Source organism: Pistacia vera, unplaced genomic scaffold (assembly GCF_008641045.1).
Source record: "Pistacia vera cultivar Batoury unplaced genomic scaffold, PisVer_v2 Contig449, whole genome shotgun sequence".
Lineage (NCBI taxonomy): Eukaryota > Viridiplantae > Streptophyta > Magnoliopsida > Sapindales > Anacardiaceae > Pistacia > Pistacia vera.
This window is the reverse complement of record NW_022196278.1, coordinates 84550-156638: the sequence shown is the minus strand read 5'-3', so window position 1 is coordinate 156638 and position 72089 is coordinate 84550. Positions and strand designations below refer to the sequence as shown.

The 72089-nt window shown below is 36.1% G+C and overlaps 2 protein-coding genes and 1 pseudogene across 2 annotated transcripts; all 3 read right to left on the bottom strand.

The window, feature by feature from the left end:
- Positions 1–21811: 21811 nt before the first annotated feature.
- LOC116144600 (secreted RxLR effector protein 161-like) lies at positions 21812–22594 on the bottom strand. The gene has a single exon (XM_031430041.1). It carries the CDS (start codon positions 22592–22594, stop codon positions 21812–21814), a length of 783 nt encoding a protein of 260 aa, XP_031285901.1.
- Positions 22595–30435: 7841 nt separating this feature from the next.
- LOC116144597 (loricrin-like) lies at positions 30436–30972 on the bottom strand. Its single transcript, XM_031430040.1, has one exon. It carries the CDS (start codon positions 30970–30972, stop codon positions 30436–30438), a length of 537 nt encoding a protein of 178 aa, XP_031285900.1.
- Positions 30973–37478: 6506 nt separating this feature from the next.
- On the bottom strand, positions 37479–38510 carry LOC116144596 (annotated as a pseudogene).
- Between the last annotated feature and the right edge of the window lie 33579 nt (positions 38511–72089).

The window sequence follows — 72089 nt, the reverse complement described above, 5'->3', positions numbered from 1 at the left end:
ACAAGAATTACTAGCAAAAGCAAACATGTCAAATTGTGAAACTTGTAGTAATCCAACAACACTTGGCACAAAGCTAGTAGTAGAGGATTAAGGGTGTTTCGATCAGCCTACCTTATATCGCAACATCATTGGAGGTTTGCAATACTTGCTTTATCTAGACTTGATATAGCCTTCACTGTAAATAAACTTAGTTTGTGTTTAGACAGTAGAAACACTTCAACTTAGAAGCCCATGCTGATGTAGATTGGGCAAGTGATGTTAATGGAAGGAAGTCCACTAGTGGATATGCTATTTTTCCTGGAGAAAGCCTAGTTCAATGGAACTCTAAGAAGCATAAGGTAGTTTCTCTTTCTTCCTCTGAGACTGAATATCACTTTTTAAGTCAAGCTGCCACTAAGGTCGTATGGATCCAACATCTAAGGAATCAGGCATTGAAATCAAACATGTCCTTGTAATTTGGTGTGATAACATGAATGTAGAAGCTTTATCTTCTAATCCTGTATTTCATGCTAGAACCAAGCATATTGAGATTGATGTGCACTATATAAGGGAGTTAGTTGTGGGAAAACAATTGGTTGTACAATGTGTAGCTTCAGAGTTTCAAAAGGCTGACATCTTGACTAAAGCCTTATCTGGGAATAGATTTAGTATACTCATGGAGAAACTGAATGTGTCCTCTGTCTTACCCGAATAAAGGTTTTTGAATGCTGCTGAGGCTCTTTGTTGTGTTTTTTCTTTTCTGGTTTTTATTTATTTATTTATTTGCCTTTGCTATTAATACTGATGATTTGGTGCTGTTGATGGTTATCTGGTCCATGGCTAATGTTACTTTTGTCAACTCTAGTGGTTAGCTAACATGATGTGATAGTGATCAAGTATATGGAGGCACAAGTGTGCAATTAAGGTTCCTAATGCATACTACTACGGTTTACTACATTGAAGTGTTGCAGGTCACTAATTGAAATGCTGATGTTCACTGCTGCTGTTAGTTAAGGTTCCTAATGCACCAATAATAGAACAAGATGAATTGCTTCTGTTTTAAAGAGAACATGATGAGATGAAGATAAAGAAGGGAGTTTTGCTTAAGAGGGAATATTAGTATAAGATGAGTAATGCTGAGATGAAAACAAAGAAGAGAGTTTTGCTTAAGAGGGAATATTAGCATAAGAAGAGTAATGTAAATACTCAGGACATATTGGTAACTTCACAAGAGTTAGTTTGAGTTATTTTGTAAAAGTTCAGATTTTGTTTTGTTTATAAAACTTTGAAAAACATAGTGTTTTGGTAATGCTTTGCATTATAAAACATTATTGAGCTAGCTACTCATTTGTGTTCAATGAGAATTTTCCAGAATATGTTCTTAATTCAGTCTAACTAACTTTCCTCTGTAATTTTTATGCTTTCTTACTGCATTGTCTTTCTTTTTCTCAAACCTCTTCAATAATCAACATAATTTTTAATTAGTACATGCATATACAATAATTATTTATTTAATTAAAACTATTCTTATTAATTTAAACCCTATTGAGTGAGTTTGGCATAGTAAAATATAGTACATGCAAAACTCTAAATATAATTGCTACAATCACAATGTGATAATTGGTACAACTAATTTTTTTAGACATAGAAGGGAATAAGACCTTCCCAAGAGACTAAATCTACAAAACAGGACTTCTATAGAATATTAAACAACTTTAACATCTTCATCTTTTGCTTGTATAGATACCTTTTACAGTCCAATATATAGAACAATATTTATATCTTCTTGGATTTGGTGAAATTAATTGACGTTTGATATTTTTTTATGTATACAACATGAATTGTATATTTAGAAATATTTATTATGAAATTATGTGAGGATAGACATCATCTTTCGGAGATAATCGACAAATAATAGATGTTCTTGGTATGCAATGAAGATCAATATGTTTGGTTGCTCTCACATATACTTAGGTTAAAATTGGTTTTCCTAATTGATTTTTAAAAGTCTTCCAGGTTGTAAATCTTATATATATATAGTTTTGCTGCAGCCACAACCCTAGCTGGTAGATTATCAGAAGCAAACCAAAAGTGGAACTTAACTCACTCTTGCTAATGCTACATTTTTATAATGTTTTTTTAGATATTTGCATGGTAACAATAACATTACCAAACTCATCAGTTTATTTTTGAAAACCTATTTGGTACCTATTATGTTGATTCCTTCTGGTCTTGGTACAAGCGTCCACACATCATTCCTTTTAAATTGTTCTAATTCTTCTTGCATGGCATCAATCCAATTTTTATCTTCCAAAGCTTGTTTGGCATTCTTTGGCTCTGCAAGACACATAAAAAAAATGGTTAATTTCATTTTGTCTTCTCCTTCTTGTAACCATTACCTCATTTGGATCTCCAATCATGGTAGAAGGTGGATGAGCTTTTTGAACCCATGTTGGTCAATCTTTTCTTCTTTGGTTTCTCCTTTGAATGCTTTCATCAGAAAGATTAACAACCAGCTTTATCCCTTCATTTTGCAATGATGAATTAGCAATTGATTCTTTGCATGGAGCAAATCCTGTTGCTGTAGCATGAGAAGAAGGTTACAACACATTTGACGAAGGTTTAGGTTCAGAAGATTTAGATGTATTCACACCATCTTGAGTGGGAACCCGAGGAATAGGTATATCTTGAATTTCACATTCTTGAGAATATTCTGAAAAGTCTTATGCATCACTAAACACAACATTAATAGATTCTAAGACTTTTCAAAATGCATATTGTATATCCTGAATGCATGACTATTGGATAAATAACCAATGAAAATTCCTTCATCACTTTTAGAATCAAATTTACCTAATTCACTGCTTCTACCCAAAGTCTTGTAGGAAACTTTTTGGCATTAAGCATCACCCTAGCCATCTCTTGAAACACTTTGTTTTTCCTTTCCATAACACCGTTTTGTTGAGGTGTTTTTGGTGCCGAAAATTCATGGAATATGCCCTACAATTCACAAAAGTTACCAAAATCAGCATTCGCAAATTCCTTTTAATGATCACTCATTATCCTCACTATCTTTGTAGCTTTAGAACTTTTCTCAACAAGCAATCTTTTGGCCAATTTCTGAAATGCATTGAATGAATCAGATTTCTCATGTAAAAAATCAACCCAAGCATACCTTGAAAAATCATCAACACAAACAAACACATACCTCTTACCTCCCAAACTCTCGGTTTGCATATGACCCATCAGATCCATATGGAGCAATTCCAAAACACATGAGGTGTTGAGATTAGTTAAAGCTTTATGAGATATCCTGGTTTGTTTACCTTGTTGACATGGACCACACTCATTACCTTTTGGAAGTTCAAGTTTTGGTAGTCCTTTATCTACTTCCTTCTTTGAGAGTCTCACCAAGTCCCTGAAGTTCATGTGACCAAGTTTCTCATGCCACAAGTTTGTTAGATCTGTTTTAGAACTGAAATAGGACACATGGTTAGAAAGCAAGTAACAATTGTCATTTGACATTTTTCCCTCAAGTAAAGAAACACCTTTACCATTCAAGATTTGACGCTTGTCCTTGAGAATTGAACCACAAAATCTTTATCAGAAATTTGACTAATACTAATCAAATTAGCTTTCAAACCGTCGACAAGTAAGACATCTTTCAAAATAGGAAAATCAAGTAGCACAATGGACCATTTGCCAAGAATTTTACCTTTCTTTCCATCTCCATAAGTGACATGTCCACTATCAACCGATTCAAGTTCGATCAAAAGAGATTTATTACATGTCATATGCCTTGAACAACACTATCTAGATCCAAAGATCATTTTGAAATGCAAGCAAAGATGTATAAGACACAAAACAGTTCACATCAACCTTAGGTTTCCAAACTCTTTTGGAAGAAAAACCATTGTTAGCATTATGAGTTACATTAGCAACAAAACTATGGTTTTTAAAAACTTTCTTCAAGTAAGCAATGAAGCTGAAGCATTTGGGTCTAATGTGACCTTTCCTATTACAAAAATGGCAAATTTGAATGAATTTTGATACCTTCATAGCTCGTCTCATAGCAATACCTTCAACAGGACTTTCAGTGGCCTTCACAAACATGCTCACACCAGCTTTTGATGTGCTAGCACCAGGACTGAAGGCTAGACCATATCGATCTCTGAATGGTTTTCCTTGATCAAGCACTTCATCAAGCTTAAGAGAACATGCATTAAAATGGTCTTAGCCTCAGTTAGTTTAGTAGTAAGAACAACAATCTTTTTGGACAAGGCTTTCTTTTGTTTGAACAAAGTAGCATTCTCAATACCAAAAGATTGCAACTTTTTCACAGCTTTTAGCCATTGGTTATACATTTTATCATATGCCTCATGTTGTTCAACATAGATATCAAAGGTGTCATCAAAAACCTCACTCTTACCATCTTCTTGATTTACGGTGAAGGCTAAAACATTCTCATCATAACCCGAATCATCATCATCACTCTCATCATGCACACTCTCACTCAAAGTGGCAGCCATGGCTTTACCTTTCTTCTTTTTTAGTGTGTTAAGCACACTCAGATTGTATGTGCCCAAAGCCCTCTCATTCAAAACACTTGATAGCTTTATTTTTCTTTTCTTTATCTTTTGAAAATTTCTTTATAAAGGTACCAAGGGTTTGATGGTCATAAGACTTTTTCACAAAAGGTTTTTGGCCATAACCACTATTATGAGGCCTTTTAATGTTTTTCTTTAAAAACTTTGCAGAATTCTTTTTACATAAAGCACAATTTTCTTTGCATTATAAAACATTATTGAGCTAGCTACTCATTTGTGTTCAATGAGAATTTTCCAGAATATGTTCTTAATTCAGTCTAACTAACTTTCCTCTGTAATTTTTATGCTTTCTTACTGCATTGTCTTTCTTTTTCTCAAACCTCTTCAATAATCAACATAATTTTTAATTAGTACATGCATATACAATAATTATTTATTTAATTAAAACTATTCTTATTAATTTAAACCCTATTGAGTGAGTTTGGCATAGTAAAATATAGTACATGCAAAACTCTAAATATAATTGCTACAATCACAATGTGATAATTGGTACAACTAATTTTTTTAGACATAGAAGGGAATAAGACCTTCCCAAGAGACTAAATCTACAAAACAGGACTTCTATAGAATATTAAACAACTTTAACATCTTCATCTTTTGCTTGTATAGATACCTTTTACAGTCCAATATATATAACAATATTTATATCTTCTTGGATTTGGTGAAATTAATTGACGTTTGATATTTTTTTATGTATACAACATGAATTGTATATTTAGAAATATTTATTATGAAATTATGTGAGGATAGACATCATCTTTCGGAGATAATCGACAAATAATAGATGTTCTTGGTGAATTCACTATTCAATAAATAGTATAAATACATCGATGGAATTATAAATAACTATATATCACACAATAGAAGAAATTGTACTTTATAATATTATAACAAGAGATAAAAAGTATGCAATGAAGATCAATATGTTTGGTTGCTCTCACATATACTTAGGTTAAAATTGGTTTTCGTAATTGATTTTTAAAAGTCTTCCAGGTTGTAAATCTTATATATATATAGTTTTGCTGCAGCCACAACCCTAGCTGGTAGATTATCAGAAGCAAACCAAAAGTGGAACTTAACTCACTCTTGCTAATGCTACATTTTTATAATGTTTTTTTAGATATTTGCATGGTAACAATAACATTACCAAACTCATCAGTTTATTTTTGAATACCTATTTGGTACCTATTATGTTGATTCCTTCTGGTCTTGGTACAAGCGTCCACACATCATTCCTTTTAAATTGTTCTAATTCTTCTTGCATGGCATCAATCCAATTTTTATCTTCCAAAGCTTGTTTGGCATTCTTTGGCTCTGCAAGACACATAAAAAAAATGGTTAATTTCATTTTGTCTTCTCCTTCTTGTAACCATTACCTCATTTGGATCTCCAATCATGGTAGAAGGTGGATGAGCTTTTTGATCCTATGTTGGTCAATCTTTTCTTCTTTGGTTTCTCCTTTGAATGCTTTCATCAGAAAGATTAACAACCAGCTTTATCCCTTCATTTTGCAATGATGAATTAGCAATTGATTCTTTGCATGGAGCAAATCCTGTTGCTGTAGCATGAGAAGAAGGTTACAACACATTTGACGAAGGTTTAGGTTCAGAAGATTTAGATGTATTCACACCATCTTGAGTGGGAACCCGAGGAATAGGTATATCTTGAATTTCACATTCTTGAGAATATTCTGAAAAGTCTTATGCATCACTAAACACAACATTAATAGATTCTAAGACTTTTCAAAATGCATATTGTATATCCTGAATGCATGACTATTGGATAAATAACCAATGAAAATTCCTTCATCACTTTTAGAATCAAATTTACCTAATTCACTGCTTCTACCCAAAGTCTTGTAGGAAACTTTTTGGCATTAAGCATCACCCTAGCCATCTCTTGAAACACTTTGTTTTTCCTTTCCATAACACCGTTTTGTTGAGGTGTTTTTGGTGCCGAAAATTCATGGAATATGCCCTACAATTCACAAAAGTTACCAAAATCAGCATTCGCAAATTCCTTTTAATGATCACTCATTATCCTCACTATCTTTGTAGCTTTAGAACTTTTCTCAACAAGCAATCTTTTGGCCAATTTCTGAAATGCATTGAATGAATCAGATTTCTCATGTAAAAAATCAACCCAAGCATACCTTGAAAAATCATCAACACAAACAAACACATACCTCTTACCTCCCAAACTCTCGGTTTGCATATGACCCATCAGATCCATATGGAGCAATTCCAAAACACATGAGGTGTTGAGATTAGTTAAAGCTTTATGAGATATCCTGGTTTGTTTACCTTGTTGACATGGACCACACTCATTACCTTTTGGAAGTTCAAGTTTTGGTAGTCCTTTATCTACTTCCTTCTTTGAGAGTCTCACCAAGTCCCTGAAGTTCATGTGACCAAGTTTCTCATGCCACAAGTTTGTTAGATCTGTTTTAGAACTGAAATAGGACACATGGTTAGAAAGCAAGTAACAATTGTCATTTGACATTTTTCCCTCAAGTAAAGAAACACCTTTACCATTCAAGATTTGACGCTTGTCCTTGAGAATTGAACCACAAAATCTTTATCAGAAATTTGACTAATACTAATCAAATTAGCTTTCAAACCGTCGACAAGTAAGACATCTTTCAAAATAGGAAAATCAAGTAGCACAATGGACCATTTGCCAAGAATTTTACCTTTCTTTCCATCTCCATAAGTGACATGTCCACTATCAACCGATTCAAGTTCGATCAAAAGAGATTTATTACATGTCATATGCCTTGAACAACACTATCTAGATCCAAAGATCATTTTGAAATGCAAGCAAAGATGTATAAGACACAAAACAGTTCACATCAACCTTAGGTTTCCAAACTCTTTTGGAAGAAAAACCATTGTTAGCATTATGAGTTACATTAGCAACAAAACTATGGTTTTTAAAAACTTTCTTCAAGTAAGCAATGAAGCTGAAGCATTTGGGTCTAATTGACCTTTCCTATTACAAAAATGGTAAATTTGAATGAATTTTGATACCTTCATAGCAATACCTTCAACAGGACTTTCAGTGGCCTTCACAAACATGCTTACACCAACTTTTGATGTGCTAGCACCAGGACTGAAGGCTAGACCATATCGATCTCTGAATGGTTTTCCTTGACCAAGCACTTCATCAAGCTTAAGAGAACATGCATCAAAATGGTATTAGCCTCGGTTAGTTTAGTAGTAAGAACAACAATCTTTTTGGACAAGGCTTTCTTTTGTTTGAACAAAGTAGCATTCTCAATACCAAGAGATTGCAACTTTTTCACAGCTTTTACCATTGGTTATACATTTTATCATATGCCTCATGTTGTTCAACATAGATATCAAAGGTGTCATCAAAAACCTCACTCTTACCATCTTCTTGATTTACGGTGAAGGCTAAAACATTCTCATCATAACCCGAATCATCATCATCACTCTCATCATGCACACTCTCACTCAAAGTGGCAGCCATGGCTTTACCTTTCTTCTTTTTTAGTGTGTTAAGCACACTCAGATTGTATGTGCCCAAAGCCCTCGCATTCAAAACACTTGATAGCTTTATTTTTCTTTTCTTTATCTTTTGAAAATTTCTTTATAAAGGTACCAAGGGTTTGATGGTCATAAGACTTTTTCACAAAAGGTTTTTGGCCATAACCACTATTATGAGGCCTTTTAATGTTTTTCTTTAAAAACTTTGCAGAATTCTTTTTACATAAAGCACAATTTTCATTATACACTGAACTTAAATCACAATCATTAAAAGGATCAGAATCAAACTCATGTTTGAGAGCCAAACCTTTGCTCGATTTTTGTTTTTCCCAGTGTTGCAGATTTAGCTCATAAGTTCGGAGAGAGCTAATGAGTTCATCAATGTCCATAGCATCCACATCTCGGCATTCTTCAATCGTGGTGACCTTGGACATAAACCTCCAAGGTCAAGAGCAAAGCACTTTCCTAACAAGTTCAGCATTAGAATCGTTCTTCCCAAAGCAAAACATTCATTAGAAATATCACAAACTCTACCATCAAAATCAGTTATAGTCTCATCCTCTTCCATGTTCAGATTTTCAAAATCAGGGACAAGTCTTCTAAGCCTATTTCTTTTAATGGTACTAGTGCCTTCATTTTTTACTTGAAGCCTATCCCAAGCATCTTTAGCAAGCTCACAATTAGCTATGACTTTCATTTGATTCACATTAACAACATTAAAAAGAGCATGAAGGGCTTTAGAGTTATAATTTGCAAGAGTTATCTCATCAGCACTTCATTTTCAACAATAATTGGGGCTATCCAACCATTCACAACCATAGACTAGACTCTTTCATCTATAGACTTAAGAAAAGCATGCTTCCTAGGTCTCCATGTCTAATAGTTAGGTCTTTCTAACAGAGGTGGTCTATGAGCAGATATTCTTTCAATAAAGAAACTCATGATGAAAAACAATCAGACAGACGCTAACACAATAAACGGAAGTGCACACATAGACATACAGTAGATCTAAAATGAAAACGCAACACATATCAGATTTCGTCCAACAAATATACACTCAAATGCACGCGAAAACAATCAAAATGGGTAAGGATCAACTGAAGCGACTTATCAGGACATGCTCTGATACCACTTGTTGGGGAGAGAGTTGGAGATTTAACTCATGTTAGAGTGTGATTACCCATTTTAAGTGCAACGGAATAATTACCAAGCAGATTAAATATTTCCATTTTAAACATATCAAACACAAGTGCAGAAAATAAAGAACACAACCATATACATGGTTCGATTAAATCCACTTTTAGCCTACATCTATGGGACCTTGTCCAGTTCAAAGCAATCGACTAAGTTAAAAACACATTACAAGATATAGTTCGAAGCTGATCTAAGTTACAATAAAAAGATCTCCTTGTTCAACTTTACACTTAGCACCATACGCTGAATCCTTGACGTGTAGCAACTCCTTAGATCTTCTTCATGACGGGAACACACCCGTGAACAACTTGTGAACCACCAAGCTTTAAGCACCAATGCCACGCACCAACATCAGTAAAGGAACCACGTTCCCAGAGCCATCAATAAGGTGTTTAATATGGTGAGGTTTTGGCACAAATATGGAAATGAACCTTGGACTTTAAGAGAAGAAATACTCTAAGAAAATCAGAGTATAATGAAACAAAATATTAAAAGGTTCTAGTTCATACACGCAAGAAAGAGGTATTTTATAAAGAATGATTTCTTGCTTAACAAAATAGTGTCAAGTTAGCCAACAAGGGACTGACGCGTGTTTGTCCAAATAAGGAAAGTTTTCGTCCTTTTGGTTTGGACCACAAAGCAAATCGGGAAAATAACTTTATTCCCTAGGACCACTTAAAGATGTCGTGACACATGTAAAAAGATCCTAAAAAGTGAGAGACAAAGATAAACAATATATTTTTTACTTTATCAGATATGCAACTCATGCTAGGTTGCAAATATCTGAAACAAGTGTGAAAGTACAAACTGTTGTGCACACACACTCTAAACGAAACAAACTAATACTCAAGTCTGACAATCAATGTGCACGACAGAACTTATGTGCACACATACAACTCATAAGTTTGACAAATATGAGTTTTTCACAAATTTTAAAGCATGCATAAAAGATTAAGAGTCCTTCAGTTTCTTCACTCAACCCCTCATCCTTTTTGCATGTTAGTATGGATGAGTTTGAGACTGAAAATTTATTTGAAGAAAGAAACTCAGAAGATTAGTTCAGCAGCTGCTATGGAGATGTATTTGATAGAAAGGGAGTTTTGAAGTGTTTGAAAGTTTGTTAAAAAGTTTGGGAATGTTCGTTGAACAGAAAATGTCAAAGCCAATGGGAATGTTCATTGAACAAAAAAAGTCAATGCAATTATCGTAAGTTAACAGAGCTATTAGTCAACAGATGAAGTGCTGCGTTTTATGAACTAGAGAGCAGTTCCACTATTTGTTTTAATGTTTATGAAGAATCAAAAGTGTGTTTGTTTACCTGGCAGATTGACGCAGAGTGCCAGCGTGGATTTTGTTTAGTATATAAGCAGATTGTAATCAGTTTTGGAAGCTTAAGCTCATTCTAATAGAATTTCAGTTCCAGAAAATTTTGTTCTTCAAAGTTCTTCATTTTCTCTCAAACTTTCTGCTTGTTTCTCTAGAAAGTTTTACTTTATAGAATTTTTTCAATCGATCCAGGAATATCACATTGCCTCTCTTCTCTATCTTTCATTCAATATGAGGCTGTGACGGTGGAAATTCCATGGCCGTTCTCAGCAATCTCTAACCTTCTTTCATCATTGGAAGGGGGGATCTTGAAATAATAAGGTAATGTAATTGTTTCTTGTATCATTATTTAATTTTAACTAAGACAGAATTAAATTTTTCAAATGAATTTCTAAATTCTTACTTACTTTCTCCTAATACTGATATAATTGTTATTTTGCTTTGATGAAATTTCATAGGCTTTCCTACGTGTTATGTGGAGAGTAGATAAATGCAAATAGATGATATATGGATATAGGGACATGATATAAATTGCTGATCTTAAATGAAGTAATTAAAGTTGTCATGCATGATGGCTTTAACTATTTGCAAGTTGTTTTAATCGATGAAACTACTAGTGATGAGATCTCGTAATTTGTTGGCTTCAACTATTTACAAGTTTTAATTGACGAAACAACTATATATGTTAATGTACGATGGGACTCCTAATTTACGAGTTCTGGTAACCCATGTCTCGCATATATACAATGGTCTATCTACGACCTAATTATTTAACTTGGAGTGCTACTTTGGCTCAGCTATTTTGCCTTAATTATTTAATTATGAGTGCTACTTCAAGCTTGACTATATAATTATGAGTTGTAGTTCCCAATGACTCAATTTTATATTTATGTTGATCCGAATCTTAAACGTAGTAGTGTCATCAAAGAAGAAAGGCCTATTAGTTTACAATTACGGTAGTCATCATAAATTATATATTGTTAATCACAAGATGTACTAGTCCATTTATTTGTATTTTAAACCTTGATTATGTTGATAAACAGATACAGGAAATTTTTTTTTTTTTTTTTTTGTTTAATTAATAAAGATTGGTTATATATTGAAAGGGTTATAAACCAACCCTAGGTTAATATTATCCATTGAGCTAATTTTTTCCTGAATAAATAATTATCAAATCTAGAGAGGTATTAAAACAAAATAAAAATTGATTGCGTCAAAGAAACATTAGGAAAAAAAAAAAGTGGTATGATCAGTAAGCCAAACTCACAAAAAATGGTTAAATTTGACAGCACAGGACAATTCCTCCGAATGTTAGACTTATAAATATTTACTCACTTTTAAGCTAATTTAGCCCAGAAATTATTCATTTATTATTATTAAGTTAATTTAGCAGTAGCATCGAATAAGTGATATACAAATATTTACTCTAATACTGATGTACTAATATAATATTAAACCTCATCTATTAACTTAGGTTTTAGGTGAATAGAGTCTTAGGATCAAGAAAAGAAAAAGATTTGAAAGTTGCGAAACTTTCTCAAGAACCAAACAGAAAATTTCAGAAAAGAAAGTGAGAGAGAGAGAGAGAGAGAATGTTGGATCTTTCCAGAACTAAAGTTTACTTTTTTATTTGCTTGACTTTTACAACTGAATATTAAATTTCTTTTATACAAGCATCAGTCCACGTTGGCCATCCTTTACAAAATAACATCTCCATCGTTGATCATTCTTCTAGCATCTCCACCATTGATCAATTGTAAAACTCCAGCCGCCTTGTAATACTCTAACATCCTCCCTCAAGCCAAGCAGTAAAACTTTACTGTTGCTGCTTGCCAATATAACTACAACTACCTTCTAATACTCTAACACCCTCCCTCAGACGTGGCTACACCGCCATAGTTGATGTCAATATGTTTTCTGCACATACTCAAACTACATTTCTCTGCACAAACTCAATCTGCATTTTTCTTCACAAATTCAAGCTGCATTTTTCTATACTCCAGCAACTCATCAGTTTAGTAATACACCACAACACTATCATGAACTTCGTCAATCAAAACAGTTGCTTTTCATAACAACAATAACTACCATCTTTCTCCACCTCTGCAATACTGCAAACTGTTTCATCAATAGCTTGTTTCATCACCAGTCTTACCATCTTTCTCCACCTCATTCTTTAGTCCTTCGTTGAGCTTGCTTGAGTTAACATCCTCCCTCAAGCGAAGCAGAGAAGTCAGCTAAAGCTTGGTACACAATAACTGAAACTTGATAATAGGAAGAGGTTTTGTAAGTAAGTCAGCAGTTTGATACTCAGATGCAATATATTGGACTGCCAATCGTTTGGAAGCAGCCAAGTCACGAACATAGTGCACATCAATTTCTATGTGCTTAGTATGGGCATGAAATACAGGATTTGCAACTAAGGCACCTGCACTTTTGTTGTCGCACCATAGAACTGATTTAAAGGGCATTGGGATCTTTTACTCCTGAAGCAGCTGTTGTATCCAAATGATTTCGGTAGAGACTTGAGCAAGAGCTCGATATATGGAACTTAAGGCCACCACTTTTTGTTTCTTGGAGGACCAGTTGATCAGGTTTCTAGCAAGGAAAATACAAAAACCACTGGTGGATTTTCTGTCATCTAAATCATTTGCCCAATCAGCATCAGCAAAGCCTTTAATTATCAGATTTGACGAGGGCTTAAACACAATGTCATAATCCAAAGTGCCTTTTATGTAACGAAGGACCCTTTTACAAGCTGTCCAATGTGTAACTGAGAGATTTTGAAGAAATTGGCTTAACCTGTTCACTGCAAAAGACAAATCTGGTCTAGACATGGTTAAGCATTGTAGACCTCCAACTAAGCTTCCTTATAATGTGGGATTATCAAACAATGGACTATTATCTCTAGCGAGCTTGTTGTTTGCTGCCATAGGAGTAGAACTGGGATTTGCATCAAACATCCTAGCTCTTTTAAGTAGATCAGCTGCATATTTTGACTGAGTTAATAAAGTGTCAGTTGAAGTTTTCACTACTTCAAAACCAAGAAAGTAACTCAACTCACCCAAGTCTTTTAGAGCAAAAGTTTGATGTAATTCTTTAACTAGACTCTAGATGTATGAAAAGTTATTCCCTGTAATCAAAATGTCATCAACATATCCCAGTAGGTAGACCAGAGTAATGAATACACAAACTATTATCAGTAGATGAATTTTGAAAGTTTTGAGCAAATATGGCTCATTTAAGTGTTTCAAATCAAGCTCTAGGGGCCTGTTTGAGTCCATATAGGGCCTTAGTTAAATTACACACATGAGCAGGTTTTGTGGAGTCAATAAATCCTGTAGGTTGTGTCATATACACCAGTCTCCATTCAAGAATGCATTGTTCATGTCAATCTATTTTATCTTCCAGTTGTAGTGAGTAGCTAAAGTAAGAATAACTCTGATAGTGCATGGTTTAACCACTGGAGCAAAGGTCTCGAAGTAGTTTACTCCAGGAGTTTGTTGAAAGCCCTTGGCTACCAACCTAGATTTGTACCTCTGAATGGTACCATCGATGTTGTATTTAACCTTGAACACCCACTTATTGTCTACCAGAGTCATTTGTCTATCATATGGTACAAGTGTCTAGGTCTTATGTGCCATCAAGGCATCATATTCTATTTTCATAGTAGAAAACCACTCTTTTGAGCTTAATGCATCATTAAGGTTTAAAGGCTCACAAGTGGAGGTTGTGGTGGCAATAAATGTGTGAGTTTTGTTCAAACCAGTTGTTTTTTATCTGGTAAGCAATGGATGAACATTTTTTGGTGAGTCTAACGTTGATGACAAATTTTTTTGATGTTCAGCAATGGGAAGTTGAACTTTTAGCTTTAAGTTAGGGAGTAAAGCACCATCAAATATAATTTGATATAGGCCTGGAGATGCACTGATTGAGTGATAAGAGTGTAATTTATATTTTTTTTATTCCTTCCATATTATGTTTTTTGTTATGTTTTATGCCTAGTTGAGTTGATTAGAGTTTATTTTGTAAGTTTGGCATATTTGGATAGACTTTATGAAATAATTGAGAAAAGATTAGAAAATTCAGATTTTCTGTTATTCTGACCAGTGTTGCATTTTTCAGGTTTTTCATAGAGTCAAATTTCTTGATTTCAAAAGTGTTCTTCAAAAAAAGTAAAGTAGACGAATCAAGCCTTCCAGGAAGGTATTATGGGCAAGAATCCAAGTTCGTTTGGGCCCTCATTAGTTGTTGCAAAATCGGACCTGGAATCCTATTCACGGAAGGATTTCCTGGCTGAGTATTGAGTCTTGGAATGGGCTTAAATGGAGCTTCCGTTATCGAACGCAGGTGATTCAAAAGCCCAAATTCATCTACACATCCAGAAATACAACTTTTATGAAGTGACCAAGCCTAGAAAAGTTCTTTTACATTGTGAGAATCCTGGTGCAAGCTGGATTACGGATTCTGTTTTCCATATCTGATAAGGATTGACAATTTTAGGAGTCTATCTTTTAGGAAAGGTCTAGGAAAGTAATTTCCGTTTTTCCTAGGGCAGAATTGAGGAAAAATATGTTATTTATTTAGGAGTTGTTTGGTTAAAGTGGAGGAGAATAGCAGTAGAATTTAGTTTTTAGTTTTTTTTTTACTTTCTACGTCAAGATGTGTGGCTGATCTTTCTTCAGTTCAAGGGGATTTTGAAGCCTGAATTCATGTCATTGGTGTAACTTAACTTCAATAACATTCTTCTCAATCTCGTTTTTATTGGAATTGTTTATGTTATTCTGTTTTAATTGTTTATAATTTTCTGTTTGGGTGATTTAGTAATGGCATGCTGAATTGTTTAATCGGAATTTTATATGTTAGAATTAGGAAGTGTGATACGTAATTGTCCTATTTCTATTCAATGAGTAGCACATGATGATAGATGATTACAGACAAGTTTTCAGTCTGTCACCTTGAATAACATAACCTAAGTTAAATAATCCGATCTTGCGTGATTGTTGCTTGGATTGATCTATTTTCCTAATTCTTAAGGCTGCCATTGAATTAAACTTAGAGAGCTTATTCTAGGTTGTTCAAGGGTTAGGATCTAGTTGAAGAGCTTATTTCAGTAGTGACAATTAAGAGAAAATTCGGGTAATAGAGCTTGTTGTTTCCTAGGGTCAATAATTCCATAATAACGAGATAGAATAATGTTACGGTTAGTTCATGTCCAATGCATGTTTAGGTGGATCTTGAACTGAGAACTGGTTGTTTTTAATTTGATATTTTCTACCATTGGAGATTTATTTGTTTCACTTTAGATTGCATTGATTACAACCCCTTTCATTATTCTGCTGTCGTGTTTACTGTTTAGGATTTTATTTTATTTTCCTGTTGTCTTCGTTGTGGTTATTGGCATAGAATATAGGATTTAATCGAATCATTCCCTGTGGGATCGACCCTTGCTCACCCTATATGCAATTTAGTAGTTAAGTTAGTAAAGTTAATTAATTTGATACATTTGGCACGCTGCCATTGAGGATAAATGCTTTGGCTCAGAATCTGAAGAGAAATCACTTGTACAAGGTGCTGATAGAGTTTCAAAAGCATTAACGTTACTGGTAATAGGTGCATCAGCAAAGTTTGAAATAGATTCTGAGAAAAATTGTGAATTTTGAGCAATAGGTATCTAACGAGGAATTTGCCATTTTTTACAAACATGATGCATAGTTGATTTGTTGTTCAAAGTCTACTCTTTTGTACTATCACATTGTATCTCTTTAGATGGAAAACTCCTTTCATCAAAATTAACATGTCTTGTAATATAGACTCTGCCTGTTTCACTTAAACATAGGTATCCTTTATGGGACACACTGTAACCTATGAAAATACAAGGTTTAGTGTGATAATCCATCTTGTGTGAGTTGTATGGCCTCAAAAATGGATAACACTGACAACCAAATACTTTTAAAAGGTTATAATTAGGTGTCTTATGAAACAATTTCTCAAAAGGAGACTGATATTGTAAAACAACAGTGGGCAGCCTATTGATCAGAAACACAGCAGTGTGAAAAGCATGCCACCAGAATTGGAAAGGTAGAGATGACTGAGCTAATAATGTCAACCCATTTCTATTATATGCCTGTATTTTCTTTCAACTTTGCCATTCTATTGATGCACATGAGGACATGGGCGCCTGAATACAATGCCATGCTTAGTTAGATAAGGCAGAAAAGTTCTAAATTCTCCTCCCCAATCTGTTTGCAGACACTTGATCTTTGTATCTAATTATTTTTCCACCAAAACATGGAATTGTGTAAATACCATAAAGGCATCAGACTTCTTTTTCAAAGGGTAAATCCATGAATATCGACTAAAGTCATCCCGAAAAACAAGATAATACTTGTAACCTTCTTTTGACACAGTAGGTGCTAGTCCCTATAAATCAGCAAAGATCAATTCCAAAAGTTTTGTAGTTACTGTTTCAGAAGCATAGAAAGGTTGTTGATGCAATTTTCCATATTTGCAAGCAGAACAACATTGCAAGGATTTAGTAACATGAAATGTATTTTTATTGAAAACCTTGTTTACAACAGTTTGGAGAACTTTGTCATGTGGATGACCAATCCTCATGTGCCACACAATTGGATCGAGCTCCTGTTTATTCGTAGTAACTACATTTACGGAATACACTCCTTTTATTCCTGAATCACTATTATGTAGTAAAGACGAATTACATCCTGATAACATAGGTTTATTTATCCCAGCAACTATACTACTATCTTGCAGTCTTGAAGGATTACTACCATAAGCATATGTTTTCCAACTCCAACTTGATTAAAGTGTAGTTGATACAGTCCCTCTTTAAGTGTGCCTTGCAATAGAGTTGCTTGTGTCACCTTGTCCTTAACAACACACAAGTCAGCAGAAAATTCAACTATAACTGCATTGTCTTAAGTGAGCTTTGATATACTTATCAAGTTCTTTGTAATTTCAGGCACTACCAACACCTTAGCTATTTTCAATTTCTTTAAAGGTAACAAGGTAGGAAAAGAAATGTCACCTGTATGAGTGATGTTCAAGCACTGACCACTTCCAACCTGAAGTTTTTCTACTCTAGAGTAAGGACTGCTAAGAATGAGATTTTGAGCAGTTGAGGTAATATGACTTGTTGCTCCAAAATCAAGATACCACTGAGGGTCTGCTACTGATACTGGTTGTGCAAAGTAAGACATAGGATTGGCAGCCTGAGAAAGACTATCGACTTGTGACAAATTTGACTAAGGTTGGATAGGCAATGAATTGTTTCCTTTGAAATTATTAGGAGTACCAAAACTATGCTGCATATAGTGAGCTTGATTGGTTTGATCTGACAACTCATCTTGAGAAAGTTGTATCATTTGCTGATATTGTGTTGAGGATTTGGATTTTGGGGACCTAGATATGATAAATCAAGTCTATGATAGCATTGTACAGCTGTATGTCCTGGCTTTCCACAGACTTGACAAAAAATTCTTGGTTTAAAGAAATTCTTGCCTCTTCCTTTACTTGAATTTGGATTCACTTTTCTTATATCTTGTGCCAACAAGGCATTATGATTGTACTGATGATCAGGAAAATAATTCCCACCAAAGGCATTATATAAAGGCCTGAAAGCTTGAGTATTATAAGATGATAGATAGCTAAGTAAAGGTGATTCAGGATGAATGCCACGATAAGTACCACCAACAAAATTTTGTTTTTGTGCAAGCAGTGCTGAGTTCCCATGATAGATTCCATGCACATTGTTATATCTTTCTAGTCTAATTTATGCTTCATGCTTATGAAGCAAAAGTTGTGTTTCTTGCAAGGTAAGATCATCACCTCTAGCTAACAAATACACTGATACAGCATCGGGACCCAGGCCATCTAAAATATAAGCTACCAATTCCTCAGTACTTAGATGCACTCCACTAGCTGACAATGAGTCTGCATAACCTTTCATTTTGAGTACATATTCGTTAATACTTAAGGACTCTTTTTTTGTATTTTGCAACAAGTTTCTCAAGTGCATAGTTTTGGTTTTGGATTCAGTAATAAAATGTTTCTCTAAGATTGTCTAGATTTCATATGAACTAGAACACTTAGCAACATGACCAAACATCGATTCAAAGATGGATGAGTACAACCAACACATGAGAAATTGATCAATTCTCTTCCACAGAAAACAGTCAGGGTTAGATTTTCTTACCACAACTCTTGTTTCAATATCTTTAATTGAAATAGTAGATTCAGGACAAGATTTTTCGCCATTCACAAATCCTTCAAGCTGAAAAGAGGTTAGCGCCGGTAGAACCTGAGATCTCTAGTAATTGTGGTCTTTCTTGCCTAATTTTAATGCTATAGTAGGCAAAGAAGTCGGAAAACTAAAGCTCTTTAACTGATCATCATTCAGAGCCATTCTTTCAGCATTCTTGATTGTGATTTCATCAGCCATACTTGAAAACTATTTGAAGAGATACTAAAATTATCTGTGACGCTAGTCAATTGGAAGCTCTGATACCATAATAGAGTCCTAGGATCAAGAAAAGAAAAAGATTTGAAAGTTGCAAAACTTTCTCAAGAACCGAACAAAAAATTTCAGAAAAGAAAGTGAGAGAGAGAGAGAGAGAGAAAATGTGGGATCTTTCTAGAACTAAAGTTTATTTTTTTATTTGCTTGAGTTTTACAACTGAATATTAAATTTCTTTTATACAAGCATCAGTCCACGTTGGCCAATGGCCATCCTTTACAAAATAACATCTCCACCGTTGATCATTCTTCTAGCATCTCCACCATTGATCAATTGTAAAACTCCAGCTGCCCTGTAATACTCTAACAGATTACAACTTAACAGGTATTAGAAAAAAAGGTCGAATCTCCATGTTCAACTTCATAAAGTCCTGTACCATTTTAAATTCTTTACTTTATTAAGTAATAAAAATATTTTAAATATCCTATGAGATCATATATTCCATGAAGCTATGATTGATTTATTGAATTGCAGTGGTAGCAAGAGTCCAGGCCAGGCACGTTTTATTATTCATCTTTCTGAAAAAGTATGAAGAGTGGAGTCAGTTCTTTAATTTCTTCCCTTCAATCACGAATTTAATGAAGGTGGGAAAGTGGAAGCTATTTCAGCCTGTTAACATCTCTGTAAATTGAGTCTTACAGCATATGAATGAGACTACACATTCACAAATACCAGACTACGAAGGTGGAAATTCCACAGCCTATTTTTCAGCTATTAGCATCAATTTATAAGAGTTTCCTCTTTTGGGATGGGGGATCTTGGGAAAATAGATAATAGGTTTTATTAAATCGCAAGACGAGAACAAGACGGATGTATATCTTCTAGGTCGCTGGAACTTTGTTTCAGGGCCAGTTCTTTCTATCTTGAAGAAGAGAATATGGAAATGAAGAAGAACAAATTAAAGGATAAGGATGAACAAATGGAAGAACTTAAAATCCTCGGTCGCGATAAGAATTTTCACTTTATATAGTTCAATTATGTATTTTCATTTGGTCTTAAACGCAAACTATATAAATTAAAGAAGAAGATCGAGTGATCATTATACAATGAAGATATTTCGTAACAGTTAACTGAACGCATTATGCTTTTCCTCCTATCTACGGAGGCATTTAATTATAGTAATTGTTGAAGTTGTATGTTCAAAACACTCTGTTTAGGCCAAAAGTTCAAGCCTTTGAATTAAAGTCCTAAAGCACGAAGATCTGCATCAACTTTGTCTAATTTCTCTACCAGCAATGTAGCCTTCGCTCTCTTCACTCTCATTCAACTTTTTTCAGTGGGACACCAACGGTGGAAATTTGATAGCTTTATTTGGCAATCAAAATCTCTAGTTTTATGACTTCTCCATCATTGGGATGGGGGATCTTGGGAATATAAGGTAATATGAATGTTTCATTATTTATGTAATTAGTTTTTAAGTTTTTTAATTTCAAGATTTATTAATTCTACTAGCGAGATGGAATTGGATAGGTGCCTTGTAATTATGGTGATCATCATGTTGAAATCAGATTTTTTTTCCTTTTAAATTTGGTCTTGAATGCTTCTGGTAATCTACCAGCTAGGGTTGTGGCTGCAGCAAAACTATAAAAAAAGATTTACAACCTGGAAGACTTTTAGAAATCAATTAGGAAAACCAATTTTAACCTAAATATATCTGAGAGCAACAATGCATATTGACCTTCATTGCATACTTTTTATCCCTTGTTATAATATTGTAAAGTACATGTGATACATAGTGTTGCAACAAACCAGTAAACACAATCCAACAAACAGATCACACAATCATAAGAAATCGCACCAACACAAAACACGAGTTTTACCGTGGTTCACTTATCCAGATTGGATAAGCTACATCCACATTGAGCTTCGGAAATGGGACAGCTCACGGCACTACTATTAGAACAAGATTTGAATAGTAACAGTACAAATCCAGATTACACCCTCACTGATCTTACACAAGAATCACTCAATAACTAACCCTAAGGAAACTCACCAGGAATCCTCAAGCCCCAAGAACAAACAACTCTCTTTGATTGACTAAAATACCTAATCAATCTACCCAAGTTACAATGATTTCCCAAAGTTGTGTAAGCCCTAACCAAGAATAGAGTAATCTATCAGAAGAGAGAACCCAATAATTGCCCTAATTTGATTTCAACTATTCACTCTCTTATATATCGTTGACCCCTTTGACAAACCTCAACCGTTAGATCTGAACTTGTTTGATGGTCAGGATTTAAGCTAATACTATTTCAAAACGCAACGTTTCATTTAAGCCTCAAAGTGATGTCGTTTCAATCTTCACTTCAACAATCTCCACCTTGAAAATATGAAACATCTAGTAGTGCAGTGTGCTCTAAACCATATCCCTCATAGCTCCAGATTATGTTGATTTACTCCATGGACAGTAGCTTCAAGCAGTGCTTGAATTTTGCTGGTGTGATGATCTTTGTCCCCATATCGGCTGGATTTTCTTCAATGGGTAGTTTCTTCAACTCAACTACTCCTTGGGCAACCAAATCTCTCACAAAATGAAACCTCACATCTACATGCTTGGTCCTTTCATGATAGACTGGGTTTTTACCCAGACGTATTGCACTCTGGCTGTCTGAGTAAATTATAACCTTCCCTTCAGTTAGGTTTGCTTCTGACATCATTCCTTACAACCACACAGCCTCCTTAAACACATCAGCAATGGCTATGTATCCAGCCTCTGTTGATGAAAGTGCTATTATGGGCTGCAACTGCGATTTCCAGCATATGCAGTTTCCACCAAGTGTGAAATAGTAAGTAGTTGTGGATTTTCTGGTGTCTTTATCACCTGCAAAATCTGAATCTACAAACCCAACAAGATCAAGCATAGTATTGTTCTTGTAGTACTTTAAACCAACATTTAATGAGTTGTTAATGTATCTAAGAACCCATTTCAAGGCAGTCCAATGTTCACTGTCAGGGTTGGACGTAAATCTGCTAAGAAGTGATATAGCAAAAGACAAATCTGGTCTAGTGCTTATCATTGCATACATTATAAAGCCAATCACATTTGAGTATGGGATATCATTCATCTTTATCATCTCAGCTTCAGTTTTAGGACACTGGTCTTTACTAAGCATAAAATGATTTGCTAAGGGCATCGAGACTGATTTTGAGTCAGCCATACTAAACTTATTTACCAGTTTATGCAAGTAAGCACTCTGTTCAAGTTTTAGACAGTTATTCCTCCTATCTCTAGATATCACCATTCCTAGAATTTTCTTAGCATTTCCCAGATCTTTCATGTCAAATTCTGAGCTTAGTTTCTTCTTCAGATCTTGTATTCGAGATTTGGATCTACTGATTAATAACATATCATCAACATACAACAAGAGGTAAATGGGCAGATTTTTATCTAAGTCAAAATAGAAGCAGTTGTCATACCTGTTTCTCCTAAATCCCAGGCCCATTATAAAGGTATCAAATCTTTTGTACCATTGCCTAGGGGTCTGCTTGAGGCCATAGAGGGACTTATGTAACAAGCATACATGGTCTAGAACCTTATAATCAATGAATCCTATAGGCTGACACATATAAATTTGCTCATCTAAATTTCCATGAAGAAATGCAGTGGTTACATCTATTGACCAAGGTTGACTTTTTCATTAAGGATAAAACTGTAAAAAGGAGAAACAGTGTCGTTTCTCTCTTTGCTTTCCCTTTTGCTTTCTTCTTCCTATCTTTTGTTTACTCACTTCTTCATATAAAAGTGAGTTGAGCTTGTTTGTAACAGTTTAGCTAATCAAGAAATATAGAGCATTCTTCTTCTCAAATTCTTCATTTTCTTTCTAATTTTACATTCTCTTTGAGTTTCACATGGTACCAGAGCCAAAGACTAACGTCAATGGCAAGAATTCCTGATCATAATCTCTCTAACAAATGTGCAGAGAAGATGCTTAACGGCTCTAGTTTTCACTCTTCGATTTTCAACTCCAGTCTTCAAGTCATTACGCCAAAATTAACCAGAGACAATTACCGAGATAATTATCGGTTTTGGAGATCTCAAGTTCTCTCTACAGTTGGCGCTTACGATCTTGAAGAACACCTAACAGGTTTAGTTTCATGTCCTGAACCTCTTATTGTTTCAGATGATAAATTGAAAGAGTTAAGCTCAAATGAAATTAAAGAAACCCTAGGAAAGGAAAGGATTAATCCAGAGTATATAACCTACAAAAAGACAGATAAATTTCTTGTCACATGGCTTTTAGCATCAATTTCAGAATGCATGTTCAGTCAAGTATCGAAATGTAAGTTTGCTATTGACATTTGGTTTGCACTGGAAAATGAATTTTTGGCTGATTCTAAGGCTAGAGTCCTGCATCTGAAAAATCTGCTTCAAAATACACAAAAAGGCAGTATGAATGTTAGTGAATATGTTAAGAAAATGAAAGGGATAACTGAGAGCTTATCATCCAGTGGTCAGGTTGTCACAGATGAAGACCTATTGTAGTATGTTTTAGATGGATTAGGACCAGAGTTTGATGCAGTGGTAGTTAACTTGACATCCAAAATTGAATCCAAGTTTGATTCAATAACGTTACATTAATCTCATTTTCTTCTTCAAAAGTGTGAACTGAGACTTGAGAAGTTTAATTCTCTTGACTTTCCAAACTGCTCAATCAATGTGGCAGCACTCAGTTCCAACATGAACAAGGCTCATATCTCTAACTCTGCATCAGCTTCCATGATTCCTGCTGAAGGTTCTGCTGGAAGTGTTGGGTCTAGAAATTTTGGGTTAACAAATCAAATGATCCCACAGCAGAATGCTCTGCCTATGCCTTCCCAAAATTATCCCACTACACCTCAATCTGCTGGTGGTTTGTTGTCAAATCAAAACACTCCTCATTACTTACCCGAAGCTATGAATCAGTTTGGTCAGTACAGTGTTCCTTCCTATAGACCTTTTGGCTACATTAGTAATGGTAAAGGAAGGGGCAGGAACAATGGCAAAGGTAAACAAATTTGTCAAGTATGTGGTAAAATGGTCCATATAGCCATTCAGTGCTATCATTGGTACAACTCCAGTTATAATGGTTCTGCATTTCAGTTTAATAGTTCAGGTTATTCTAGTGGTGCTCCAGGCTCTAGTTATTCTAGTGGTGCTCCAGTTTCTAGTTATTCTAGTGGTGCTTCAGTAGGTTATTTTGGTGGTGGTTTAATTCCTGGTTACTCTAGTGGTGGTCCAGTTTCTGGTTATTCTGGTGGTGCTCCAGTTTCTGGATTTTCTCAACATGACAGCATTGGTGCTAATTCCTCTGGAAACACCTTTGGTACTAGGAATCACCAGTATGGTTCTTATCCACAACAACATGGGAGTAATAATTCACAGTCGTCACAGCATCAATTCATTGACTAGCAAAAGTACTCTTCCTACTCAAACCATCAGCTAGGCTTCCAAGTTTCCAGTCCACAAATGCAACCTTCAAGTCAAGCTTATTTTGCTGCTCACTCACCTACACCTGTTTATCACACCACCATCACCTCCAATACACCTCCTGACCCTGCATGGTATATGGATTCTGGTGCAACAGATCATGTTGCATCAGATCATGTTGCATCAGATCCAAACCAGTTAACAACTAGCCGAAGTTATGATGGTAATGATCAACTACAAGTAGGCAATGGTGAGTCCCTAAACATCTCTCATATTGGCTTTTCTTTAATTCCTAGTTCTTTGAAATCCAAATGTGTTTACTTAAAGAATGTGCTTTGTGTTCCTAGAATTACAGAAAACTTGCTTAGTATTTCCAAACTTACCAAAGATAACAATGTAGTTGTTGAGTTTGATTCTGATTCTTGCACTGTAATGGACAAAGCTTCCAGAATAGTCCTGCTGCAGGGAGGACTTAAGGCTGGTCTGTATCAGTTGCAAATACCCTCTAGCCTATCATCGCATACTTCTCCTTCCTTGCCACCATTTGGAGTTGTTCCTAATAGTCAGTTTGGTTCAGTACCTTAGTCATACGTTACTGTAGTTGCTAATCAATCTTTAGATTCTATTTTAGACGAAGAAAATAGGTTTAGTTATGTAAATAAAGGTTGTATCATGACTGATATATAGTCCTCTGATGATAGTTGTAAGTCAGATGCTATTGTCTCAAATTTGTGCCAAACATCTCATTTATGTAATAAGCATTCTATAAATAAAACAGTTTCGTCAGTACCTTCCTTGTTGTCTTTATCTTATGATGCACTACATGTAAACACTAATGATGCTTGTGAGCCTAACAATATTAGTCAGCCTTTGGTTAATAATAAACCTTGTGTTTTTCAAGTCAGTAATGATAAAGAAAATCACTTATCCCTTTGGCATAACAGACTACGACATCCACATGCTGAAACAATACACAAAATCTTGTCCCATTTTCAGCAAGCTTCTGCTGGCATTATGTCTCAATTACCATTTTGTGATGCATGTAAAATAGGTAAACTTCATAGAAATAACTTCCCAATGTCTCACTCTATAGCATCACATCCATTTGATATTGTTCATAGTGATGTTTGGGGACCATCTCCAGTTGCTTCCTTAGAAGGATATATATATTATATTCATTTTATTGATGACTATAGTCGCTTCACTTGGTTGTTCCCTTTAAGAACAAAAGCTGAAGTTCAATCTGTTTTCATTAAATTCCATCACCTGGTCGAAAGGCAGTTTAATTGCAAGCTCAAATGCTTGCAATCAGACCAAGGAGGAAAGTATAAAGGCTTAATTTCTTATCTCACTACTGCTGGTATACAGTTTAGGCATTCATGTGCATATGTTCACCAACAAAATGGGAGAAGTGAGAGAAAACATCGGCACATTGCTGAAACTGGTCTTACTTTGTTAGCTCATGCATCCATGCCTTTGCATTATTGGTGGTGTGCATTTGATACTGTAGTGTTTCTTATAAATAGGATGCCTACTACTGTGTTGAAATTTCTGACACCATATGAAGTCTTGTTTGAAACAAAACCATTTTACTCCTCTCTTAAAGCAATAAACTGATCAGCAACAAACACCAACTTCAAATCAATAAACTGATTAGTAACTAACACCACAGCAATTGATACTTATTGCAACATCTCATTGCAACATTATCAGCAACTAATGCCAATTTTAAAACAATAAACTGATCAGCAACAAACACCAACTTCAAATCAACAAACTGATCAGCAACTAACACCAACACCAACTTCAAATCAATAAACTGATCGACAGTAACTAACACCAACACCAACTTCAAATCAATAAACTGATCAGTAGCAACTAACACCAACACCAACTTCAAATCAATAAACTAATCAGCAACTAACACCTGATTAGCAACTAACACCAATTTCAAATCAATAAATTGATCAGCAACTAACATCAACTTCAAATCAATAAACTGATCAGCAACTAACATCACCTTCAAATCAATAAACTGTTGCTCAGAGCCACTTATTCTCAAGCCAGTGAATAAAAGATCTCAACAACAACTAAGTTTTCAATTCTACTGCAACCACTGTCAGCTTACCTTTTAAGTCTTGAAATTGAGAAATAGAGAGAGCCTTTGTCAAAACATCAGCTATTTGTAGCTTAGAAGGAACATATTGCACCAGGACTCTCTTGGCTAACACTTGATCCCTTATATAGTGTGCATCTATTTCTATATGCTTTGTTCTAGCATGAAATATAGGATTAAATGCTAAAGCTCCTGCACTTACATTATCACACCAAATTATAGGAATGGAGCTGATTTTTACACCTAATTCAGAGAATAGACTATCCAGCCATGCCAACTCAGTTGCTGTTTGTGCTAAAGCCCTATATTCAGCTTCAGTAGATGAGAGTGCAACCACCTTTTGCTTGCGGGAACTCCATTGAACTAGGTTAGGTCCAAGATACACACAATACCTGCTTGTGGGCAAGGATGGGCATCTTGCATTTTTGTCTTGACAAGTAAATCTGTTATGTATTTGGACTGCCTCAAGTGAATTCCTGCATCAGTCTTGGTAGCTTCTAATCCCAAGAAATAAGTAACTAATCCCAAGGTTTTTAACACAAATTGGTTGTTTAAGTCATGAACCAACTTGGTAATGGAGGAGTTCTTGGATTCGGTAATCAAGATGCCATCTACATAGATGAGTACATACAAAATCTGACTTGTATCCTTAAGAATAAACAAACTAGAATCAGAAACTGAATTTTGGAAACCTTTCTCTAGCAATGCTTGCTTTAATCTATCAAACCGGGCCCAGGTTTGATAACCAGGCTAAAAGTTTCAAAATAATCTAGTCCGGGGGTTTGTTGGAATCCTTTGGCTACCAATCTAGCTTTATATTTTTGCAAAGTACCATCAGCATTGAATTTGGTTCTAAAGACCTACTTGTTACCAACTATGTTCATGTCACATGTTTTAGGAATCAAAGTCCAAGTATTGTTCCTTATAAGTGCATCAAATTCATCTTGCATAACATTCTTCTAGTTAACATTAGCCAAAGCTTCAGGTATAGTGGCAGGTTCTGGTTGTATGATGGTTGAGGATTTAGAGGACATGAGGACTGTTGTAGTTTGACCAGTAGACTTAGCTCGAGTTATCATGGGATGAGTGTTGAGAGGTTGTTTCTGGTTGTGTTGATATTGTTGTGTGTGTGTAAATGCTAAGGTTGTAGAACCTGGTTGTTGTTATGTGTGTGTAGATGCTAAGGTTGTAGAACCTGGTTGTTGTTGTAGGTTGTGATTTGATGTGTTAGAACCTGGTTGTTGTTGTGTGTGTGTAGATGCTAAGGTTGTAGAACCTGGTTGTTGTTGTAGGTTATGATCTGATGTGTTTTGTAACAATGTGGATGGTGGAACTTGAAGTCGTGATGGTGTTAAATCAACCACAAGTGGGCAAAAGGGCAACGACTCTAGACTGGTTGGATGAGTTTTTAAAGAGCTATCTGGTTTATAATTGGTCAAATCAACAAATACTAAATAATTATTTTGAGTTTCAGGAACAAACCTGCTTGGGGAGGATTCTGATATGTGAAAACTGAAAGGTTCTTGTGAGTTTAGTGAATCAGATTCACCAGAAAAAGGTAAGGCAGATTTAGGAGACTGAAATGTGGGTGGATTTTAGGGAACAGATAGAGAAGGAGATTGAGAAGTAGTTAGATCATGAGACTCAGAGTTTTGTGGTGAGCAGATGATAGTGTTTGAGGTTTCTGGTTTGTCGAAATCAGTATTGCAAGGAGCAGTTATAGAGCAGCCATTATGCAAGCGAGTTCTTCTGCTGGAGCTATGATCAGTTGCAAATTTCTCAAAGATAAATGGAAGACTGGAGGTTGGAATTTCAGGACTAGTACTGGTTAAACTTACTTGTTCAATAGGTGAATTTGACTCAAGAGAGTTGGAACCGAAACCTTTTTGAAAAGGAAACTCTGACTCATTAAAATGGACATTAGAGGTGATAAACATTTTACCTTCAGAATTGATACACTTATAACCTTTGTGAATAAGACTATAACCAACAAACACGCATTTGGAGGAATGAAAACTAAGTTTATGTTTGTTAAAGCCTTTAAGATAAGGGAAGCAAGTACAACCAAAAGTTTTAAGAGAGGAGTAAAATGGTTTTGTTTCAAACAAGACTTCATATGGTGTTAGAAATTTCAACACAGCAGTAGGCATCCTATTTATAAGAAACACAGCAGTATCTAATGCACACCACCAATAATGCAAAGGCATGGATGCATGAGCTAACAAATAAGATAATGTTGCAATGAGATGTTGCAATGAGTATCAATTGTTGTGGTGTTAGTTACTGATCAGTTTATTGATTTGAAGTTGGTGTTTGTTGTTGATCAGTTTATTGTTTTGAAGATGGTGTTTATCTGGTTTGAAGTTGGTGTCAGTTACTGATAATGATGAAATGAATATCAGTTGCTGTTGTTGAAGTTAGTATCAGGTTGTTGAAATGAATATCAGTTGATGTTGTTGAAGATAGTATTAGTTGCTGTTTGAAGTTGGTGTCAGTTGCTGATTGTTGAAATTAGTATCAGTTGCTGTAGAGATAGGTCTAAGCATGAGTTTAACTGGTTTTAAAGTTTTAATCAGTTGTTGAAGATATAATCAGCTCAGTTGGGTTCAGTTCACTGTAATTCACTTCAGTTCACTGATTGAGTTATAATTGGCTTAGTTGGTTTTAGTTCAGCAGTTTGCTTAGCTATGCTTGAAGCTCAGCTCAGTAGTTTTTTTTTTTTTTTTTGGTTGGGTTCAATTCAATGTGATTCACTTGGCAGACTGTGTATTGGTTTCAGTTCAGCAGTTTGCTTAGCTTTACTTGCAACTCAGCTCAGTTTTGTTTGTAACTCAATTGGGTTCAGTTCACTGTGATTCATTCTACAATCCGCATATTTGTAGCCTTTATGCTGGATCATGAGTTTAGTTCAGATCATAACTTATGTCTCTGGGAATCAGAGAAAGATTGTTTTAGTTAAAACACAACAGATTTTTTTTACAGAATGAGTTTTCTGCAGTAGCAACTACAAAGCAGCAGTTAAAATGCAGCAGGATTGTTTCAGCTAAAATGTAGCAGATTTTTTTTTTTTTTTTGCAGATTGTGAAGAATGTTGTTATGTATTGAAATAGCATGAGAAGTTGGATTCAAAGTAGTTTGGTTTGAGGGAGCATGTTGACCAAGGTTGACTGGCGTGCTGTCGTAGGTACCCAGAATTAAAACCTTCCGAACCTAACTACTGAACTGTAAATAGGGTAAGCAAGGGTCGATCCCAAGAAGAGTGTCTAGCCGAATTTTCTTTGATGTGAAAAAGGCTGGGGGGCTTGTGTAAAAACAGAAAACAATCTCAGCAAAAACANTAGCAGGACTGTTCTGGAAGCTTTGTCCTTTACAGTGCAAGAATCAGAATCAAACTCAACAACTACATTGTTATCTTTGGTAAGTTTGGAAATACTAAGCAAGTTTTTTGTAATTCTAGGAACACAAAGCACATTCTTTAAGTAAACACATTTAGATTTCAAAGAACTAGGAATGAAAGAAAAACCAATATGAGAGATGTCTAGAGACTCACCGTTGCCTACTTATAGTTGATCATTACCATCATAACTTCGGCTAGTTGTTAACTGGTTTGGATCTGATGCAACATGATCTGTTGCACCAGAATCCATATATCATGCTGGGTCAGGAGGTGTGTTGGAGTTGATGGTGGTGTGATAAACAGGTGTAGGTGAGTGAGCAGCAAAATAAGCTTGACTTGAAGGTTGCATTCGTGGATTGGAAACCTAGAAGCCTGGCTGATGGTTTGAGTAGGAAGAGTACTTTTGCTGGTCAATGAATTGATGCTTTGGAGATTGTGAATTATTACTCCCATGTTGTTGTGGATAAGAACCATACTGGTGATTCCTAGTACCAAAGGTGTTTCCAGAGGAATTAACACCAATGCAATCATGTTGAGAAAATCCAGAAACTGGACCACCACTAGAATAACCAGAAACTAGACCACCACCAGAGTAACCAAGAATTGAACCACCACCAGAATAACCTACTGAAGCACCACTAGAATAACCAGAAACTGGACCACTACCAGAATAACTAGAGCCTAGAGCACCACCAAAATAACCTGAACTATTAAACTGAAATGCAGAGCCATTATAATTGGAGTTGTACCGATGATAGCACTGAATGGCCGTATGGCCCATTTTACCACATACTTGACAAATCGGTTTACCTCTACCATTGTTCCTGCCCCTTCCTCTGCCATTACTAATGTAGCCAAAAGGTCTATAGGAAGGAACATTGTACTGACCAAACTGATTCATAGCTTCGGGTAAGTAATGAGGAGTGTTTTGATTTGGCAACAAACCACCAGCAGACTAAGGTATAGTGGGATGATTTTGGGAAGGCATAGGCAGAGCATTCTGTTGTGGGATCAAATTTCCAGACCCAACACTTCTAGCAGAACCTTCAGTAGAAATCATGGAAGCTGATGTAGAGTTAGAGATCTGAGCCTTGTTCATGTTGGAACTGAGTGCCGCCACATTGACTGAGCAGTTTGGAAAGTCAAGAGAATTAAACTTCTCAAGTCTCAATTCATACTTTTACAACAGAAACTGAGCTTCTTGTAACGTTATTGAATCAAACTTGGATTCAATTCTGGATGTCAAGTTAACTACCACTATATCAAACTCTGGTCCTAATCCATCTAAAACATACTGCAATAGGTCTTCATCTATGACAACCTGACCACTGGATGATAAGCTCTCAGCAATCNCCCCAAAACCTAATCTGATCTCTTTAGCCAAAATCCAGTTCAAGAATTTGAATCCCACTCAATCTCCTAAAAGAAATATTCTAATATCCTAAAATAACATTAATCCTAATTTAATTCTAATTAATTTAAAATAAGATAGAGTCCTAAAATAAAATAGGAAAGTGGTGATTCTGAGCTGTAACTTGCATGCTACATGTCCTCAAATCTTCCAATAATAAACTGCTCAATTGATTTGCATGACAAGGCAGAATGCTCCAGGACGTCCAGTGCAGATATGTCAACTTCAAGCTCGATTAAAACCTTGATTCAGTGAGTATCTCTGCAAACTCAAAACATAAAAGTTGTAGATAAATTTCTTATCGTTCCACATCATTTTGAATCATCTCAATCGGAGCTCGGATGAGAGAGTTATGCCCAGATTACGAAACAACGTTGAAACTGTCCGAATTCACTTAATAAGTTCCGTTTTACGCCTCCATTTGCATCCTAAATCAAAATAGAATAATAATGAGTATATTTAGGCAACAAATACGTATAAAAGACTAAACATTAAGGGGGGTAAATATGACATTTTGCATTCCCATCATTGACTTTTTCATTAAGGACAAAACTGTAAAAAGGAGAAACGGTGTCGTTTCTCTCTTTGCTTTCCCTTTTGCTTTCTTCTTCCTATCTTTCGTTTACTCACTTCTTCATATAAAAGTGAGTTGAGCTTGTTTGTAATAGTTTGGCTAATCAAGCAATACAGCGCATTCTTCTTCTCAAATTCTTCATTTTCTTTCTAATTTTACATTCTCTTTGAGTTTCACAACATCTAGCTGTTCTAACTCTCGGTTCTGGTGTGCAGCAATGGACAACATTAGTCTGATGGTTTTGTATTTCACTACTGGGGAAAAGACTTCATTGAAGTCTATTCCTTCTCATTGGGTATAACCCTTGGCAACCAGCCTGGCTTTATATTTAAGGGGATCAGAACTCGAAATACCGTCTTTAGTTTATAAAGCCACTTACATTGAATCAGTTTCTGGTCTTAGGGTTTAGGCACCAAAGACCAGGTTTTGTTTACCTCTAGTGAGTGCATATCTTCCCTCATTGTTGCTTCCCACTTATCTTTGTCTTTAGACTTCATAGCCTCATCATATGTTTCAGGTTCTGTTCTTTGGACTTCTATACCTGCAAGCAAGGCAGTAAAAATTAGTTCAGCATAAGAATAGTGAGCAGGTGGCCTTACCTCTCTCTGGTTCTGTCCCTTGCAAGTTGGTATTATTGAAGATCAACTGGTTGATGTTCTAGGATTTCATTAGTGATTTCTTCTTCTGGTTGTCCAGGTTCAATGTGTTCTGTTTTAGCTTCAGTTTGGGGTTCTGTTTCTGGTTGGGTAGGGTTAGATTGGTGTGCTAGTTGCTCCACCTCAATTGGTGTAGTCCTAGTAGGGCTGGGGTAAGTTTCAGTGTTTTTGATGATTCCCTGATCAATGGCAGATCCTTTGCAAGGGAATTCACTCTTATTGAACACTACATCTCGACTTACTATGATCTTTACCCCTGGAGTCTCCTTATCCCATAATCTGTATCCTTTTGTGCCTTTTCGGTAACCTAGGAATATACATATGGTAGACCTAGGCTCAAGTTTCCCTCCCACAATATGTGCATAAGCAGCACACCCAAATATTCTCAAGTGACTTAAGTCTGGTCTTCTTCCAGACCAGATCTCTTCGGGGCATTTCCCATCAATGGCAATGGATGGGCTTCTATTTACAAGGTAGGCTGTAGTAGCTAGAGCTTCCCCCAAAAATGTTTTTGGTAACCCTGAGGTAAATAAAAAGCACCTAACCTTTTCTAGTAAGGTTTTATTCATCCTTTCTGCCACTCCATTCTGTTGAGAGGTCCTAGCTACAGTTCTATGTCTTAGAATGCCATGTTCTTTACAGAAGCTATCAAACTCAGTATTGTAGAATTCAAGCCCATTGTTAGTTCGTAGTGCCTTTACTTTCTTTCCTAGTTGGTTTTCTACCAGTACTTTCCACTCCCTAAACTTTGTCAAAGCTTGATCTTTGGTCTTTAGGAGAAATGTCCAAACTTTCCTGCTATAGTCATCAACTATGGATAAGAAGTAACTGTTTCCACCATGGGATTTAATTTTTTCAAGTCCCTAGAGGTTAGAGTGTAAGTATTCCAGGCAATTTGTGGCTAGGCGAGTCCCTTTTGAAAAACTTAGTTTGTGTTGTTTTCCTAACACACAGTTTTCACAGAATTCTAAGTTGTTGATTGTATCCCTCCTAAACACTCCCTGACTACTAAGGATGTTCATACCCTTCTGACTCTTATGCCCCAACCTAAAGGTGCCCTTTTTCGGTTACTATCTGTTTAGTATGAGGCACTATAGTATTGAAACATTCAGGGTAAAAATCTCCACATAGTATATAGAGACCATTTCTCTTTTCCCCTTTAAGAACCAGGTTTTGATTTTTCTACACATACAAGCATCCATTGTTAGCCTTATAGGCACATCCAAGCTCATTTAGGGTCGCTAAGGAGATAAGATTCCTTTTTAACTAAGGGATATACCTAACCTTGGTTAATTTTACAAGTTTTCAATCAGTTAGTCTAAGGGTTACACTACCTATACCCTTAACTCTACAGGCCTGATTGTTTCCCATGTAGACTATTTCATTTTCCTGCGTTTCTAGATTCTAGAACTAGTTCTTGTATGGGCTCATATGAAAGGAACAGCCTGAGTCCAGGACCCATTCCTTAGCAGTGTCAGATGTTGACACTGCCAAGTCCTCAGGCTCATCCCATTGGTTTTTACTAGAGGCCAGGTTACTCTCAATGTTTCCCTGTTTATGTTTCTTCAACCATTCAAAGCAGTTTTTCTTGATATGACCAGGTTTGTTGCAAAAGAAACACTTCTTAGTGTCAGATTTTATTTTATTGTTCCCCTTCCATTTTTTCTTGTTTTTAGACCCCTGTTGATATTGATTAGTCTTTCCTACTTGACTAGATTCTGGCCTACCTTTTACAAACAGATTGCTCCCTGATCTTTTATGGACCTTTAGCTGTAGTTCCCTAGCTTTGAGTCCTGCAACTATCAAGTCTAAACTAGGCACAGTCCCTGAATACTATAGAGCATTCTTTACTACTATTTATTCTTCGGTTAATGAATTTAGTAAGATGATTGCTAAGCTGGTGTCCCTTAGTTCCTGATCAGTTCCTTTACGGATTAGAGTCATTTTCAAAAATTCATCTAAGTTGTCCTCAAGTGATTTAAAACTATCTGTTTTGTACGAAAATAAAGCACCCTTCAAAAAAGCTAGATTGGGTGCGGACTGTAAAGAGTAAAAGGTTTCGAGTTTACCCCATAGGGCTAGAGGAGTTTCTAGCCTGCCTACCTTCCGCAGGACATTGTCTGACAGATTCATCATTATGAGGTTGTACGCTTCCTTGTTGATCTCATCCTTCTTCTTCTTCAGTTTCTCTTCTGGCCATTTGAATGCGTCTTTTTCCAGGGCAATCCCCACCTTGTTGTGAGAAAGTAACACATTCATCTTCTTCTTCTTCCAACTCCCAAAATCAATCTTTCCATCGTATTGAGTGATTTCCAATCGTGTGGTTGACATATTTGTGTTTAAAAATTGACTTTGTTTCAAGAAGCCCTAATTGAAACCCTAGACAGAATTGACAAATGAATTCTAAACGATTTGCTAAGACCTGAACCTAAATCTTCAAAGAACTTCCTTAATTGACGATTTGACGACTTGAATCTATAACCTAGGACTCTAGATTACCAAATAAAGACCCAATTTGAAAAAACCCCAAATCTTGACAAACCCTAGTTCTTTCAGAAAACCCTAGATCACCGGATACTACTGTTGTAACAAACCAATAAACACAATCCAACCAATAGATCACACAATCATAAGAAATCACACCAACACAAAACACAAGTACCATGGTTCACTTATCCAGATTGGATAAGCTACGTCCACGTTGAGCTCTGGAAATGGGACAGCTCACGGTACTACTATTAGAACAAGATTCGAACAGTAACAGTACAAATCTAGATTACACCCTCATTGATCTTACATAAGAATCACTCAATAACTAACCCTAAGGAAACTCACCAAGAATCCTCAAGCCCCAAGAGCAAACGACTCTCTTTGATTGACTAAAATACCTAATCAATCTACCCAAGTTACAATGATTTCCCAAAGTTGTGTAACCCCTAACCAAGAATAGAGTAATCTATCATAAGAGAGAACCTGATAATTGCCCTAATTTGATTTCAACTATTCACTCTCTTATATACCGCTGACCCCTTTGAAAAACCTCAACCGTTAGATCTGAACTTGTTTGATGGTCAAGATTTCAGCTAATACTGTCTCAAAACGCAACGTTTCATTTAAGCCTCAAAGTGCTGTCGTTTCAGTTTTCACTTCAACACATAGTTATGTATAATTCCATCTATGTATTTATATTTTTTATTGAATAGTAAATTCATCAAGAACATCTATTATTTGTCTATTATCTCCGAAAGATGATGTCTACCCTCACATAATTTCATAATAAATATTTCTCAATATACAATTCATGTTGTAGACATAGAAAAAAAAAAAAGATCAAACGTCAATTAATTTCACCAAATCCAAGAAGATATAATATTGTTACATATATTTGACTGTAAAAGATATCTGTACAAGCAACAGATGAAGATGTTGTTGTTTAATATTCTATAGAAGTCCTGCTTTGTGGATTTGGTCTCTTGGAATGGTCTTATTCCCTTTATATATGTACCGAAATTAGTTGCACCAATTATCACGTTGTACTAATTATATTTAGAGTTGTGCATGCACTATTATTTACTGTGCCAAACTCACCCAGTAGGGTTTAAATTGTTAAGAACAGTTTTAATTAAATAAATAATTATTGTATATTCATGAAAAAATTACAAATTATGTTGATTATTTATATATAAATTAATGTAAAAAACAAAGTGATAAAACTCATTGCTTGAACCATAATGGCTGAAAGTAAATCGAAAACAAGATAACATTAATTGCAATGTTTTAATGCTATTACAAAAGAAAGCATTAGAACCTTGCATGAATGAACCATAGTTGTACTGTTGAAACCTATTCATTTGGTTAAATTATAAAAATAACCTCTTTCAAATAGTGTTAGTAGTAAGACCTTTCATAAGTTATTTGGACACTCTTACCCCTATTTTAAATCCTCCTCTTTTCTCATCTCTTCTCCTCTCACAATTGCTCTATCTCAGCTTTCACCGATTTTTCGCTTTTCCCACAATGATTCTATGAAATTGGGTTAGAAAAAAGTAAATTTGGGTTGTATGGGTCATTGAACAGACTGTTTGTACATGAAATTGTAAATGTACATGTGATTTATACTAATTACATCCTTTAATTCTTTGGATAAAAAAACTTTTCAAATAAATTAATTTGAAAATGAAGAATAAAATTTAATTTGAAATATATAAGAAGTATTCAACTAAGAAGACATTTAGGAGTTGTTTAGTGTGTTGACTGTTGAGACTTAAGCTCAATGCCAACTAGAAGTTCTTTATATAAGAAAAGAAAATGTTACACCCACAAACACTTCTCACAATCTTTTTCTCATAACCTCGACATGGCAGTTCGAAATTGGTTAGCTCGTAATGGGTTCCACTTGGGTCCTACATAACTCATGATATCAATCAACTCTCGGATCCATAAGAATTGAAAGCATTACACACAATAATAAAACTTAGAATTAATGCTCAATTTAAATTAACAATAATAACGTCAATACCTATTCATAAATGGGGCTATATCTTTAACCCTATAGAAAAGGAATTTAGTTCATAATTGCAGTAATAAAAACAACCATTGTATTCAATAACATGAGTTCAAGAAAGAAAATAGAAAAACTTATTTAATTGGTGAACGAAAACTGCAAGAATTCTAATCTTTAAAACAGTAGCAGCTCTTTCTCCTTCTCTAATCTCATAAAAACTAAATAAAAACCCTTATTTATAGTGCTAGGGTTTGGAGATTTATTAGGAAGAAATTAAATGCCTTAAACCATTCAGATTGACCCCTAACAATTTACCCGTTGATACGTGGAGAACCATATTTATTTTAATACAGTTCTTTGCAAAACTCATAATGTTGAGAGCTCCCATTGTATTGACGTTGAAAGCGAAGTCATATCTAAATACAATATAAATCAAGAGACAAATTATTCAATTTATAGTGTCAAATGAAATTGATTCAAAGAAGAGAAGAAATAGGATATAAACATATAGGAAAATTGGAATTAGCTCTTTCTCCTAAATATGTACCTTTCATCAAAGTCCGTTGTCGCAGCGGAATTTACTATCAAGTCTATTTCCTTGTACATTTCTTCCATTAGTTTAGAATCTTTTACTCCCAAGTTTACTTAAAAAACGTCTCTGGCTACTGTTACCACCTTTTTTGATATAAAGAACTTGAAATTGGCACCGAGTTTATCCCTCAGCACATTAAACAAATCCTTCTCAACCTGTATAATATTTAGAATTTTAATTAAGTGGGTTGATTATTTGTATCATATTATTGAAAAAAAAAATCTAAAATTACACAAATGATCTCGTCACTCATATGATAATACAATATGTTTATGACATATATGATCACTTTCTCTCTCATCTATATTTATATCGAACTGTGGTGTGAATAACAATATGCAATAGTTCAATATACGAACACTAAAAACGTTAGGTGAATATTTGTAGGAGAAACAAACTATCAAACGCTATGAAGTGAAATATAAACCTCATCAATAATTCGTTTCATTGCAGACTTTGCATCGGTTGCTCTCACAAGAAGATACAATTTTTTCACATTTGGTTGAATCCTCATGATCTTCTCCACGAAAACCACAATAACATATAAATTAATACCAATATCAAAACATCAAATTTAAAGGAGAATGATTGAATGAGAGAGTGTGAATGCAAAATATTAATACCTTTTCCTAGAAAGCCAGTGGCACCAGTGATTAAAATGGTCTTATCTTTTAGAAACTGGAGAGGATTAACAAATTCCATTGATTTGAGAGTTAAAGGATGATTGTTGTGTTGTGGAATGAAAATAAGGGCTATTTACAGAAAAAAAAAATAATCTAAAAGATTATTGCATCAGCCATTTTAAGAAAGTTGGTGCTAATTAAATACGAATTTATTAGTGCAAGCTTTAGCAGCAAGTTCTTACTGCTCAGCTTGAGGGAGGATGTTATGGAGTCGGCAGAACTGCAGAAGCTTAGTTTGAGGAAGTTGTTAAATGTGTAAGTAATCTGCTGTGTTAGTTTAAGAACTTTACCGTGATAGTTGTGTTAGTTGTATGGGTTGAGCAATCAACGGTTGACAATCAGTCTAGTCAGATCAACGACTGATAATCAGTTTTTTGTGTTTGTCAAAAGGATTGCCAACGTGGATTCCTTGCCTTGTATAAAAACATTTTCTTACTTTCCAGTTTGATATTTTTTTTTTCCAAGTCAACAAAGATATACTTCTGGAAGAATCCATTTCTCTATAAAAAGCTCTGTTCTTCTGCTACTTTTTCTATTTGTTTCCTTAGAAAGTTTCACAAATTTCTGCTTCCTTTTCAAACTGATCAACATCTACCTCTTGCCATTTATATATTAATGACTACTATACATGAAAATTAATATATATTTTTCTAGTTAATATCAACAATGTTTATGTATCAGTCATATTACCCTTTGGGAATCTAAAGTGAAACTCTAATTTTGTATGTGTTTCATATATATATGTATAGTGAATCTTTAGAGAAAGGTCCTAATATTTTTAACTTACCGATCAAAGATAGACGATTGGTTACTACTTTCACAAAATGCAAAATCAAAGAATAATGACCAGTTACTCGCTTTTGAACTGCACGTTTACGCTTGATTCATGGAGTACTAAAACAGCCACCTCATAATTTCATTTAATTAACAGATTCAATTAATTTAGAACCAAATATTTAGTGCAAAGGTTCATTTATCTCTAAACTTTCTAGAAATAACTAAAGATATTATAAACGGTTTATACAATTAATTACCTGATGGTTTCAAATTATATTAAACTACATTAAAAGCCCGTGCATTGTGCTTATGAAATTGGTTTTGACACCGTATTTGTTTAAATAATTAGATGTTTCAATTAGTTGAAATCTATTATAGTGCATACATTTTATAGGTCGGAAATGGTTTATTGAATCTCATAATTATATTAATTATAAATTAGAATATACTAACATAATTTGAAAATTATAAGATATAAATAGTATCCTAAAATAATAAATTAGAAATTTCTCATATAGTGGCTGTCTTTCATTAACTGCTATATGGCGTGCTCCCAAAGAATAAATATGGAATTTAATGTAATGGGATAACTTTAATAATCATTATTGTGTAGCTAACCGTAGTTTTGATTTCAGAAGTCAGAACCTTAATCTTGGGTCAGAAATAACGGTTCTAGCATCCATTTTAGCTCAAAATCATTGATCAGAGAAGGCAACTTATATATAAACCAATGGGTTACAAAATTTATTACGACAGACTTGAATAAATGTCGCTGTTGCTGTTACTGTACATTTAACAAAGTGAGCAGCAATAAGAGATCAGAATTACTTGTATAAATCTAACCTACCGACTACCCATCAAGAAATTATATGTTTATCAATATATAAGCGAAAGAATGAAGCATGGATTCCATCAGCTCAATTCAATTATAACCAACTCTCAGGCTGCCACAACTTGTTCTCAGATGCTTACCATGAAACCAAAAGCAACGTTCAGCTTGCATTCATCATACTTCAATAATTAAAACAAAAAGTAATCATTAAATGATCACATTGTCATTTCAAAATTATTGGCATCATCTTTAACTACCGTCGACGTAAAATTTATCAATTTCACAAAGTATACAGATTAAAACTTCTAAATCTGCTAAGTGTTTTTGAATTATTGAGAAGTACGCTTACCTGTTAGCATCGGTACATGTTGATGGTGTTTGCCCAGTTGTACTTAAAACAAAAAAAAAAAAAAAAAAAAAAAAGACACAAGTCCCTTATGCAAGCTCTGACTTTGAAACTCTAAAGTTAACAAAACGACAGAACCAACCAACAAAGTTTTGGCAAAAACAGAAAGAGTCAAATATATCTCTACATTCCACTGTTAATCCTACACTAAAATTCACTATCCATACATGTGTAAACTAATTAAAAAAAAAAAAAAAAATCAATCACAGAACCAATAAAACAACAATAAAAACCAAAACATGAAAAGTAGAAAAAACTTACAACACAAATTTGGCTATCTGTGCAATCTCTCTGTTCGGCTACTGAATCAAAACGGATGATAACGACGAAGATCTAAACGAAAGATCTGTCATTTAAGAATGATTTTACAATTGGAGATGATTAGTATGAAAATCTTGATTTTACATTTTCTTTTTTATGCGAATATGTAAAAATAAAAATAGTTGTGCGGCTTGCCCATGCGACGTGTTAGTCATAAAGCATAAACGGTGTCGCTTTAAACTTGTGCTAATGTCTTAAGTTGCGCCAAAGCACTGTCGTTTTGTAAAGAGTAAAGTTGTATAAAAGGGGAGCATTATCCCTAAACAGTTTCAGTCGTTCAGTTAAGAAGAAAATTCCTCTTTTGCTTCTCTCAATTACTTTCTCAGATCTGCTTCTTTTTCGCACTTTTCTCTCAAAATCCACATGGTATCAGAGCCCTGACTCACGTCAATGGCAAATACATTCAATTCTTCGTCAATGTTTAACGGCATTGAAGAATTGCTTCGAAACTCAGCTAATCGCACGTCTTCAGCTCTGGCGTCTAGTCTGCAGGTTATAAACCCAAAATTAACCAGAAACAATTATCGTTTCTGGAGCTCACAAGCACTCTTTGCTGTCGGGTCTCATGAACTTGAAGACCACCTGCTTGGTAAGGTTCCTTGCCCTTCACCCTTTTATTATTGCAATTCTGTGTTAGATGACAACTTAGGTGAAAAGTCTGAAGAGTTAAGGCAAGTAATAAGATTCATTTGATGAAAGATAATCCTGATTACATTTTGTGGAAGAAAACAGATAAATTTCTTGTAAGCTGCTCTAGCTTCGATCTCGAGAGCATGTTTCTATGTTTCTAAGTGTCGTTTTGCGAGTGAGATTGGGTAGCTTTAGAAAATGAGTTATTACAGACTCAAAGGCCAGAGCTCTTCATCTTAAAACTTACTGCAGACTACACAAAAGTAATCTTAGTATGGAGAGTATATTAAGAAGATGAAAGAAATTGCCGAAAGCTTGTCTGCAAGTGGTTCTATGTGTCAGATGAAGACCTTTTGCAATTTGTTTTGGATGGGCTAGGACCAGAGTTGATGCAGTCGTTGTGATCTCACCTCTCGGCTTGAATCTAAGATAGATAAGTCACATTACAGGAGGCGCAATTCTTCTACAGAAATATGAGATTTGTTAGATAGGTTTAACTCTACAGACCTGTACAATAGTTCTGCACTTATAGCCTCACGGGTAACTCTACTGGTTCCTATGATGAAGTTCACAAGGTTAATGTTTTGGCAAATCAACCTGTTGGAGTCAGCATGTACTAAATCTACTGAGCCTTCTGTCCATAATAGTACCTCTCATTAATATCTCTTGGGAACCCTCATTATCCTCAAACCTACACTATTCCAGCCTCACCTTCATATATACCGTATGACAACAGTATAGTTAATGCTCGACCTTTGGTTCTGTGGTGTATGGTCGTGGCAGAGGAAGAGGCAATGGAAGAAACAGACTGATCTGTCAAGTCTGCAATAAAACAGGCACTCTGCTATTCAGTGTTATCATAGGTTCAATGCAACCTATACTGGTTCATTTTCACCTACAGGCAATGCTCCATTACATTATAATGGCTCTCATCATTCTGGTGGACAGAACAGACATTTCCTTGCAAATATTCCACATTCTATTGGTGCTAGTCCTCAGAACTCTTGGTTATCAGTCACATCTTCAGTCACCAAATTTTGGTCTATCTGGCCCACAGATACATGACACCACTAATCCAGCTCAATTTACTGGTTTTAGTGCCTAGTCAACACACACAGATTAGCTGCTCAAGCTCATTTTGCGGTTACTGGCTCAACCTCTAATCATCATTATCACATGCCTCACCTACTGCTCTGGCTCAACAATGACTCCAAATGATCCAGCTTGGTACATGGACTCAGGGCCACTAATCATGTCACATCTCACTTGGGATCTGAAAGTCAGCAAGCAATATGAAGGTACTGATCATCTCCAAGTTGGCAATGGTGAGTGTCTCAATATTTCTCATACAGGTCAGTTATCTTTACCAAGTCAGTTACATACAAAGTGTTTACATTTAAAAATATACTGTGTGTGCCCCAAATTACAAAGAACTTACTAAGTATATCTAGGTTTACCAAAGTAATATGTAATTGTGAGTTTGATGCCAATTCTTGTGTTTTCAAGGACAGCTAACCAAGGAGTTCTACTGCAAGGGGGACTAAAGGAGGACGGTATCAGTTACACATTCCATCCACAATTCTTCAAAGTCCCATAGCCCATCATTTGCACCTTGTTTCAGTCTCCTGGTCTCACAAATTTTATGTCTCCATCTGGTAGTGTTTTGTTCAACCTAATATTGAACCATGAGCATTCAGAGTATGTCGAATTCTGTTCCAGAAGCAAACTATCCTACTATGTGTCAGCCTCTGGTTCCTAGTGTCCAGTTTAATACCCCTGGAATTACTGAAAGAATAGTCTAGCCCTGTTTCAGAAGCTAAGTGTTCAGTTGCTTGTAAGCCTCTACCTTTTAATGTCTCAAACAATAAAATTCAGCCTTTTACTGTAAACACTAGTGACAGCATTGTTCAATCAAATGTTCCTTCTTGAATGAGCTTAACACTAATGAAATTTCCAATAACTTGGTTACTGAAAGTTCTAATGTGATGCTTGCTCCTTACTCCAAAATGTTGCTGCTGATAATTTTACTACTAATAATTTTAATGCTTCCAACTTTAAATGTTGATAGTTCTAATAATTCTGTTGATTCCACAACTTCAATTCTGCTGCTGCTGTGATAACCATACTGATGTGTGTAATGATAATGCTGTGTGCTTAACCATTAGTCAACATATCTTGATTACATGTTTATGGCATAAGCGACTAGACCATCCTCATCCTAGGAGTTTACAAAAAATAATTTCTGGATTTTCAAAATAGCATGTATCTTCAATTTAAACTAAGTACCCCATTGTTTTGTGACTCTTGCAACTAGGAAAACTGCATCAGGCTAGTTTTCCCCTTTCACAATCCCACACCACTTCTCCTCTAGAATTAGTGCAGTGATGTATGGGATCCTGCCCCTTTTGCCTCTAAAGAAGGATTCAAATACTATATTCATTTCTTAGATATTTTAGCAAATTTACTTGGTTATTTCCTCTCGCACTAAATCTGAGTCAAATCAGTTTTCATTAAGTTCACCACTTAGCCGAAACAATTTGGGTGTAAATTCAATGTCTTCAGTCTGATCAGGGAGGAGAATACAAACGTCTCCTCCCTTATCCATTGATCAGGGTATACATCAGGAATTCTTGTGCTTATATTCATCAACAAATGGCAAAAGTGAGAGAAAGCATAGGCACATAGTTGAGACAGGTTAACCTTTTAGCACATGCATCCATGCCTCTTCATTACTGGTGGTTAGCTTTTGAAAATGCTGTTTTCCTTATAAAGAATGCCATCTGTTACCTTAATTTCGTTACACTTTACAGATGTTATTTCATCGTCCTCCTATTTATGATACTTTTAAAGTCTTTGGTTGCTCATGCTTCCTTATCTAAGTTACCACAAAACATTTCAATTTTCATTCTACAAAGTGTGTCTTCGTAGGGTACAGTTTGCTCCATAAGGGTTACAAGTGTCTTAAACCAGATGGTACCATTGTTTTACACCAAGTGTTCAGTTTAATGAGAGTGAGTTTCCTTTTAGTACCCATGAGTTTCTGATAACCAAGTATCTCCTTTATGTCTCAGTCCACTTCAGATACCATGACCTCTTTTCCTTTTGTGTCTCCTTTACCCAAATTGTACAGCTTCCTCTGTCCCTCCTGCAGTGCCCAAGGCCACATGCTGTCCTGATACCTCAACAGTTGGTAAGATCACTACTTCTACTCCATTATCTTCTCCACAATATTTCTACTGATCCATCACCACCACTAAAAAACCCATAGCAACTAAACACATATTAATCCCCTACTACTGTTGACACACTACCTAGTCCATTACATATCTCATCTTCCCCTCACTCAATGTCACCATCTGTTACTATCCAGCCTGTTTCATTAAAAGACAACTCTCATCCCCTACCTACTATTTCTCTTTGCCTTGCATTACCTCTCAGACACTTTACCCTCTTGTCATCTTGAGGTTGATCTTACCCATCAGAGTTCCTAGTGATTCACACATCTTCAAGCCCCTGCTCCAAATACTCATCCTATGCTAACTAGAGCAAAATCAACTGCTGCTAGTTCCAGTAATGGTCCAAAACAGTCATTGCGACCACCTACCTATCTGCTGCACCAGAGCCTAGTTCATACCAGAAGCTCTTGCTAGTAGTGAATGGAAGCTGCCATGCAGTGTGAATATAGTAGGGAATAAGTGGGTTTTTCGTACCAAATTCAATGCTGATGGGTCATTGCAAAAGTATAAGGCCTGGTTGGTAGCAAAGGGTTTCACAAAACTCCTTTTAGATTAATTTGAAATTTTTAGTCCCGTGATCAAACCTTCCACCATTAGATTATTCTTACTCTTGCCGTTACAAATGGTTGGACATCCAACAAATTGATGTCACAATGCCTTCCTAAATGGTGTCTAAATGAAACTGTTTACATGAAACACCTCCTGGTTTTGAAGATAAGTCTCAGCCTTCTTTTGTTTGCAAACTTCATAAAGCTCTCTATGGCCTTAAGCAAGCCCCAAGAGCCTGGTTTGCACAACTGAAACATGCTCTTCAGCTCAAAGGCTTTCACAATGCTGTTTCAGATTCCAGCTTGTTTGTGCTTAAACAATCCTCTGGTATTATCTATGTTCTTGTTTATGTGGACGACATTCTAATAATGGGTTCAGATTCTGCATACATTACTACTCTAGTGCAGAATTTAAATTCTGATTTTGCATTAAAGATCTTGGTTCTTTAAAAATTTCCTTGGATTGGAGGCAAGTAGAACTTCCTCGCATCCATTTAAAGCAAACAAATATGCTGCTGATCTTCTCACTAAGACCATGTTGGAGTCCAATAGTGTCCCACACCAATGGCCACAGGTGTCAAGTTATTCCCTAGTGACAGCCCACTCTTTGATAACCCAGTTTGTATAGAAGTACCATAGGAGCTCTTCAGTATTTAACCTTAACTAGACTTGATATTAGCTTCACTGTAAACAGGCTAAGTCAGTTTCTTCAAGCTCCAACTGAACATCAATGGCAAGCCTGCCAAAGAGTACTTAGATATGTCAGGTACACTGACTTATGGGTTAAAATTCAAACCAGCCTGCTCATTATCTGTGGCATGCTGTGCTGATGCAGATTGGGCTGGTAGTGTGGAAGATAGACGTTCCACCGTTACTCGCATTTATTTAGGACCCAATCTCATTCAATGGAGTTCCCAAAAGCAAAAGGTGGCAGCCCTCTCCTCCACTGAAGCAGAATATAGAGCTGTAGCTCAAACGCTACAGAAGTGGCCTGGCTTAATAGCATGTTCTCTGAGTTGGGATTACCCATCCATCATTTGCCTATTGTTTGTTTGACAATGTTAGTGCAGAGCTTTAGCTGCAAATCTTGTTTTCCATGCTAAACCAAACATATTGAAATAGATGCCCATTATATTAGAGAGCAGGTTTTAGCCAAGAAAATTGCTATTCAATATTCCCTACTAAACTGCAGATTGCGATCTCCTCACCAAAGCACTGCCTGCAGCCCCAGTTTGCAACTCTACGGGCTAAGCTAATGTTCAAATGGATGATGTACATGAGCAAGATACTGCCTAGTTACTTCTTCTTCAACTCACCAGTAATTTACCATGAAGTGGAATTCAAAATGTGTTGTGTTTCGGAATTTTATTTTGTTCTGAATTTTTTTTTTGGTTGAATCTGGTGAAGATGGCTGCATTCTGGACTTACTGAAGTTCTGAAATTTATCATGATGTGGAATTCAAATGTGTTGTGTTCTGGATTTTTTTGAAGATAGTTGAAATCTGGTGAAGATGGTAATCCAGTGAAGATGGCTTATTCTGGACTTACTGAGTTCGAAGTTTTTTTTTTGTTCTGTCAAAGCTGATGGTAACTGTGAAATTGATGTTATTGGTTGTTTACTGTCCCCCTGATGGTTGCTGGGAAATTCTTGTTCTAAAGCTTGCTGCCGATGTGTTGTATTCTGTCAAACTGATAGTTGGTGAAGATGAGTTGTGTTCTATCAAACTGATGGTTTCTGGAGATTGATTATGTTCTTGAATAGCTGTGGCTGTACTTGAGCTCTGGTGAGGGTGTTGCTATGACTGAGCCCTGTCGTTTCTAGCTCTGGTTCAGCAGGAAATTATGCAGAAAATCATGCAGGAAGTTGTGCTCTGTGAATTGTGCAGTTTGCATTTGCAGGAAGTTATGCAGTCAGCAGGAAATTATGCAGTATGCAGGAAGTTATGCAGAAATTATGCAGTTTTGCATTTGCAAGAAATTATGCAGTCAACAGGAAATTATGCAGAAATTATGCAGTTTTGCATTTGTAGGAAATTATGCAATCAGCAGGAAATTATGCAGTATGCAGGAAGTTATGCAGAAATTATGCAGTTTTTGCATTTGCAGGAAATTATGCAGTCAGCAGGAAGTTATGCAGAAATTATGCAATCAGCAGGAAATTATGCAGTCAGCAGGAAATTATGCAGTATGCAGGAACTTATGCAGTATGTGTTTCATTTGGATTGCAGGAAGTTATGCAATATGCAGGAAATTATGCAGTTTTGGATTTGCAAGAAGTTATGCAATATGCAGGAAATTATGCAGTTTTGCATGTGCAGGAAATTATGAAGTATGCATGGAAATTATGTAGCAGCTACATGGCCTTGTTTGAGCGAGCATGTTAGTCATAGAGCAATTAGAAGAAGGATTAGTCCATACGGTTCTGTTTGAGAGGGAATGTTAATCATAAAGCATAAACGGTGTCGCTTTAAACTTGTGCTAATGTCTTAAGTTGCGCCAAAGCACTGTCGTTTTGTAAAGAGTAAAGTTGTATAAAAGGGTAGCATTATCCCTTAACAGTTTCAGTCGTTCAGTTAAGAAGAAAATTCCTCTTTTGCTTCTCTCAATTACTTTCTCAGATCTGCTTCTTTTTCGCACTTTTCTCTCAAAATCCACACGACGAACCTCTCGTGACTTCATTCTCCCTCTAGTTTCCGAGGAAATCTTCGACCAATCAATTTAAATTATGTTTTTTTATCTATTTAATAATTCCACAATAGTAACACACAATTCAAGGTAGCTCCCAATCAGCCCAGGCAAGTCTCTCCCACTTCACCATCATACTTACCGCCTATTCACAATCTATGAAATTAAATGAGAAAATGGATATGTACGCAATATAGGTGACAAAAAAATATTATTAGAAGATACTGAAACCACAAATAGAAGGAAGCCACATATTTTTCAAGAATATGGATCATAATAGAGGTGATTATAATGGACTTATTTTATCATGAGTGTGATGTTTTGGGTAAAGTTTAACAAAAAAGCTAAAACAAAGAAGAAAACGAGAGAGAGAGAAAAGAGAGCTGAATACTATGTTTCTTTTACTGATACTTTTTCAGTTAATACAAATTGAGCTACTGTACACTTTTTATAGTGTTTACATGAATGCAACGATACTCTAACTAATACTGTTACATTTTAACTGAAAGTTAAACAGAATAGTAACTAACAGTATTTAACAACTAACAGTATTTCAAATGACACTTTTACCCTTTTACTAACATCTTCCCTCAAACCAAACTTGTAAGGATCAATGTTGCTTCTTTACTAACATCTTCCCTTAAACTGAGCCTGGGAATCTTGAATCAGTTCTGCTCAAAAGTTTAGCTGCAAAAAAAAACAAACCAGCAATCTCTTTCAGAAAACCTCAGACATCAGCTGAATCATTCCTCTGTTTTCCTCTGGTTTCCACTCTTTGTAGATTCAACAAAATAATTCTCAAAAAGGACTCTGAACCAAGTCTTCCTTCTGTATAATACAGATAACTAAACAACCACCTTAAGTAGTCAAATTTATACAGGCAGCTGAGAGCACAGAAAGCAACTTTTCACTTCAATTTTTCCATGCAACTTCAACCAACTTCAACTTCAACTACATAAACTGAACTTTTCACTTCAACTTTTTTTTTTTCATGCAACTTCAACTTCAACTACATAAACTGAACTTTTCACTTCAATTTTTTTTTTTTTCATGCAACTTCAACTTCAACTACATAAACTTCAGTCAGTGATGCTATGCAACTTCAACTTCAACTACATAAACTTCAGTCAGTGATGCAACTTTTCACTTCAATTTTTTACTTCAATTTTTCAATCTCAAACATACAACTCCAGTCAGACAACAGATCAAGCTCAAATTACCATTCAGCTTCAACTACAACTACAACTACATAAACTTTAGTCAACTAAATAAACTTCAGTCAGTTATGCAAATTGACAATTCCATCTCAACCATACAACTTCAGATTGACAACAGATCAGAAACTCATCAAATCACAACCATCAGAAACTCAGAAAAACAACTTCAACCATACAACTTCAGATTGACAACAGATCACAAACTCATCAGATCACAACCACCAGAAACTTCATAAAAACAACTTCAACCATACAACTTCAGATTGACAACAGATCAGAAACTCATCAGCTCACAACCACTCATCAGCTCACAACCATCAGAAACTCAAAAAAACATACAGACAGAAAAACATATAGGCAATTCAGTCAGATTACTGAAATCAGATATCCAACCTTCTCAGATCACAACTATCAGAAACTCAGAATGACATACAGACAATTCAGTCAAAGTATAGAAGGCAGACATCAAACCTTCATTCTTTTCTCTGTATTTTTTTTTTCTCAATACTTCTCAATGTGTTCAGAGTTACTACAGTCATAAACATCAACAATAGTCAGCTTCTACAGCAGTAATCTTATCTGCCATTTTATCATTGTTGGTAGATTTAGTATCTGTATTGCTAGAATAACCAACCACTGTCAGTTTGTCCCGAAGAACCTCAAACTTGGTAGTTGATAATGCTTTGGTGAAAATGTCAGCTTTTTGGTAGTCAGTGGGTACATATTGAACTTTGATATGGTTGGCTGCAACTTGCTCTCGAACATAGAGAGCATCCAATTCTATATGTTTAGTTCTTGCATGAAAAACTGGATTAGAGGCTAAAGATCCAGCACTCTGATTATCACACCAAATGATGGGTGTAGTGTAAAGAACCAGTCCTATTTCAGAAAAAAGACTTCTAAACCAGGCTATTTCTGTGACCCCTTGTGCAAGAGCACGATATTCAGCTTCTGTGGAGGATAGAGCTACAACTCTTTGTTTCCTTGAGCTCCACTGAAGCAGATTTGGACCAAGAAATAAACAGCAACCACTTGTAGATCTCCTATCTTGGACACAACATGCCCAGTCAGCATCGGTAAAGCAGTCTAGGTGAAATCTGCCAATTTTTCAAAATGTAACACCAAAATCCATAGTTCCTTTGATGTCTCTAAGGAGTCTCTTGCAGGCCTGCCAGTGAAGCTGAGTAGGGGCCTTAAGAAACTGACTTAGCTTATTTACCGAATAAGCAATGTCAGGTCTAGATAATGTCAAATATTGCAGGGCCCCAATTGTACTTCTATACAAACCTGGTTTGTCAAAACATTCACTGTCTTCAAGAGTAAGTTTGTTGCCTGCTGCCATAGGAGTTGAACACTGATTACAGTCCAACATTCCTGTTTTGACTAAGAGGTCTCGAGCATATTTAGCTTGACTCATGTGAATGCTGGAGGCTGTTCTATGTACTTCAAAACCTAGAAAGTAGTTAAGAGACCCTAGAGTTTTCAATGCAAACTCAACTTTCAGTTTTTGAACCATGGTTTCAACCAACTCAGGATCACTTCCTGTTATTAGTATGTCATCCACATAAACACAGCATACAATGTCTGACCATTCAGTCTATAAACAAACAGACTTGAGTCAGCTATTGAAGACATAAATCCCCATTGAAGGAATGCAGTTTTCAGTTTTTCAAACCAGGCTCTAGGGGCCTGTTTTAACCCATATAAAGCCTTAACTAGCTTACATACATGCAAAGGTTTTTGAGTATCAACAAATCCTGTAGGTTAGGTCATGTAGACTGTCTCACTTAACTCACCATTTAAAAAGGTATTATTAATGTCCAACTGCTGAATATCCCAATCATATGTGATAGCAAGGCTCAACACAACTCGAATTGTAGCTGATTTAATAACCGGACTAAAGGTTTCAAGATAATCAACTCCAAGGGTTTGTTGGAAACCTTTAGCAACTAACCTTGCCTTATACCGTTGAATGGAACCATCTGAATTCTGTTTAACCCGAAAAACCCACTTACAGCCTACTATATTCATGTTAGGTTCAGTAGGGACAAGTTCCCAAGTATTGTTGGATTGTAAGGCATCAAACTCAGTTTGCATGGCAGCTTTCCAGGAAGGATGATTGAGAGCTTCATAGACACTAGTAGGTTCAGTTGAATCAGGAGAGGAAGAGGAGACTGTGGAGGAAGCTAACATGGAACTGTGAACTTTGGCCTTAGACCTAGTTAGCATAGGGTGAATGTTGCAAGATTGGGAGTTAAAAGGAAGTTCTACTGTAAGATTTATACCTTTTAATGTATCAGCTAAGTGAGATGGATGAGAGGGCTATGAGGACTGAGGGTCAAAAGGCAGATCAACTGTCAAATGAATATTTTTAGGAGAGGTATCTAAGGAAGGTGAGCTGTTTGGAGACTGATCAGATAGTGATGTAGACTTTGTAGGGCTTGGATCAGAAACAGAAAGCTGAGTATTTATAGGTGGACTGTGATTCTGATCAGAATAGGGTAAGGAGTGAGTAGACTGTGTAACAGTAGGAGAGGACAGAGGAGGACAAACTTGGTGTTTCCTGATAAAGGGCAGGAGGTGGACACTGTTGAATGTTGCTGATCACATGTAGGCAAGGCAGTGGGAATAAGAAAAGAATTAGAAAAAGTAGAAAAAGGACTTGGTGGTGATGACAAAGAAAGACTATTTGGTGATAAAGAAGAGACATTGTGATCAAAAGGAAATGTAGACTCATCAAATTTAGCACTAGAACAGATATAAATCTTTCCATTTGAATCCATACACTTGTATCCCTTGTGATGCATACTAAAACCAATAAAGGTGCATTGAGTTGTATGAAATGCAAATTTATGAGAGTTATAAGGTCGAATGAATGGGTAGACTGTGCAACCAAACACTTTAATGACAGAATAATCTGGAGTTTGTCTAAACAGAACCTGAAAAGGGCAAGAATTGGATAGGACAGGGGTGGGTAGCCTGTTTGTGAGATAAGTTGCTGTTTGAAAAGCATGCCACCAATACTTTAAAGGCATGCTGGCTTGAGCTAATAAGGTTAACCCTTGCTCAACTATTTGCCTATGTTTTCGCTCAACCCTTCCATTTTGTTGATGTGTATATGGACAAGGATGCCTGACAACAATACCATGAGTGGCAAAATAAGATGTTAGACTTCTAAACTCACCCCCCCAATCTGTTTGGACACTCTTTAGGGGCTTATTAAACTGTCTCTCTACAAGTTTATGAAACTGCTGAAAAATTAGATTTGTTTCAGATTTAGTTTTTAAGGGAAATATCCAGGTGAACCTGCTGTAATCATCTAAAAACTGGATATAATATTTAAAACCTTCAGGAGATGAGATGGGTGCTGGTCCCCAAAGGTCTGAATGGACTAATTCTAAAGGCTGAGAAGCTCTAGAAGCTGATCTAGGAAATGTAGACTGATGTAGTTTTCCAAATTGACAGGCTGTGCAGAATTCTAAAGAGCCTTGAACTGAGTTATTAGGGTTTAAAGAATTTATGACTTTATTAAGGACAGTAGCATTAGGGTGCCCTAATCGTTTATGCCATAACATGCAACTTGTTTTTTCTACTGGAAATGATTGAAAAATGTTATCTTTATTAGTAATAGCGGCATCATTACAAGCAGATACAAGATTGGACTGACTGGATATATCTGAACCAGTATTAACAGAGACTGAACTAACAACATTATTTTTAATAGAAACTGAACTATCATTAACAAAAGCTATATCAGTAGCAACACTATTTTGACATGACTGTGAGTCTACATGTAAGGAAGATTGCTCAAGATGCAATGGGCTTGAAGTCTTGGCAAGTGTGTTGAAAGCTGAAGTGGAAGAAATAGGCTGACCAGAAGACAGATTTGAGTTTGAAGAGGATGTACTGGTTGACGTTTGAAGTTGGTATAGGCCAACTTTAAGCTTTCCTTGAAGAAGAATAGCTTGGAGTGCTTGTCCTTTACCACACAGTGATCAGCAAAAAATTCAACAATGACATTATTATCTTTTGTGAATTTTGAAATACTTAATAAGTTTTTGGTAATAGAAGGCACACATAACACATTTTTCAAATGAAGGGATCTAGATGGACATGAAAACAAAGTAAAACCAGTGTGACAGATAGGAAGAAGCTCACCATTTCCAACCTGAAGCTGCTCATTGCCAGTGTAGTTTGAGTTCAGTGTGAGTTGAGAAACATCAGAGGTTACATGGTCTGTTGCTCCAGAATCCATGTACCATGAGACATCTTGAACTGTGGCTGGAGTGGCAGTGTAATGTGCAGCTGGATTAGGACCAGGAGAGGTATGTTTTTGAGACAGAAGTGCTTGATTCTGAGGATTATTCATAGGTGGTTGAGACTGCACTGGAACTGACTGAGGATTATTTGGAAACCCAATGGAATTAGCATTCGAACTGTTGGTGAAGTCAAGTTGGGAATGCATAGGTCGATGTGAACTGGAGGAGTCATAAGGACTATTTGAAGTGTAGAATGGGGGCTAAAAGCTTTCTGGTGATCTGATATAGTGCTGAGAAAACTGATTTTTGCCTGATACATTATTAGCTCCAGTGAAATTAGCATCAAACCGGTGATAGCAGTTTAATGCTAAGTGACCATTTTTTCCACAAACCTGACATACCAGCCTGTTTCTTCCAAATCCCCTGCCTCTACCTTGGCCACCCCCAAATTGTGGAGAGTAGGATGGGTTGAAAGTGAATGGGTTGACAGGGTGATTAGGCTTAGGAATGAATTGTATAGGGATGTATGGATGAGGTGTGAACCCATGATGAAAGGTTGGACTAGAAATTTGAGACTGTCCAAAACCAGATCCAAATCCAGATTGCTCAGAACTGAACTTAGAGTGTAGATCATTCTGAAGTTTCTTATCTGTTTCATTTGTACAGACATTTGCAAGATGTACTGACCCCCTACTAAACTCAGTGTTGATGACAGAATTCAGAGCCAGATTTGCTTTTTCTAACCTAAGTTCATATTTCTGTAGGATGATTTGTGCTTCCTGAATTGTTAAAGGATCTAAATGGGACTCTAATCTAGTGGTTATATTCACTATCGCAGGATCATATTCAGAGGTTAATCCTTCAAGTATATAATTTAAAAGTTCCTCATCAGTCACAATAATTCCACTACCAGACAACACCTCAGCAAATCCTTTCATTTTGACAAAATACTCATGCATATTTAGATTGTCTTTCTTAGTATTTTGCAGCAAATTCTTAATATGCAGAGTTTTGGTTCTAGACTCAGTACGAAACTCTTTTTCTAGGGTTATCCACATATCAGCAGAAAACTGACACTTGGAGACTACATTGAACATGGATTCAGAAATTGAGCTAAGAAGCCAGCTTACAAGTAGTTTGTCAGTTTTCTTCCACTGATTGTATTCTGGATTGGTTCTTTTCTCTACAGTCCCTTCCGAGTTTTCAGCTTGAATCTTGACAAATGGAGCTGGGCATGATACTAATCCAGTAAGATGTTCTTCTAAATCGTGAGATCCAACTGTGAATAGAATCTGGGACTTCCAAAATCTGTAGTTATTCCTAGTCAGTTTAGGAGAAATTATCGGAAGAGCTGAATAGACCATTGACAACAAATTCATGCAATCGACTGAACAAGTAGGTACTTTGTGAGCTGAATTAGTTGAATTGGAGGAGAAGTGTGTCAGATCAACCATTTTTTACGCTAGTCAATGGCTCTGATACCATGTGATATTTTGGGTAAAGTTTAACAAAAAAGCTAAAACAAAGAAGAAAACGAGAGAGACAGAAAAGAGAGCTAAATACTATGTTTCTTTTACTGATACTTTTTCAGTTAATACAAAATGAGCTACTGTACACTTTTTATAGTGTTTACATGAATGCAACGATACTCTAACTAATACTGTTACATTTTAACTGAAAGTTAAACAGAATAGTAACTAATAGTATTTAACAACTAACAGTATTCCAAATGACACTTTTACCCTTTTACTAACATCTTCCCTCAAACTAAACTTGGGAGGATCAATGTTGCTTCTTTACTAACAATGAGTAATCGATAAAGGCCTTCATTATCAATGTAGTTGGGTAGTTGGGAAAATGATCAAATTGACCCCTAACAATCAATTTCTTGCCTCCATTTTGACCCACAAATACAAGGTCGAATGTTGGCCAATGCGCACCAAAATGGTCATTTGGATAAGGCATTAACGTTTGGTGGAAGATATTGATAAAGGCCTTCATTATCAATGTAGATGGGAAAATATTCAATTGACCCCTAACAATCAATTTCTTGCCTCTATTTTGAGCCACAAATACAAGGTCAAATGTTGGCCAACGTGCGCCAAAATGGTCCTTTGGATAAGGCATCAACGTTTGGTGGAAGATATTGATAAAGGCCTTCGTTATCAATGTAGATGGGAAAATGTTCAAATTGACCCCTAACAATCAATTTCTTGCCTCTATTTTGACCCACAAGGTCGAATGTTGGCCAACGTGCGCCAAAATGGTCTTTTGGATAAGGCATCAACGTTTGGTGGAAGATATTGATAAAGGCCTTCGTTATCAATGTAGTTGGGAAAATGTTCAAATTGACCCTTAACAATCAATTTCTTGCCTCTGTTTTGACCCACAAATACAAGGTCAAATGTTGGCCAATGTGAGCCAAAATAGTCCTTTGGATAAGGCATCAAAGTTTGGTGGAAGATATTGATAAAGGCCTTCATTATCAATGTAGTTGGGAAAATGTTCAAATTGACCCCTAACAATCAATTTATTGCCTTTCTTTTGACCAACAAATACAAGGTCGAATGTTGGCCAACGTGCGCCAAAATTGTCCTTTGGATAAGGCATCAACATTTGGTTGAAGATATTGATAAAGGCCTTCATTATCAATGTAGCTGGGAAAATGTTTAAATTGACCCCTAACAATCAATTTCTTGCCTCTATTTTGACCCACAAATACAAGGTTGAATGTTGGCCAATGTGCGCCAAAATGGTCCTTTAGATAAGGCATCAACGTTTGGTGGAAGATATTCTGATACACTAATATTTAGTAATTTAGTCAACTATCAACAATTTGATGACATATTCAAAGCTATGGATTTTTCCAAGGATTTTTTTTTTTTTTTTATTGAATTATGATTGACTAGTTGATTTGATCATATTGATTCAATATTCTTATGGAGGGTAAAATTACATTTAGTAATATGATATATTCCTCTTTTCTGTTATGGGAAAGTTATTATATTATGTTAATAGAAGGTAACACTAATTTCAGAAAGACTATGATTTCATAGACTATTTGACTAATAGCGTGATTCAATGATCAATGTTATAATAATATCACCTTTAAAATAGTATTCTCTCTCGTTTTTAGCTAGATACTTTTCGCATGGTAAAATCATTGTTCCCGCAAGATCTTAAAGCTTTGTTTTGTTATAGTATTAAAACACTTCAATGATCTATACAAGAGTGTTGATTCTTGATTTTGACACCAACAACTTCACACATATAAAATGCTAAGAAGTCATACGTGAGATGATTATAGTAAATGGGTGAGGTACTGTTTACATAGTAAACATGCAAAGACGTAAACAATAAAGGAGACAGTAAGATTTTTATAGTAGTTCAGATGCTTAAAGCGAATCCTACATCCACTGTGCTATTTTATATGAGTGTGTTCCTGGTTGTTAGCCAAGATTACAAGAGGTTGCGAACAGCTATCTGATATTACAAGTGCTTGGTGCTCTAAGTGTTCTTAGAGAATGTCAAGCCAATCTCTTTTTAGTAGTGTGTCTTTGCTATTTTCTTTGTTGAATTCAAGAGTGTCTGATCTCGATTTTGTGAAGAGGAGCTGCCTATTTATACCTGTTGTGCTCAAGGTAATGATTATACTTTTGTAAGTGGCCTGGTGCAATATAGATCTCTCATGTCTTCCCATTCGTTAAGAACTCAAAGAATATCCTTAAATTAAATAGGGCTTGGACAGGTGTACAGACCAAATTCATTCATAGACATATGTTTGAGTCGATTGGGTTGTTGACAGCTATATTCCTTCTGCCTTTGGAGACGTGGCAAGTTCTGGATAGTGAGAAGCCTTCGTAACCGCTGATTGGTGCTCGATAACATCAACATGGGTCAACCCTTATTTTAGGCATAACAGAAGCTCCCCAGTTCTTGAGATTCAAAGTGTTGGATCTTGAGAATTTCATGATTATATCACGACTCGACTTGGTTGACTTTGGAGACATGTACTCAATCTGAGAGTTAGGGGAGATCATATTGTTGTAGACGACCTGATGGTGGTCATTGAGAATTGAAGTTGGTCGCTTCATGTGATCTTTGAGACTTTATCTTGATCTGCAAAGTGGTGGTTGACTGTGAATTGTGACTTGAGAGTGTGCATACTTACTACAAAGGTGATCGTTTATTAAGATCTGTCGATCAAAGCTTGATCATGCCTTGAGACATCAGGAAATGCTTTGAACTCTAGTTGTTATTTCTGACCTAGAGCATTTAGATTTTCCCATGGCTGGAGTTTTTGAACTATCTCATTTGATGTTCACTTTTGGCATTGTGAACAGATGCCTCTTTTGAAAAACCTCTTCAGATGTTATTTGTCGCATTTGACAACTGGTACAACAATAAAGTATTCTTTATCTGACAAAGGTGTAACTATGCGCATTAAATGTCAGCCATGAACATCAAATGCTTGCCATGCTGAAACAACATTCTTTTGGGCACATTTTGTTAGAGTAGGTGCCTTAGAGCCAATCAATTTTGCAGTATTGACTCTTTATAATAATGTTTATTTATCAATAAAAGACGTTTTCTTTTATATCTTGTAAATCATAATTGTATGTATTGATATATGCCCTTAGGATGGTAGAATCATGACGAGGGTATCAATTGTTTCAAATTTTAATAGTGAGAACCTTATGATCACATATGGTGGCCATTCTAGAAATGTCCATAGCCCCAGTATTATTCTGACCAAGGACACATATAATATGGTAAGGCTATCATAGTGTTAAACGACCCTGTCGAAAGACGGTGATTGATCTCACTTATCAAGGTTGTTTGACGACAACCTGGTGCAACACATGAGTGCTTGTTATAGGCAAGTTCACTGGATAGACCCACCAGAGGATTCCATATGGATAAGAACCCTAATGTTTATGGAATAAATCTTCTAATGGATGGTGGTGCATGTGATCCTTAGACTTGAGATCACCGGAGCGCCTTGTGTACCAATTGGTACAGTTTGACACTAGCCCAACATAGTTTTATTTAAGACTATCAGAACGATAGTGATTGGCTACATCGAGAAGTGTATCAAGACTATGATGGATCGATAAAGGATTCATCACTCGCGGGTACGGGAGAAGCTATCTCACTGCTCAATTCAGTAAATGGCAATGACACTAAATATGTGGCCACAGTGAGATTGAGTTGTTACTTAATCCAATTTATTATTTCGGTCATCGGTCCAGTAACTGAATACAAAGATATCGAGGATATTTGAGGATGACACTATTTCTATACCTCAGCTTTGATGAGATATCAGATGATCAAAGGATTTGATTGCACAATAACCATATCGTTGATAGGTAGCGATTTCATTGAATCTGAATCTATTAGGTGGTCATGATGCCTTGCTAAAGGCCAATCTTGGTATGTGTGTAGTGAGACGATTAATTGGTGTTAAACGCGATATTACTCACTGCCAATATGATAAGGAGCCTACAGGTCACACTTAGAAGATAATTTAAGAATCAATATGTGAAAGGGGTATTTTTGTCTTTTAAGATGAAAAGATGTTTTGGTAATCTCACAGTCCGATTAAATTTGTTGAGGTTGTTGCCTATATTCAATTTTAATACTGAAATTAAAATTAGTGAGATTATATTTAAATATATGTGTGCATATATTTAAATGGATTATTATTATTATTTAATGTTAATATATTAATAGATTTTAATAATAATAATAATTAATTAATTAAAACACCAATATGGCTTGTTTGGTTGCTAGGATTGATTAATATTAGAATCCATGGCTATTTCTAAGAGGATTAGGGTTTTAATTAGTTACACTATATAAGTACAACTTAAATTAAAACATAAATATAATATTAAAATATTGAACAAGCAAACAGAACCCTAGCCACCCCAAAATGTGTTCATCAATTTCAGTGAACCAAAATTCTGCCATCTTTGATTCTTGAAGCCATTGCGTCGTTCTAGCAAATCAACCCATGGTTCTTTGGATTATCTTTGTGTGGATCAACATTTGTACGATTCTGTTCTTGAATTGATAGAAAAATCAAAGCCTTGAAGGAGCCTCCAAACGTCGATAATGTATTCTAAATCCTTGTATGGATTTGTTATTATACTAACTTTTAATTTTAACATGTGAACAATATAATCAATACCCAGATCTTGGAAAAAAGGTAATTGATCTATCTATTTAATTTTTTTTTTCTGCTGTGTTGGGTAGATCGATTACTAACACATTTAGTGCGATTGAGATAATTACACTGGCGATTGCAATTCTCAATAAAGGCTATCGTTGGTTGGTTTCCGGCAAGACTTAGGAGTTACTCTTGTTAGAGTAAATGCCCTAGAGCCAATCAATCATTGTAGAATTGACTCTTTGTAATAATGTTCATTGATCAATAAAAGACATTTTATTCTATATTGCATAAATCATCATTGTATGTATTGATATATGTCATTAGAATGGTAGAACCGTGACGAGGGTATCAAGTGTTTCAAATCTTGATAGTGAGAACCCTATGAGCACATATGGTGGCCATTCTAGAAACGTCTGTAGCCCCAGTATTGTTCTGAAGTGAGGGCACAGACAATACGGTAAGGCTATCATAGTGTTAAATGACTCTGTCGAATGGCAGTGACTGATCTCACTTATCAAGGTTGTTTGGTGACAACCTGGTGCAACACATGGGTGCTTGCTGTAGGCAAGTTCACTGGACTGACCCACTAGAGGATTCCATACGGATGGTAACCCCAGTATCTATGGAACAAATCTTCTAACGAATGGTGGTGCATGTGATCCTTAGACTTGAGATCACCGGAGCGCCTTGTGCACCGATTGGTGTATTTTGACACTAGCCTAACGTAGTTCTATTCAGAGCTGTCAATACGATGGTGATTGGCTGCATCAAGGAGTGTATCAAGACTATGGTGGATAGACAGAGGATTCATTACTCCCGGGTATGGGAGAAGTTATCTCATGGCGTAATTCAGTAAATGGCAATGACACTAAAACTGTAGCCACAATAGGATTGAGTTGTTGCTCTATCCAGTTTATAATTCAGGTCATTGGTCCAGTAACTGAATACATAATATCGAGAGTAACCGAGGTTAACACTATTTCTATGCCTTGGTCTTGTCGAGATGACGTTTGATGAAAGGGTTAGATTGCACGGTAACCATATCATTGACAGGTAACTGCTTCGCTGAATCCGAATTTATCGGGTGGCCATGATGCCTTGCTAGGGGCCAATCTTGGTTTGTGTGTAGTGAGACGATTAATTGGTGTTAATCGCGATACTACACACAACCGGTATGATAAGGAGCCTACGGGTCACACACATAGAAGATAATTTAAGAACCAGTTTATAAGAAAGGCGTTTTCGTCTTTTTAGGCGAAAATGTATTTTGGTAATTTCACAGTGCAATTAAATTTTCCGAGGTTGTAGCCTTTATTGAATTTGTTAATTAAATTAAATAAGTGAAATTATATTTAAATATGTGTTCGCATATATTTAAAAGAATTATTGTTATTGTTAAATGTTAATATATGAAATATATATATTAACTGAATTTAATTGAAATAACAATAATAATTAAAATTAAAATATCTTAAAGGGCTGTTTGGATACAAGGGGTGTTTGGGTTGGAGCCCAAGCCCATTCCATGATGGAATAGGGCAAAGTGTGCACTATATAAGTGCAACACTTTGTGAATTATTTAATGAATTCATTCAAACATTGAAAGAAAAATATTCCAGCCCCTTTTCTTCTCTCTCACGCCAAATTTCTTTTGCTTGAAGAAAATATTTCATTTGATTTTCATCTTGGTTCTTAAAGGCTAAAAAGGATCTAGCAAATCCCTCTTTAGTTCCTTAAGGTTGTCTTTGTGTGGACTACATTGGTTCGATCCTACATTTGGGTCGGTAGCGAAACCCATTCCGAGACAAATTTCCAAACATGGGTATGGTTTCTTAACCTTGAGTTGTTTTACTGCAGATTTTAATATGTTGTATAAACTGTAAATTTATGCCCTGATCTTGGTTCAAAGGAACGATCTATAATATTTAAATAATTTTTGTTTCCGTTGCCATGTATGATCGTTTCCTAACAACTCTTCCCGTGGATAGATGACACATGGTCCCGATCTATGGTCAGGGATTAATTTCTACCCAAACTTTGCTTATAAAGGTAACTGTACCGTCACCTTTCTCACCCAAAACCCTAATTGTACCCTAATTTTTTAGAACCTTGCAAATTTTTTAGAGAAAAACTTCGTTTTCTTGCTCTCAAAAAACTCTATCTTCTTTCTCTCTTGATGTGAACTCAATGCGACGTCAAAACACCCATCTCCTATGACTGTAAGGTAAAGAACTTTTTTTTCTTTTACTCATTTTCTCATATTGTTTTGGTCCTTAAACAGTCATGGCAGTTTATAGGTATCTGGTAGGGTAGGAAAGAAGCATTTCTAGGTTGTGCTCGAGAGAGTCACCTGAAGGCTTAGAATCTTAGGGTAAAGAGTCCTGGTGGACCTTTTTTAGGAGTTTTTAGGGTTAGCAGTAGCAAATCGGCCATGGCAGAAACCATTGAGTTTCATCTTCTTCTAAGTCGTCTTTTGATTTAGATTTTTCAAAGTTTAAATCCCTCTTGGTTGTCATCCCGTTACAAATGGCAGAACTAGTGGAGTTTCCAAGTGGTTATCGGATTGAGTGGACTCCACAAAAGCTAAAATGGGGAAGTCTGGTGAAGCAGACACGTGCCAACCGGGTACCTCCTCTATGAGACCTAGAAACCTGAAGTTTGCTAGGTCCACGATCTCAGTAGAAGATGCAAAGGATCGCAAATCAATATGTGATCTCGATGGACTTATATCGAAAAAGAAAGTTTACGCTCAGAATCCTCTCGAGGGGATGGCTGCGATCTCTGAAGCAATCTTCAAATGCAGGGTTTTGATTCCATTCCACCCCTTCATTAGGCCGATACTCAACCACTTCACAATCGCACCCTTCTGGTTGACGTCGAACAGATACATCATGGCAGTGGTGATGTACATCTTGTTCTACGAAGACAACCTTAGAGAGCTACACCACTGGAGCTCGCATGCTCCTACACACTGAAAAAGAGCAAGGATAAAGACTCGTACTACCTCCCCAAATGATCAACGATCAAAGGAGGATTATTTGGTTATCCCAGTAACGCAGGATCTTATGAAACCAAATATTTTTTCTTTAAGTACAACGAGTTCTGTAAATTTCAGGAACCAAGTAGGTTTTCCTTTTTGTTTCAAGTCCCTTGTCTTTTAATTTTTCTTTTATCTGAATGTAGACAAACAAGCTCTTTTGTTGTGCAAAAAACAAAGCAGCTAATTTGCAACTGTTAGAGGATCATAGTAGCATTCAAGTGTTTGGTTGCCTTTCAGAGGATAGTCGCAACGTGAAGCTGCTTGTTACAACTAAGAATCTCAGGAAGCACAATTTCTTTCATGCCGACACATACCTAGATTCTTCAACTCGTAAGCTTCATCTTTCCCAAAGATTTAGTCTTTTTTGCTTTTTTCTTTTTTATGATGTTCGCTGATCATAGTTGCTTTGTGATGACGTAGCCATGCAACCAAGGAGAGTTAAGCGAACAGCGGGGATCACATTCCCTAAATTGTTCAGGGAGTCTCAAGCTGAAGAGGCTTTGAGTAATGTCCCTATAGCGAGGACTCAGACTAGTGCTGAAAAACGCCTAGAAGAGGAGCGACCTACCGGAGTTCTTTAACTTGGGGTGGAAAATCCCCAGAAAAAGAAGACCACAACCTCGAAGAAGAGGAGGAAGATAGTGGCAGAAAGATTTGAGTCATCTTCAGACGACCTTGAACTGATGTATACCACCACTACCCCTACTTTGAAGACCCAGCCGAAGGACATGCTAGTGGCTATTCAAGGGAAAGAAAGTGAGGCCATTCAACGACAGGTTATGGATACTTCTGAGCTAAAGGGTCAAGATGAGTTCATCTTAGACCTCATCGGGAAGATCCCCAAGCACCTGCAGCCTCTCATCTTCACCATGTTAGAGTGTCAACTGGACACGACCTTCAAGAGGTACTAGAGGGCTAGACCCTCTGATCTCTTGGTGATTGCACTTCAGCTGCAGAACTAGGTAAAGTTTTTCTTTCTTTGCGATCTTTATTAAGTTTGGTCAAAATCTTGTTTTTATGACTAACTCTTATTCATTCTTTTTTGTAGGCCGCTCTAGCCTTAAACATTACCTACAACAAGATAAAAATTTCCTACAGAGAGGAGGAGATTGCCTCGTTGAGGAGGGCTATCACAGAACAAATGTATTTGCGAGGGAGACTCATCTTTTGGTAGATATGCGCCTGGAGTAGAGAGAAGCTGCTTTGAAAACAATCGAGTTTCAGAAGTAAGAGCTTCAGAAGAAGGAGGATCTGATCAAAGAGCTTCAGCTGATAGTGGTAAGGCTCACTAGAGATCTGAGCTTGAGAGAAATGGAGCTTTAAGAGAAGGAAAAGGAACTTCAAAAGAGTAGAAGTCTCAAGAAGGAGATCAAAGAATCTTGGGCTAAAATGTGGGCGACCACAGAGAAAAAGATTAGAGAAAAGGACCAAAAGCTCAAGGTTGTTCGTGAGCGAGTCTCCTCGTTACTAAGCGGTTGCAGTAGGTCAACCTTGAGGTAGAGAAGAAGGCTGGGGAGTAGTCATTGTAGGTTATAAACAAACTGCGGGAAGACAACCTAGACATGAACCTTCCTAAAGAATATCAAAAAGCCCTCTTATTGTTGCAGTCTACTCATTATGAAGAAGAAGGAGAAGTCTAAGAAGCTCATGAGGAGGGGGATCACTAAGAACAAGAAAACCTTAAAGCCAAAGCTACCGATCCTGAGGTCGGAGCGATAAAATCTAAGGGTCCTGAAGACCAAAAGAAGTGATCGTCCTCCCTTTTGCTCACTCTGAAGAAGTTTTTTCTCTTTAGTTTTTGTAGCTCTCAAGACTTCCTTCTTGTACATACTTTTTGAATTAATACATACAAGCTTTTTTATCATTTGTGATCACACTTTTATAGTTTTAAGTACTTCACTAAATGAATACAATTTCTCTGATCGCGCAACTTGTACAATGTTATAAATACAGTAAAACCTCTTTATAGTGATACTCTATATAGGAATAAACTCTACATAGTCATAAAAAATTCTAGTCCCAATTTGGGATAGTTATAAATAAGAATAAACTCTACATTGTAATAAGTTATAATTTTTCTAATTCCTGCCTTGAGGAAAGTTGCCTCTAGATAGTAATAATTATCAGTATATTACAAAAAAAAAAAAAATTTTATGTAAAATTAAAGGTTTAAAATGAAATAAAATATTTATTTAAAATTGTTTGGGACAATGATTTATGCTTTAGAGTTGTTATCACATCTTTTACCTTATGAGTATGTAATAGCTCGTTAGCATGAATATCTTCTTATTGAAGCCAAAATATTTTTAGTTTCTCAAGCATGTCTAGAGCTTCATGGCACAAGACTTTTTGTATTTTCGTACTATTATCCTTAGGATTATTTCCTTTCTCTTCTTGTCTAATTGCAACAACGATTTCTCATTTGGTTAAAGCATACACGATTTATTGCTCATTTGGATAATCGAAGAAGACATTAATATTCATTCGATTAGTGTAGTGAAGTTGTCGAATCTAATCACTCAATTCTATAATGACTCTTTCATTCTCCTCATGCACTTCATTTGTAACTTATAATTCATTGACATTAGTGGTCCTAATTTTGCAGCGCTTAAAACCATTGACAATTGTCTGTGGCTTCACATCAATTGACCATGCATCAACTGCATTTACAGTTCCATCAATGACACTTATTTTTGCTGGTTCTAAGAAACGTTCTTTTATCCATTTCAAAAGTAGGCAATTGAAGCGCTAAATTGAAATCTTAATATTACTAAAATATGAATTGAAATCCTAATACTGTATTACTAAAACATGAATTATAAAATAAGAAATCAAAAATATAATTTTTGTAACTACATCTCCATTAAGTTATAACCTCCTTATAATAATAAAATTAGTTAGTCCCACCATTATGACTATAGAGAGGTTTTACTATAACAAGATTATAAAGACTTGATACAATAACACAAGTAATTCTTGAAGGAAAATAATCTTATTAATAAAATTTACAAGTACATGAGATCGGAAAAAATGAAAAAGGACTTGGAATTTACTGATAATAAGGTCATAGGTGTTCAGCATTCCAAGCTTGTGGTACTTCAAAACCATTAAGTCTTTTGAGATGATATATCCCCGGTCGTATCATCTTAGCAACCCAATAAAGACCTTCCCAGATAAGTCCCAATACTCTTGCGCTTGGTTCTTGAGTACCGAGAAAGACTTGTTTAAGGACCAAGTTGCCAACTTGCAAGTTTCTTCTTCTGACTTTGGAGTCAAAGAACCTCTTACCTCGTTGTTGATAGGAAGCTATTCGTAACTAAGATTTATTACGATGTTCTTCAACTAAGTCCAGACTTGCACATATGAGTGCTTCGTTGTCTGTTTTATTGTAAAATTCCTTCCAAAGGGAACTAGTCCATACCTTAACTAGGATCATTGCTTTGTAGCCATATACTAGCAAGAATGGTGTTTCTACAGTAAAGGTTTTCGGAGTAGTTCTATATGCCCATAAAACCTTTGGGAGATCATCGGCCTAGTTGCCTTCAACTGCACCAAGCTTGGCCTTCAAAGTGTGCTTGATAGTCTTGTTGACAGCTTTAACTTGTCCATTAGCTTGTGGTCTTGCTACTGAGGCGAATTTCTTCTAAATCCCCAAGTCTTCACAAAACTACTTGAACTCCTCATTGTCGAACTGCTTTCCATTATCTAAGATAAGGGTATAACGAATCCCGTAGCAGCACATTGTATTCTTGAAGACAAAGTCTTTGAGCTTCTTTGTAGTGATCATGGCCAAAGGTTCCACTTCAACCCGTTTTGTGAAATAATCCACTACGACCACTGCATACTTGATGCCACCCTTACCGATTAGCATGGGATCGATGAGATCAATTCCTCACATAGCAAATAGTGGAGGGCTGGTCATCGTTGTTAATTGGTAGGAAGGAATTCGCAATCTGTTTGCGAATCTCTGGAATTTGTCACACTTCTTCACAAAGTTGTAAGTGTCTTTGTGAAGCAAGGGCTAATAATATCCTTGTCAGATAATTTTATTGGCAAGAGATTGTGTGGCAATGTGATTACCATAAATCCTTTCATGTATCTCTCTCATGATGTAGTCTGCATCTTCATCTATCACACATCAGAGAAGAGGAGTGCTAAATCCTCATTTGTATAGTTGATATTCGATCAGGGTGTAACGAGCAACTCTAGTTTGTAGGAGTCTTGCCTCATTCTTGCTTTTAGGAAGAACCTCTTCTTTAAGATACTAAATAATTGGAGTCATCCAAGTTACTAACTGTGTAGTAGCCATTGTTTGGTCGGGTGAGTTGATGCTGGGAACTTCGATGTATTTGACCGAGATGTTATCTAGCACATCAGAGTCCAGCGATAAAGCTATCTTCGCCAAAGCATCCACAGTAGAGTTGCTTTCTTTGGGGATTTGCCTGATCGTGTATTGTTTGAAGGGCTCGAATCTGGCCTTAGCTTTCTTCAAGTAACTGATCATATTCTCTTATTTGGCTTGATACTCTCCTAATATCTAATTAACAACCAATTGGGAGTCGCTATTGATGTTAATCACTTCTGACCCCATATCTTTTGCTAGTTGTAGACCAACAAATATCGCTTCATACTCAGCCTCATTATTTTTGGCTTTTAATCCAAACCTAAGGGCTCCATATATGCGAGCACCCTTAAGGCTAACAAGTAGGAGACCAGCTCTAGCTCATTTCCTATTAGAGGATCCATCAACATAAAGGCTCCATGTTGACAGATTTTGAATGGTCTCTCGGATCGTTTCACTAGCTGGCTAATTGGGTTCCTGATCTGGTTGATAGGAGAACTCCGATATGAAGTCAACGACAACTTGCCTTTTGATTGCTACTTTAGGCTTGAAATGCAGATCGAATTGACTTAATTCCATAGCCCATTTAAGTAATTTACCTGAGGCCTCTGGTTTCTAAAGAACCTGTCTGAGCAAGTAACTAGTTAAAACATGGATGGTGTGGGCATGAAAATAAAGTTGCAACTTCCTAGAGGCGATTAGCAAGGCAAAGGCTAATTGCTCCATTTCTTGATACCTTGTCTTGGTGTCCAGTAGCTGTTTGCTGGTGTAATATATAGGCCATTGAATTTTGTTTTCTTCTCAAATAAGAGCTATACAGACCGCATGCTGAGAAACGGATAGGTAGAGAAATCAAATTTCCTTGGGAAGTGGCTTGGATAGAAGATATGGCTTTTCGAGATGCTCTTTTATGCTTTGGAAAGCTCGCTCACACTTTGGAGCCCATTCAAATTTCTTGTTGGTCCTAAGTACATCGAAGAACGGTAAACAATGATCTGTAGCTCTTGATTTGAAATGACTAAGAGTCACTATCATCTTATTCAAGCTTTGAACTTGCTTAGGTTTTGTGGGACTATTCATATCTGAGAGAGCTTGGATTTTCTCGAGGTTGACCTCAATTCCCTGATGGTTAACCATGTACCCTAGGAATTTACCTGAGACTATTCCGAATGAACACTTACATAGATTAAGTTTCATTTTATATTTTCAGAGAATGTCAAACATTTATGATAGGTGAACTATGTGATCTGAAGCAACATACGACTTGACCAGCATGTCATCAACATAAACCTCCATTGTTTTCCTGATCTGTTTGGAAAACATTCAATTAACCAAGTGCTGGTAAGTTGCTTTAGCATTTTTCAGACCGAAGGGCATGACTTTGTAGCAATACAGCCCCCGATCTATGATGAATTAAAGGTGATGAGTTAAAGGTGTGCTCCTCATCCGATGTGAACATCGGGATCTAGTTGTATGCCGAATATGCATCTATGAAGCTCAATAGCTCATGCACAAAAGTGACATCAACAAGCTGATCGATTCTAGGCAAGGGGAAATTGTCCTTAGGATAAGCCTTGTTGAGATTTGTGAAATCAACACAAGTTCGCCATTTACCGTTGGGTTTTTTCACCAAAACAGGATTGACAACCCAATTGGGGCAATGAGCTTCCTCTATGAACCCAATTGAGAAGAGCTTGTCCAGCTCACGCTTGAGAGTTGCATAGCGCTCTGGGTCCATAACTATTCTTTTTTGGTGAACTAGCTTGATCTCACTATCGATGTTAAGTGCATGGCATATGATTTCGGGGCTGATCTCGATCATGTCGACATATGTCCATGCAAAAACATCAATATTCTGTCTGGGGAAGTGTAACAACTACTTTCTACATCATATACATAAAATATATTAATAAAAAACAAGCATACGTATAAAAATAGTTGGGCCCAAAAATTTTCTTTAGTTAATATATACATTCTTTACATAGTACAATATCATTTGTACAAAAAGACTCTCAAAACAGTGGACAGTGTAGCCAAGTCTCCCCGCTTGCCGATGTCCATCCGACCACATCCTCACCTATGTCCTGTAAAAACATAAAAAACAACGGAGTGAGAACAAAGATGCTCAGTAAGCAAAACCTCTACTTCATAGTCCCCGTGTAATACTCTTCAATTCTTTTCTTTCTTTCTATTCTCATCACCCAAGGAGAATATCATAATAACATGCATGGATGAGATGCACATGCATTAAAGCATAACAATGCATTTTCTTTCTTTTATTTTCTTTCTATTCTTTTCTCATGTTTTCTTATTCTTCCTTATTCTTTCTTATTCTTATATCATAATAACATGCATGGATGAGATGCACATGCATTAAAGCATAACAATGCATTTTCTTTCTTTTATTTTCTTTCTATTCTTTTCTCATGTTTTCTTATTCTTCCTTATTCTTTCTTATTCTTTCTTATTCTTTGCCGATCGGTCTTGGTTGATGCATGGATTCAGAACCCTTAGTCATGTGAGTGTACTCTCTCTCATGTATAGCCCTCATCTGCACGTATTCTCACAGCTATACGAATTATTTTTCTCATTCTCATTCCACTCTCTCATGGTGGAAACCGCTCTCTCATGGAGGTTACATGCGGTTAATTTCTACACTCACGGGCTCCCCATCACACAACCTATTCTCTTCTCTCTTCTTTAGCACTTCTCTAGTGCTAACTCTTGCTTTCTCTTATTCTAAGAGAATTAGTTCTTTTCTTTATCTCTATTCTTAGAGTGTTTCTTTCTCATTTCTCATATTTTTTTCTTTGGTGATTATTCAAATAAACATATGCATATGGATGGCTCATGTCTAAAATCTTTCTTATATGCATTCATGAGATGCAAATATGCTATGTTGCATAAAATAAGGTTCTCTGTTTCTACTCATGCTTCAATTAGGCATTTTCTCAAACAATATGTGTGCATACATAAACTCTACTCTAACTATAATTCTACTTCTTTCTTAACCATCCAAAATTGGAGTTCAACTCCTTTAACTCATCAAACATCCTGCAAAGAAAACATACTTCAAATATTCCTCTCAAAATTCTTTCAATTCTACCCATACTTCTGCCAAATTTTATCAACACAATCCACCATTCTCATGGTGGAATTCTCTCCATAAATCAACAATAAACTCATTCATAAATCCATCAATACATTTCAAACATAAAAATCCAAGCATTAATCATATATAAATCTCTACACATCATTCAATCATGCAAATCACAACTTAGGTGAATTTACTTACCTTATACACAAATAGAATCCACTTAAGCTCTCTACTCTTGATGACTTGATACTTTCTCTTAAACCTTAAACACAAACTCAATAAGGATCCTACTCTTACACCAATAAAAATCACATCTAGAGTGAGGATTCTTACGTTTAAGTGCTTAGGATCAACTTGTAGTAAAAAACCCTCCAAAAATCCTTGGAAAATTGAATGAAAATTTGAGAGAATTTAAGGATGAAAGAGGCGGTGGAAAGAAAGGAATGAAAAGGTTTCTAAAGCTAAACCCTTAATATCTCATATTTTTCTCCCCTCTTTCCCATCTTACCCTTACTCGTTCTAAGGAATTCCATCTTTGTCCTTTAATTCTTTGCAAATGCACCCCCAAATAAACTATTCTCCATGCAATTTCTTTGCATTTTAATCCCCACTTTTCCTGCTAATTAGGGGTAGAATGGTCATTGTCCCCCAAAGGAAGAATTCTCTAAAAACTCAAGGAAATTTTCAGCCGAGTCTTCGCCGCGACGAAAACTTACAGTAGCTACACCGAGGGTTATAGCACCTCTTCGCCGCGGCGAAGCTTCTTCTTCGCCCCGGCAAAGACTGTAACATCAAGATTTCGCCAAGTCTTTACAATTTTCAAGGCAACCACTCAACCAAACCAAACAATTAACAACATACAAACTCAAATGAGGGTAAATCAATAAACATTCAAGCCATTCATCAAATCTTAACTACGTACCTCAAGTGGGGCGTTACAGGAAGCTTGTTAAATTGGTTGCGAGCTAGGGGCTAAGATTATTCCCGATTCTCAGCACATGAGTTGGCTCATGCTCGTTGATAGATACCTCATACAAAGTTTCAACTGGCCCACTATGGGTATTCTCCTCTTGAACACAAGAATCAATGTTATCTTCCACTGGACCAGATTGTGGCTTGATCTTGCTAATTGCCACTAACTATTCGGGCTTGCCTTCAGCCTCCCTTTCCCCTTGCATGCAATTTGGATTGCTTGATTGTAGCAGTTGCGAGATTCACCCTATGATCCCCTAACTTCCCCCCACCTTGACGAAGTGGGGAACTTCATCTTTTGATGGTAGATAGAAGTGATAGCTTAGAAGTTTCGTAGCAGTGGTCATCCAATAATGTTGTTGAATGCACAAGGACAATCTACTACCAAAAATCACGTCATCTTGTCACTTTATAGGGATCGCCCAAAGTGACCAAAAGAGTTATCATTCCTTGAGAAGTTAGATGGTCCCTAGTAAGCCATAGAGAGGAGTAGCTATAAGCTTCAGGTCTGTATCTTCTAGCTTCATCTCCTCAAAGGCTTGCTAAAATAAAGATATTCACGGTGCTCCCATTGTCCACCAACATTATATGGACTTCGCACATTCATATCTCAGTTGTGATGACCAATGCATTTGCATAAGGGTGATGCACTCGTCTCGCATCTCTATCAGATAAGGTTATCTCCTCTTCTTTGCGCTGCTTATGAGGTCACAGTTCTAGATTGAGAACATTGTAAGGCTCATATCGGGCTTCTTAGGCATACCTATCTTGTGCATGCCAAGAGGTCCCTGCAATATGAGGTCCCCCAATGACGGTCCCAACCAAGTAGAGACCTTTGCGACCTTTGCACCTCTCCTTCTCGTCACGGTCTTTTTCTCTCAAGGGAATTGGATCGTCAACATACTCCTTGAAATTACCTTTCTAGATAAGGTCTTCAATTGCTTGCTTGAACGGTTGGTACTCATCGGTATTATGTCCGATGTCCCTGTGGAAGCAACAGTATTTCTTGTCATTTCTTTTGGACAAGGGTGCTTTCATGGGCTCTGGATCTCCGAGCAGAT

What these genes read in the sequence shown, in the direction of transcription:
- LOC116144597 (XM_031430040.1), bottom strand. Translation starts at nt 30,972, where the DNA reads ATGAATCAGTTTGGTCAGTACAATGTTCCTTCCTATAGACCTTTTGGC.
- LOC116144600 (XM_031430041.1), bottom strand. Translation starts at nt 22,594, where the DNA reads ATGGGCCTGGGATTTAGGAGAAACAGGTATGACAACTGCTTCTATTTT.